We start from the raw sequence: 63,393 nt of genomic DNA, 5'->3' as shown, positions 1-63,393 counted from the left end.
GTTTCCCTTGCTGTGTGTGTCTTCATTGAAAACCAACCTCTCACGTCACTCTCTGCTGCTGCTGCTGCTCCTGATGCCTGGTCCTCACCTGCTGCTCCCTCATCCTCATCCTGCGTGTACTCTGCGGTCCTCTCTTCCTCGACCCCCCGCCCCATGTTGCCACAGAAAAGAGAGGACCGCAGAGTACCTCCACCTTTTCCCTGTCCCTGCTGCCGACCCACTCTTCCTTCCTGCCTCCTTCTTTCTCTCTTTCATGTACGTATCCCTGAGCCCCTTCCATCTCCTCCGGCATATCTCATCTGACAAGAACAATAATGTAAACAGATAAATATGCCGGCCGGCGAAGGCTGCTAGTGCTAACTAGTGCTGCTATCGCTAACTTTGTAGACAGAGAAGTATCTACAGCAGATAGCTGAAATCACAACATTTTCCCAACTTACCAGGTAGACCGGTCACCTCACTCACCCTCCTCCAGGCGAGCTCCTTCTTGTTCCTATTCCGGTAGGAGGGTGAGGTGGTGTCGTAGAAATCCGGGAGCCCACAGACAGCGACAATCAATTTTTCCTGGAATAGGCGGGATCCCGGGACGCGTGACGTCACAGACGTCCAGAATCTCAACGCTGATAGGCTGTCATGACGCGAATATTTCGCCAAAGTTGGACCGTAAGTTGTCAATTTCAACCTTCTAGTAAAGGCTTCTTTAGGTTATTAAATCCTTTTTGTGATTTTTTTGCAATTAATTCCATAATCAAATAGACATTAGGCCCAACAATACATGTTTTTGTCCCAGTTTTAGTCCAAGTTTTAAGGCCTCAGGAAGGCAAAAAAAAAAAAATTATTATTTATTGTGTTTACACCATCTTCTAAGGTTCTTGACTGTCACGGGATGGACACCATGCTACCTTTCTGACAAAGTGCAGCAATAATGTAGCCAAACCTTTCTTTTCAAGCACTTTAATATTACATACTCTTTCTCCTCCGCAGCTCTCTAATGGCATCATGCTCTCACTTCCACTTTTCAAATCATATTTTACGTGACTTGTCTCTGTCACCTCTTTATTGGCACCATGCAGCCTGGAGGAACACAAAGACAGACACAGATCATGTCACAAATACAGAAGCCCCAACACACAGGGACACATCACACACCCTGTGGGAGGTGAACAATATAGCAAGCCCCAGCAGGTTAATTGCAGGATGTATTATCTCTATAGAGTTGCACCCTCCTGCACCTTTGAGTGGCTGTTCGGACTCATATTGATTTTGTGCACACGGGGAGCTGGAGCAAATAGAAATGAGTAACAGAGATATGCAGTATGTGTGAGTCAGTGATCTGTCCTTGGTGTTATTTCATTATCATTGTGATGACAGATCACACACTGAATTGGCCTCCAAAGACCAATCAGTCTCAAAGGGCTATCACCAGCACCGTGGACCAGAAATTGTGAAACAGGAATGTTTGTCCATGTTGTGGCTAACTGGCGTATACACTGAAAGAACTAAATCCAAACAGCCATGTTGAAAAGGACGTGTATAAATGCAAGCATAAATACAATTGGGTCAATTTTACATCACAGTGTAGCAGAACTGGGCTTAACTTGATGTTATGACTTGGTTTATCTGTCCTCTTATCTCCTTGTTTTAATATAAATGTACTTCTAAGTACTTTGTTGTGTGCGTGTGTGTGTTGGGTGGGTGCGCACAGCATATCATGTTATTTCCAACAGAATTTTTTTATCCAGCCAGATAAACTCCTCTATTACCTGAGAGTGACAGACTGCCTCAGGCTAGTAATAATGGAGGAGAGGAGAGAAGAGAGAAGAGAACAGGGAGGAGGATTTTTTTTAGGGACCAGAACTTCTACCTCAGAACGAATCAGAAAAAACACTGTATATGGGACGAGATTTTTGACTATTCTAAAATCCATCTCAGATGCATAGGAGATCCAAAGTAAAGATGTGAAGCTCACAGTGCCATTGATTTCTGCTGTGCAAATGGTTGCCATTGCATTTAGTCTAACTTTAGGTGGACTTTCCAAAGGGTCATAATAGAAAAGGATGTTTAGACTGTCTGCACTAAGTCAGGGACAATACAAAGACAATGCAAATACCATTTATTTCCTGTTACATCTAACAAGATTCAAGCACAGTTTATGTGACACTAGAAAGAAAAGTAATTTTTGTTAGTCCAACCAACATCAGACGTTTAAAATGCAAGTAAATATATTAGTCAGGAAGAAATTGGACAAAATTGAATTAAATCTACTTCTCAAAACTTGGTTAAAACACCCTGATGAGACAGCAGGGTTTTGAATCCCTCCCGCATGCACAGTATATCTTCAACTAGAATCAATTTAGCACAGGTGCTCTGTACTTGCTCCAAGGTTCCATCTTTATGCATTTGTTTTGTATAAAAGTTAAAATATATCAACACGGTTGAAATCCCAAATAATCCAGCTCTCATCTTTCTGATTATTTTTTCTTGGTTATTGTCAGACAGCTAAACTAGAAATTATGACTGAAAGTCAGCTCAGTTTATCTGTCATCTCACACAGTTGCTTAAAGCTTTTCCAGAATATTGCTCTGCTCTAATAAAATTCAGATTTTATTACTGCGGCGTCATCTGACAAAATCCCCATTTAAGAAGCTTCAAGTCAACGCCTGTGCAGTGAATTCAGCTATAGTTACATGTACGATGATCTCCCACAGAGAAAGTTAAAAGCAGCAGAATGTCTTTAACGCTTTCTCACACAGTCCACAGCATCGCATTGTCAGTCGATAACTCGACTCAGCTCCTCTGCATTTATACGGAGACAATGACAGTGGTCCACTTTAGTAACTATGCTTATTGAAATCAGGCAGAACATGACACAGTACACACTTATTTAATACACCACATGTAAACTGTAATGTGTTAAAGAGAAATACTAGAGAAATATATTCATGAGTCCATTGAGATACTTTTCAGCAAACAAACATCTTGTTTTGACTGGTTTTACGTTTTGGTATTGGACCCCCAAGATGAATTAATCCACCCAAGGAAAGCCTTTGGATTTCCTGTTGATTATAACTCCAAACAATTAAAGATATCCCATATTAAGGGACTATCTAATAACATTATAGAATGAATATTTCCCCCAGTCCCCCCCCAGTTAAATGTGCTGCCTCTGAACTTTCTGTCATTAGTCTTACACACACACACATATAGTAACACATAGAGATACACATTGAACACACAGTGTTTTTATGGCCCACAGAGAAGCATTAGTATTGATGAAAGGTTCTATTAGAAAAAGAAGCAGATTGTAGTCTCGCGTTATTTCCCATGAGAAACTTATCTCTAAGATGACTCAATAGAACTTCAAATTTAGGAGACCAGGACTGAACTAAAAAAGAAAAATTACGCCGTTCTTTTAAATTCAGAGAAGCAGAAGAAAAGAAACATGACATTTAAAAAAAAAACTTTATTTACTTTATCAAGATTATGATCATCTTGCAGGAGACCAGTTAGATTTGCTGGTTTGTTTAAAAGTTTCAGTGCAAAGATTAAAAAATCAGAGGGGGCAGCAGAGTTCAGGAAGATTATTTCCTTTGAGAAAGGAGAGTCCCTAAACAACTCACTATAGTAGCAACATTTTATAATACCTCAGACCGTTGATTATGTTCATAACAGAAAGCACCTTGTTTTAGGACAGAGCTGACGTGGTAAATAACATATATGGGCTATTTTCTTTGCAACTTCTACATGATATGACGTTTATATTGAGACCAACGTGTGCTGGTACTTTCACAGCCTTCCTCTCGACAACTGTTGAGCTGCCTCAGTAAAAACATCTCAGAAACAGATGAAAAACGTCTCTCTGAACAACAGCACAACTTCAAATGAATTAATGATAAAAGCAAATGTAGACACACACTCTGATTTATATATACAAAATTACTGTTTGCTTTATGATGTTACTTAAACAAGTTTCCATAAATTTCCAGGTCATGTTTGGTACTATAAGAAAACACATTACAGTTATACACCAATCTATAAAATTTAATAGTGAAACTTTTTTCCACCCTCACAATTCCTAACCACAAATAAAGAGAATAACTTATAAGGGAGCTTAGTTACCAGTTTAAGCCAAGATAGCGAGGTGGCTCTCAGGATGACTCCTTCACATTTGTCCAGACAGGAAGAATTACTTCAGGTACTCCAGATTCTTTATGGGTTTACTTGATGCTGACTGCAAATATTCATGGTCTCCAGATGATGGTTATTAAGGTGCTTTGTTACGCCTTGACTTTTCCTCTTTCACTCAGAGTGAAATGTCTCTGTAATACTTAAGGTACAAACATGAAAGACCAGTTTAAAACACTGCCTTTGATTGCATTAATCCTGCAGATAAGGTACTTTTGTCTCCCCCTTGTAATTACAATCACAGCCGGGATATTAAGAGTAATCACATAAACACTGATGTTGCATGTTTATGAAGGTCGCCTTTAGGTGACCTTGTTCAAATATTTTACAAATACCAACCAAGAGAAGCGACTAAACAAATGTGTCCACCTCTCGTGTTTGTGAGAGATTATGTAAAAAATTATGGGAGCAAAAATGGAAAAATAATTAAATAAATATGTAATCCTTATACTAAGAACAAAAGCGAAGGATTTTAATTTTATTATACATGACAATTTCATTAAAGAATACGAGTTATTGTTCTTCTAAAAGGCTGGAAGTCCTTCAAAGTCTTAACACTTTTCATCATCCTCAAACATCAGGTGAACCCGACATCTTTTCCTGATATAGTTACTTACAAAGAGGATTTTAGTCACTTAAAGTCGAAGAAAAGCATGTAACTACTTCAGTATTATGAAAACGAAGCCAATACACCTGCATTGCATTTATGTGTTGCTTTGTAGTCATGGTAGTCATGGAAGTTTCGGCCTATGTCCCATCATCTATAAACCTTTCTTTCTTGTATGTAAATTAAACCCTCACTTCATCTTCTGGACTTTCCACTTTTACCTGTGACAGAGCAGCCTGCTGGACAATAATTGGTAACACGTTCTTTTTCTTTTTACAATCATCTTATTATTAATCTATCAACTGCCCCCCGCACTGTGTTCACTTTGCCACCAGCCTCTCCTGAATGTCTGACAGTGGAGAACATGCTGGTTGATAAGAGCAGGAAAAAAAGGATCCATCTCATAAAGAGGTTTCTGACCCACACAACACTACAATTAATTCAAGCACCATGACTCACCAATTGGAGAAGGAGAGACAGAGAGAATAAACTTGAATCTTTTCTTTGAAAAGCTGAGTGTTTTTTTTAACTGTTGAGTCGCTATGAGCCACAAACCTCTGCGTACTGCCTTGTTTGGGTATTCTGAGACAGACTGACACACTATTTTTTTTTTCTTATCTCAGCATAGGCTCAGCATCACGTTGTACGTCAATGTAAGATGTACCTATCCAACTTGGCACGGGGAAACATATCTGTGGACATCGACTTTTGTAAATAGGTTTAATAATTCAAAGTAGAAAATTTCTATTGAAGTCAACTGTTCACGTGGATATAACCAGCAGACCACAAAAGAGATCTACAAAAGTGCATTGTAATAAATTCAGAAATAAATAGTGTATCTTTGTATCAAAGATCTGATGGACCGGAACTGATAAGATTTTGAGCTCAACTTGTATTGAGTTTGTTAAACATGAAGTATTGACAGATCACATCATATAGAGGGGAAAAGAGATGAAAAGTACTGGCAGAAATAAAATCTCAAAACCATCTGGGATTTATCTTTTTTCTGAGACTGTCTTCCACCCAAAGACTTGCCCATGGGGCTTTTGTTCGTGTAAGCATGGATGGTCCATTTACATTTATAAAAAATACGTGACCTCAAGTGGCTGGGAAAGCAATTGCTTGGGAATTGTAAGAGTGGCATCAACATAGTAACAGTTGTGCCTTCATAGTAAAAAGAGTGTATTTCATTTCTCTTCTGGCCCTAACCAGCTAATGTTATTGCCTGTGACAAAAGTGTTTTAGTAAAGTGTTGTTGTCTTTCTGAATGAACGCTTCTCAGAAGTGAAAAACCTGCTGTCAAAAATTGGTGTTGAACTTATTTCATGAACCTAAGAATTATTGAAAGTACTGCGCATAATGGTAAAATACTCAAAGAAAGAAAAAGTTCCCATATAATATCATGAATAATATCATTACATTATCAATCTAACTCAACCATACTTAACAAGAAAATGTGAATCTGACTATGCGAGATAATATCTTATGTGAATTATGCAAAAAGTCATGGTTACATTACTGAGCCCAGCATACAATTTTCCCCTCAGCCGAGGATTTGCTTGGAACCATCAGGAAGCAAAAACAAATCAAGCAACAACCTCAAGGGAACCATTCGAGTTTGAAACTCAAATACAGGTCATATCTCACCACTGCATAAATCAGCATTATAAATAACCTGAACAAGCACCAAGAGAAAATTTACCTTCATTCACCTGACATCGTCAGACCGTTAGCAGCACGAACAACACAAGCCAACAGCAGCACAGGGAGCCTCACATACACAGCTCCTGAGAAGAGCCACAGCATCAAACTAAAGGCAACAAATACCTGTTGAAGTCAAGCTGCGGTCCTTTTCAGCAGCCAGTCCTTCAGGTTCGGTTCAAAGCAGAAAAACTCCAACTCCCTACCGGGTGAGACTGATGCCCAGCAGGTAAGCTGAGTGTCCTCTCAGCAGCAGCAGCAGCTGGCAATATATTAAATCTCAGTTATGTGCTCCACCTAAATAGATTTGATCTCTCTGCCGACAAGCCTTAAAGGTCCCAGCAAAGATTTCAGGCGCAGCAAGGAACAGAGCTTTCTTTTTTATCTATTTTATAGACCAACCAGAATGTATCCCAGTTGTCCTTTCGCCCCGAGCTTGTTTCAGGCTTTTTACAAAAAGTTATATTCAAAGGCTTGTGGTCAAAAACTCCAAAAGTCTTTTCCAATGCAAATATTTCAGCCTGCCTGAACAAAGTGGCAAAGCCCTTGTTGTGACAGTGGCAGTCTGTGAAATGCTCTCGAAAACCGTTGATAGTGGAGAGATGTGAATGACTTTTCTAATTTCGGAATTTTATCAAAACCAGAAAACAAGACAAAACCGGCTTTCTGCTCACACCATTTATGTATCAATATTGTATAAAATCTGTATAGTTTTATATATTTTTTTAATAATATGTTTTTTTAGTAGATCTCCAGATTGAAACTGAACTTAATACTCAAGGAATGCAGACATGTAGTATATGGTTTGTACAAATATGAATATGCACCTTCTAATAATCGCTCCAACTGTAGTGGGTGTACAAAACATACTCACTCAACTGCCAGCATGCACAAGAGGAAAAATGTATGTGGCTCTGAACATCTGCCAAACATCTGCCAAAGGGAATTTGTAAATAAACATGTAAAATAAAGAAGAAGTGACGATCATTCATAGGATCCTGTAGCCCTCATACAGATTCCGGTAAAAGCAGATTGAGCTTCATTGCACAGGGAGCATAACTTAGAGCAGAAGGCACTTTTTTACATTTACATAGCTGTTTGTGTTTCCCACTTTATAATTCACATCTTTTCAACCCCAAATAAAAGCCAGGACCGGTCTAATGAGGCTCACAGCTTTACTTCTTCTTCTACTTCTAAAATCCTGTGGGAGGAGAGTGGATTAGATGGCTTCAAGTCAGTTGTCTGTTTGCCCAAATGCAGACACAAGGAATTAGATTTAGAAAAATTAAGGCTTCAGGCTGTTGGAGGAAAAAGGTAAACTAGAAATGTGAAGATGTGTCTTTGAACAATCAATAGATAACAGTGTGTCCGTTCTTCCTAACTGTGTGCAGTAGGTAGGCCCTAAATCAAGTTATAGAGGTGGTTTGAAGGTATTCAAAAAGCTGGTTTTGTGTTTGTGCATGAGTTAGTATTAGACATTACAGAAGTGGAAGTGACAGTGTATGGATGCCTACCCCTTAAAAATTTAACAGCAGATGATAACAGTGTTCTGTCCATAGGAAGTCCAGAGGTGCAGCTCCACATGCCTTTGGCGTGACAAGTTTTTCATCTCATGACAATCTCACCTTTCACTACTTTATTCTCTCTCTTCAGAATCGCCCCAGGAAGTTAAACTTGTAGGCTATGAGCTACTGGGATTGAGGTGGGATGAAGGTTTGTCAGAAATTCTTCAAAACCTCCCTGTAACTGCCACAGTAGCTCAACAAATGAAGGACAGGAAACATTTTCAACAAACCCTGCAGGTAAATCAATGTGCGTCAGAGAAATAATGGAGACACACTGAGGGAGGACTGAATAATTGTGGGCTTAAACATTTTTTTTCTCTCACAGAGAAAATAAACGTTTGATGTATCCATTAATTTATTGGTCATATGTTTTTTATGGCTAAGCTATTACCATAAAAACATCATGCTAATTGATGAAGAAATCGATCATTTGTGAATTGATGCTTCAGCTTGAACAGTGTGTTCACAGCTACAATATTACAGCTTTAATGTACCTTTTACAAGCTAGTTGCTTTATGGCCACTTCTTGTTGAATTTCCAGTGTGCAGCTCAATAAAATGTGCCCATCAGCCTCTTTTCACTCCATTCATCCTCTCATTACAATATATATATATATATATATATATTTTAATAATGAGTTCAGCCTTTCTTTCCTCCCTATTAGACTTAAAAATATTTCGTATGTGAATCAGAACCTTACTACTTAATACTTTCTGGATCTGTGTTTCAAACCCAGTCTCACAGAATATGAAATAGTTATGAAAACTCAATCTATTGATTTATTTTCACAGGCAGGATTTTTGCTGCTTTCTCATGCTGAAAATCCCACATTTGGAGTTCAGAGGGTTTGGCTGGTGGAGCCAAATACCCCACCCTCAAGTTAAAAGCCGCTGTTTTGCACATCGCAAAACTGCCTGGTTAGAGTAAGTTGTTAAAACCTACATGGTTATGGTTAGAAAATCATTGTGGCTTATGTTACAGCTGTCACTGTAATAATGTACTGCAGTCCAGATGTGAAGGAAAACATTAAAATCGCTGCCAAAGAAAGAGAGGATAGAGATCCCTCATGTTACACACTCACAACCACCAGTGACAATTTGATTGATTTCTTTAGTGATTAAGTTGCAAATCCCTTCACAGACTTTCAAGACACAAATACAAATGAAATGCAAGTTGCACCCAGACTACACCAACGCATTGTACTTCACTTTAAAGAGACTTTCAGCTTCTCTGCATGGGATGCCACTTATTCAATCCATCACACTGTATGTGTGTGTGTGTGTTGTTTCTCACCCAGGTGTGTGAGATGCTGGCATCACAATTAAAGCTGTTTCCTCCTCTAGGTTGATGTGTGTGTGTGTGTGTGTGTGTGTGTGTGTGTGTGTGTGTGTGTGTGTGTGTGTGTGTGTGTGTGTGTGTGTGTGTGTGTGTGTCATCTGTGCATCCTTAGCATGTGAACACGCATGTTTGCGTCTTCAGTGGCGTCATTGCTTGCAGTTTCTGCGCCAACAGTAGGTGCCTCCCACCAATATAGGCCCCTCCCATTTCCTCTCTGGCGGTATTAAATATTGCTCCCCCCTCTCTCTCTCATTCTGTCACAGCCACTACGTTGACGCAAAGCTCAGCATCTTCAGAGCATCCTGTCCTGGTCTCTGCCAGTAACTGCAGGTAAGGACAGAAGAAATGCATTGCAGCTTGTGTACTTACTTATTGTTATGCATTTTTTGTTGTTGTTTTCTTCTATTTCTTTTTTTGTTGCAACTGTGTAATTACACACCGACCACAAACTCTTAAAACAAAAATGCTTCTCAGGTGGGAGTAGAGGGAATTCTTTCTTTTCACTTGATTTCAAATTTCTGTTGTTTGGCTGGCTTCATTCTTATTTATTTCCCCTGAATAATCTTTTTGATTTTTCATGAGATTTGTGAGAGCCTAAATCCAGCAGCTGTATGTTTGATGTGAAATTTTCAGTGGACAGGTGTCATTCCTAAAATGGGCTTGTTTCTCCAAATTGTTTAAAAATAAAACCAATAAATTATCATGACGCCTGTCAGAACATTGAAACAGGTTGATAAACAGAATATTTTTAATGAAAATAACAAGATAATAAAACATAGTCAAATCTACACCAGAAAGAGAATTTTGAGGATTGCCCAAGGGCAAAAACATCCTACTTTCTGAGTGTTTAAACAATGATATTTGCTCTTAACCTCCAACTGGAGCTAAAATTCTGTCTGTTTGTGCATTGCATTTACATTATGTGATATTGATATACATATCCATTACGAAGATAAAGACAAGGGCTCTACTGATAAAAGAGACAAAAATTCCCAATGAGTGTTGGGGAGTTGAGGAGAGGAGAGGCTTTCACACACAGTACCACATCATTACCAGCCCACTGAATAATGAGTGAGAGACAATGACCAGCTGCAATCAGGAATTATATTAGCATCAAAAGAATGACTATTTACACCACCACTGAGCTAGTTTAAACAAAAGTATTCAAATGGACTGATGTATTAAGTTACAGTGATAAAAATCAATTCTCAACTTCTCAACTTGGATCTCTATGGTTTGGTTTAAAACTAAAGAGGGGAACAGATTCATGTCAATGTGCTATAGTGTACCAAAGAGCTTTGGTAATGTTTGAAATAATCATGCCCAGTTAACACCAAGTAGAAAAAGCTTTGAGCTGTTAAACTGCACTGCAGAAATCTCTTTCAGCATATTAAGAGCTAAAATGATGATTAGGTGATCGAAGAAAGTGTTTCAAACTGAACGTAAAGGCTGATGCTGTGACACTTCTGCACCATATCATCAAAATTTTCCAGTTTATATGTTTTTCTCAAGTGTACCAGCTCAACAGTTAGTAAAAAAAGAGAAAAAAAAAAAGAAAAAAAAGGGGAACGAAAACCTTCCAGTGAGTAAATGCGTTCACTAACTGAGTGAATAAGAGAGCGCTGCTGTAATATAACCACTGAGATGGCCAAATGTTTCAGTTACTGGAGAATGAAAGCCTCTGAGCAACTGGTGTTGTTGGCTAAAATTGGACGTTTTGCGCTGAAAAAAAAGTTCTGGTATGAAGCATCATTCACAACTACTGAATGATACAGCATTGAACAATCAGTGAAACAGTCATACGGATGTCACATTCTATTATTTCAGAACACCGACCTACATTTCGTAGAGAAAATATATTATTATGTCAAAAACACATGATATTCTAATCATATTATGAGAGCTTAGAAAATATATCATCTCCCCGTTATTTGATTTTTTTTAATGTAATTTTGCTTTGAGCCCTTTACATGAGCGAGCTAATTGGGGGGGGGGGGGGGGGGGGGGGGGAGGAAAAACAAATATAATTTATTTACCCCGTGTGAGCATGTTAATACAATCTGAGCCCTGTTCAAATAGTAAGGCACGGAGCAAAATTAAGATTTTGAGATAATTAGTGTGTTTCCTTTGGGATTCTGCTGTGTTGCCAGCTATGTGTCCTCATCATATCCAAGCCACACAAAGCGAAACTGTTCCATCAGTCTGTGACAGAGCGAGGGAGCGTGTAAAAAGGATGAAATGATGTTTGCCGCAGGTTCCAGCAGAACCATCAAAGGTTAATCTCTTCCTCCACTGCTGTTCTTCAATGACTGTAAAAAGATTTATTGCCGCTTTCAGCTAAACCCATTTGAGCTGATTTATTTTTTTTTCTCCCGCTCAACAAGCTGAAGGGAGGCAACAAAAGAAGACAAATTGCAGTGGATTGGGTCAAACTTTGTTTTCTTTCTCTCTCTCTATCTGTCCAGTTATGAGTGTAGGTATCCGCCTGTGTGTTATCCTGGCGGCTTTGTCCAGCGGCTCCCTAAGTTCACCTTCACAGCCCATGGTAAGACACACAGATTTACAGCAAGACATTTTTTTTTTTAAATCTTTCAGCTCATTTGCAAAATTATTATTATTTTTTTAACATTAGTCAAGTGCTACATAAACACACTCTCTTTGCATTTAGGTGGAATCACATAGACTGAGGGATCCTGTATTAAAGTCAGGTATGATTCTATTAAAATGTCTTTCTTTACCATCCCAGAGAGCTGAGAGTATGGCTCATATGACAGAAAGTCTATCTGACCCCTCACCCAACCACATGCGCCAGGCCCGCTCAGCTCCAGCACCCCCCTCAGGACACTTCGTCCACTACAACCAGCCCCAAGAGGACACAGAGGCTCTGAACAGCCTGAGCAAGCTGCTGACCAGACTCATCTCCAGCAAAGGTGAGTGGTCAGAAATATGAATGCAGACTGAAGACAGGAGATGGACCAAGAGAGAAATTGGGGCCAACGTCTTTCCCTTTAGTCACCTCAATACACTCACATCATTCTGCTGGGCTTGTTTTTTTTCTCTCTTCCTTACACCTATCCTCCTGTCGACTGCCGTCATTCATGCTGTGTTTGCGTCCCACCATCTGGCATTTCCCACCTCCCTCTCGCTTCTTCCGCTCTCCGTCCATGCCTCCTCCCTGTCTCTTCCAGTTCTGCTTCCTCAGATTCCATCCACCAGCCTGCCCACTCCATCTTTCCCTCACTCGTCTCCCTACTTCCTGACCTCTCTCTACTTCCTCTGTCACCATGCATCTCTGCTTCTCTCTCAAGTCATCATTGTGTCAGTGGGAGACCTACTGAGCTCACTGGTCTTCCAGAGCACATAAAGTCAGAAATAAAAACAGAACAAGCCAGCAGGAGTTACTTCGACTATCTAATTCTGGAATTATAGACCAGTGTTAACTGAATACAGTCGGGTAGAAAATATTGCTCTGCCAAATTTTCCTCATCCCATGATCCCATGTCCACTTTTCTAGGGTTTCCCATTCAGACCAGAAGCTCTCTCACCAGCAGAGCCGTAGGCCCGAGCCACAGGATAAAGGACAGAGATTACCTCGGCTGGATGGACTTTGGACGACGTAGTGCGGAGGAGTATGAATACTCGCCATAATAAAGCCACAGCTTGCTTTCTTTGATCCCCTGAGTTACAACTCCCAACACCCTCAATCAAAGCTGGCAAAAACACAGAGCTCTTTTCACACTGCACTTCCTGTAACCCAGGTGACTAAACAAGATCCTACAATGAGCTCAGCATCAGATCCCTGTGGTCCGCAAACCCAAAAATCCATGCTGAACCTTTGTAAACCGTTTCTCACAGTATGTAACAAATACAAGATAAAGCAGAACTTAAGAAAACATCATCCAGTGGCGTTCACAGACAGGGCCGGAAAATAAGCTGGAAGGCTGTGGCTGCTGAGCAAATGTATGCCAGTGAGATCGAGTTATTGATGTTTTAGCTTTTCTTGTGGGATTTGTGACAGTGACAATAGTGATGATAATTTTAACTGGTGTGAACAGATTGACGGGTCTGAAATCATCAGTCTGTGAAAGGTGAAAGAACTGATCTATGGAAAAGTGTCTTCAGATTCAGATTAGATTAGTTCAAAGTAGTTCTAAAATGTTTCCTTTTACGGACATTTCATTATTTATCTTGGGTATCTCGGTCCACCAAGGTTTCTTTGGAAAAATGGGACCAAAGTAGGATTTAAGTCACTGTCTTCATCTGGTATCATAATGCACAAAGCAAACTAACTTCACTTCGCTGCAGCTTTAGATGAGTGCAGAAGAAATCTTTTCAGATTTCATCATCAGCAGATAAAGAAAAGAGATACAACATTTAACATCTTTTGATTTCAGTTGTTAAAAGTATCTGTATCCACATCCCTGAGCTGGATGTTCCCCTCTGGAGTTCTGCCTGCAGAGGGAAACCTTGGGATACAAACGTGCAGTGTGAAAAGCCCAAATCATGTTTTAGAAAGCACAGAGTGTTGTCCATTAGAGAGTCGCCAAGGAGTCTCCTCATCGTTGCAATACTGGAGTTCAGTGGCAGATAAATTCCAATTATGATTACGGTCTACAGATCAGATATCACAAGTATTATTGCTTTTTGGAAGACTATCATATATGTTTGCACTCTAAAAGAGTAAATTACTGTAATAAATGCTAACATGTTTCCAACTTTCAGATTGAGTATATGTCAAAATAAAACTCAGTTTTCCTCTGATATCAGTAAGAACTGCATTATTTGGGGGATAATCATTTATTAAAGGCCCAGATGGGGGTTTATCCAAAGCAATAGGAGTTGGTGCAGCTTAGGAGACTACTGTACTGGGGACTTCAGATTTCATGATGCAATTTTTACAAATTGTCTCCACGTTGACATGATGCCGAAGAGGAAGAAGAATGCTTCACAAAATCAAGCTCATAATAGGGAACTTTTTGCCTTTGATTATAATTGAATGAAACTCTCCGTCAAACATACCAATGACACCCCACTCACTGTAAAGCTTACAGAAGAAAGAAGTCTGTTCATGTCTGTCAAATACAACATCTGTTCTTACGGTCTTTACACAAGCTTTCATTTTCACTCCGATACAGAAGCCAAACAGAGAATAGTTGCAAATGCTCACAATGGACGACAGACGATTCTGACATTACACACAGAAACGGTGCAAAGCGCAAAAAAGTTTGGAACCCCTCTGTATTGATACTGGTAAGAGAACATGGTGATAAAACAAACTCCACTGTTGTTTGATAGAAGTAAGTGACATGCTTGAATTAGTTCTGTACCATTGGTTGAATCATTAGACCTTTGCACTGCCATTTAACCATTTCTGATCCATTGTGTTGACGCGGTAATGCTGATACACACCGAGGTGTGATGACATGAAACTATGACACAAAAAATAGGTTCTAAGAGGGTAATATTTATTTATTTTTTTAGCATATTTTATTGCTACATTTGGCTTTTTCCTGCACCTATATGGTCACAGCAAAAAGTGCACTTCCTTTGGACATCAAATGTTTCTTAAGAACAAATCTAAAGATGACATGCAGTACATGTGCTGTGCAAATATGGAAGCAAACGAAAAGAAATGTTAAAAAAAAAAAAAGCAAAGCTATGTAGATAGTTGTAGAGGTGGGATTTAAAAGTTCATCTCTGAGCAGTTCAAAAGAAAAAAAGCAGGAATTGATCCACAAGTTTTAACAAGGTAGTGTTCAACAGCTGTAAAAGCAACTTTCATTTCAAACAGAAAAGGAGAATAACTGCCACTGCAAGACTGTACATCGTTTTGTAAAAATTCAATTACAGAATACCAAAAAAAAAAAAAAAAAAAGGGGCAAAAAGACCAGTTAAACGTTAATAGATCGGTTTATTTGTTCATTTTTCAAACATTCTCTCCACACTCTTCTGGTGCTGCAGCACATAAAGTGACATGCAAACATTCACAACACATTTGTCCTTTAAAAATAACCATACAGCTGTACCATCGTGTTAGATACACACAAGACACATTTCACAACATTCAACGTGTTTAAAAAGAAGAAAAGAAAAAAAAAAAACACACAGGTAGGCATGAAAAATATCAATGTTTAGAACTCATTTTAAAGCAAAAAATATGACTAATAACTATTCATCATTCACCCTTGACCAGGCCATAGTGTTTAAAAGTACAAGAGGACATAAGTCCCCGATTGAAGAGCATGAATGATACATATAATAGAGATCCAAGACCAGCCCGCGAGAAACATTGTGCAGAAACATGTGCAGCTGGAATACTTAAAAAAAAATATATATATATATATATGTATAAATCAAAACTATGACTCCACCAACCACTCAAGTCAACTTCACCTTTGAAATTTGGAAATGAAATGTCATCATCTCATCCTTTCACATAATTAGATATTTGTGTGAAGCTTCGTCACACACACATATCTAGTTGCAAGAGAATTCTTGAGTTCTGGACAGAAATGCGTCTTGTGGAGCCACAGAGATTCGGTTGACCATCAAGACCTAATTAGTGCAATGTTAAAATCCCCCCCGAGGCGTTCCTGAGATTTCATGGGAATGGGATGAAGACATGGAGGGACGGCATGAAAACAGAATGCCTCCAGCAGCCAACTGTTCCATAAAAAAAAACAAAAAAAAAAACAACATAAAACCTGTGACTCACGTCTATTAAAGGATATTAGCTGAGGTTTGTCTGGAAGCTTTCAGATCAGGGGCAGCATGTCGAAACTTAAAAGTGCAAAAATTCACCTACTTACGGGGGAAAAAAAATTCAAATGAGGACAGACGATTATTTAGCGTCCATCTCTGATCGGCTTCAAAGTAAATCATTTGGAGAAATATTAAAGTCGAATGTACAGACCTTCTTAATACAACGCACCACACAGACTAATAATTACAGGATGGTAAGTGACAGTTTCTGATACACACAAACTTGAAGCATTCTACTGTCCAGTCAAAAAACACTGAATGGATTCAGCAAATGAGAAAAATACATTAAAAGCAAGCGCAAAGTGTTACTGTAAGTGGTAACAGACATTTGGCACTGGTTTGAGAGTGGTTACACTGTGCCACCTCATAACACTGGTATGTAATGGTTTGACTGGCTGGAACTGGCTTGTTTAGGACCGAGTTAAGTCTCATTACAGCAACCCCAACTCAAATAATTAAGACTAGATAATGTTTTCCTCTCAAATATGAGCTGGTGCGTTTATTAAAGCGAACACAGGTGACTCTTGTGGCATTCTAGATGTTTGCACAGTGCACGGCTGAAGACCTAAGTAATAAATAATAGGCTTTTTCCTGCTCTTTTCTGGTTCACCAGAATGTGCTCCGTGTGGCCACCGAGCTGTGATTTATAAAAAAAGATTTTCTATGGTTCAATAAGGTATGTGAAGTGCAGTGTATGGCACCAATATATCAGAAGTGTACAACTACTTTTTCTGTTCTGAACAAGCCAGTTCCCATGTCGGCCACTGTAGGACTATGAGTGGTAATGAATCCTGCTGGTTATAAAAGTAAAAGGAATTACTGACTAGTTATTGCTGGCTATTGTTTTGTTTAAATGATATGGAAGACTGGACACAGCTACTGTATAAGCACAACTATAAACCTTCAAGCTTATTTACTCTCAAGTCTGGTACCTGCTGTAAATTCTAATATTTCATAGTACCGATGTAAACGTATCACTGGATCTTCATTTAGGTGGAGGGATAAATTCCAAGCTGACTGACGGATGAGAGGGAGAATGTCCAGCACACTCAACACAAGCCAGCGACACAGGAGTAGTGTCTAACGGAGATTGTCTGAACCTAAACCTGACATCAACTGACATTATCACAAACACACACACACCTCAGCTACCAGCCATAGCCAATTGAGTTCATAAATCATGTACAACGCTCACATGTGCACATGGGATATTTAAAGTAAGTTCTAACGTTCTGATCCTCGAATGTGTTTTAACCTTTGGAATAATAATAATAAACTCCTACACAGACGATGAATCTCACTGATAGAAGACAGTAACTCTCTGGCATTGTCAGAGTCAATAGTGAATGCTCCAAACACAGTCTTTGGTCACTAAAATATAGTTAAGAATGAACATTTCAAGTAACACAGTTAAGAGTCAAAAGAAGCTAGATGAAGCTGCTAACTGCTAATCCCATGTTTACTTGTATGATAGAATAACATTAATCTATGTGATTGTTTGGCTTCCGACTCATTTTTTCCTGTCTGGTTCCATTTTGGCTTGAACGAATGTTGGAGTTGGTTTATTTTAATAGTTTACTGCACATTTTAACATTAAAACTATTCTGCAGTGCTCAGCAACCACTACCGTCTAAAAGAAACAAATCTGTTACGTGGGTGTGTGCATGTGTGTGTCAGTGAAAGTGTCCCATGGCCTCCGCAGCCTTCACTCTCACCACAGGATCTGGATCTTGGAGCAGCATCACCAAACCTGTAAACACACACATACAACGACACAATTAAAACCAAAAAACACTCACAATGACAACTAACAAGAACATGAAGGTTGTGCTTGACATTACCTTTAGTAATGGTGCCCATGTTGAGATGAGAAAGATGCTCCTGTTGAAGATTCCCCAGCAGGAACCCTGATGAGACGACATAATGAGACCAAAGAACATCGCGTGAGAGTGACGGACGTATTGTGATCAGGATGCATGTTTGCTACTAATTTGATACAATAATTGCAGTTAATTTGTTGATTTGGAAGCATGAGAACAAATCAAAACTATAACCAGTGCTTATCGTGTGACTTATGAGTGAAGTTAAGAAGCGCTTCGGTACCTATAAACATGGCAGCTGCTGCTCTGACCTCAGGCCAGTTGCTCTTGAAGAACTGAATGACTGAGATGTGGTAAAAGTTCAGCATACCGGGAAAGTCCTGAATCTACAAACAACAAAAGACACACTGAGCTGAAAACAACCATCAGCTGTTCAAACATACAATGCACTGAATCCGTGTGGGTGATCTTAAAAAAAAAAAAAGAAAAAGAAGAAACCCAAAAGCCGAGACATTTTACTACTAGTATTGTTTATTACACAGGGATGTAAAACTAGTAAGAGCTCAAATGAAGCAAACTGTAAAAACCTAAAAAAAAAAAAAAAATATCAATTCTTTTTTTCATAAGACGGTAGAATTCGGCTGCTTCTCACCAGGTACTTAGTGAGGTCATTGATGAACTCTCCGTAGTGCAAGCTCTTGTCATCGTGCAGGTGGTTCTGAAACATGGTTGTGATCTGCTCTGAGCCCACCACAGGAGCACACACTCGCATTGCATACTTGCAAGCCTGTAATAATGACATGAGCAAGAAAAAATAAATCAAAATCCATGTTTTTTTATTTTAAAGTAAGAAAGAAAAAAAAAGCTTGAGTGCCTTTACTATACCTTGACCACCTGCGGGTTTGGGTCAACCAGATGCAGCAACAGGCTGACCAGAACATTGTGGATCTGGTCTTTGAATACCGCTTCCCCCGAGCCAAACTTGGACAGGTTCCCCATCAGATGGATGGAAGCACAGCGGATATCATCATTCTCCTGGATGAGCAGTCAGATGGTATCATTGTTATTGCACGATTCTTTGTAGTCATTGAGGTCACGGTATTTTTCTAAATTTTTAAATACAAGTCGACTGTTCTTTGTTGGTTCTTGACGATTTTTTTACCCATCATCTGAAAAAGCTGCGCCAGTTTTGACTGACTGACAGGAAGCTTGAGGTTAAGCCTAAAACTCTTAGCTTCATGCACGTTTGATGCTTCATCCTTAGAATAACACACAAATGGATGCTTCGTCTGACAGCTATAAAATGTCTTAAATAACATCTCGACAGTCAACGTACACTTTCCAGAAATGGTTTAATCTTCATGAAGATATAGACCACAAGTAAATGGACATTCTTCTTGTCCAGGTGGAGGAGAACCTTAGACAGTCCAGACATGGCCTCGTGTGTAATCAGCTTACCTGCAGGAGAGCACAGAACTTTTCAAAGGAGCAGCATTTCTGCCAATGAAAATAAATCTAAAATGCCTACAATAAGTGTGAGTACTGAGGTGAAACCTAGAACAAAAAGGGGAATGTAAGCTGTCAAATCTTTGTAAAACCGGATGAGCTCGAGCACATATCACTGTGGCTTCACCTTTGCTGTTCCCTTACCTGGATCATCTTTCTCCTCCATTCCTGAACTCATGGCTGCCAGCAGCTCCTTGGCATATTTATTCACCTTGTACGAAAAGGAAGCGAAAGCTTTGAGTAACCTTACAGCAAGGGTGCATACAATTTCATGTGTGCGCTTTTGTATGTTTGTGGGTACCTTCTCAGGCGATCCCACTGCTATGTTGCCCAGTCCTCGTACAGCCAACATACGAACCGTGGAGCATGGATCTGATATCCTCTCCATCATGTTGTTCATTAAGACATCTATTAGCATCAGCTCAGTCACCACATGATGGTTCAACAGCTGGACTCAGGAAATGACAAAGAACGACTGGTCAGTGCCATACATAATGTATTGATCCATTGTAGTTTAATACTTTTTACAGCTCTATTTAACCTAGGTGACATTAGGGAAAGGCCTTAGTAGCTTAGATATGTTGGGTTGAGGGCGCATGAGATGAATTTGCCTTTTCTCAGTGGTATGCTGTGTTTATCACCTCAGAGAAGAAGGCTGTGACAGTGATCCTCTGACACTCGTAGATGTTGTTGAGGGACGGACACAGACACTCCACGATTGCAGGCAATCTGGGACCAGCATGCTTAGCCATCGCCCTATAGAAAAGACAAACAAATAAAGTTTTACAAGGACATATTTCCAATCGCTGAGCTGAATAAGACATTTAGGATGTGTTGGGATTTTCCAGTAGTTCCCTGTGAAGTGCAGTGCACAGTGTATTCAGTCACTGTAAAACGCCTTCAAAGTGCAGGGGGCAGAAATGCTCAGTTCAAACTGTGACCGTGTGTAAGGAGAAACTAAATAACTCTCGACCAATTCAAACTAAGCTGAATAGCAAGATGACCCATTAGTCATTGAGACTCATTTGAGTGTAAAGAGAGGTTGCTAAACGGTTAACACATGTATTATCATTGTAATCGCTGGTGTAATTATTGATGCGATTTAAGTGTAGGGGTGGGCGAAAAATAAATAAATAAATAGATTCATGTACATATTGCGATTTTTTTATGGGATGATTTTAAAAATTGATTTTTCTCCCGAATCGATTATATTCCGTCATATCTGTGTCCAGAAAAACTTCATAATTTCATTACATTATATTATGTTAAGACTAGCCCACATTTGTGCTTTGTGGACATTTCAATTAATTTTGTAACTGTAAACTTTAAAAAATGCTGTACATGTTAAGTACCTCTTTTTGTCTAAGTTGAAATAAATGTCAGCAGCTGGACTGACTGACACAGACTGATGTGCATTGTTTATGGGAACGACATTCATTCTAGAAGTGTATGGTTCAACTTGTTTGTTTTTTAAGGAGGAAGAAAATTGCAGTTACTGATTATATCGAATCTCAATACTTGTAGAATCGCAATTATCAAGAATCGTGACCGAAGCATATTGTCCCACCCCTATCTAAGGTAGGTAACCTACCTTAGAAAAATAATGAAATAATGACTGCAAAATGAAAACTCAAAAACAAATTCTCTAAAACCTTTAGGAAAATAAACTACAAGCTAAACTGAGTTTGGTTTGGCTAGCTTAGGTGTGGAACAAACAACATTGGCTTCGGATGCTCAACAGCAGCAGTTAACAGATATCTCAGGTGATGTGACCAGCATAATGCATGGAGGGAGTACGGTCTACGGTAGCGACGCTGCACTGTGTCTCAAATAAAGCGGTTTTGTGAAATTAAGTTCCTGTTGCAGACAATTTCTAAGCAGGAAGCAGGAGGTCAAGGGTCCTATCCATGCACACTGTTGAATGGAACACATCTACATTTTGCATCTATATCGTTAGTCAGACAAGGTTTGAGCAAGAGCCAAAAGATAAGCTGGTAGTACTTTAGCATTTTAAACAGTTTAACATCTAATTGGCTTAATGTGTGCGTGTGTCTTTACCTTGCTAATAATGTGATTCCAGTAACGTGTGTACTTTGCTCCTTCATTGCATCCCAAGCATTTTCTTCATCCAGTCTTTTCATCACTTCATCTAACTGAGCTCGTGCTAACAAAATTCTCAGTGCATCAGCTGCTACCCTGAAACAGAAAACATGGAATATGATGGAAACCTTGCTCATACACAAAACTGGTACTTTCTGAAAACCAACACACAGTTTACTGGACATAAAGCAAAGAGGTTTACCCTGCTACATGGATGGAGCCAGCCTGTTTAGCGTTGTTGTCCTTTGGTGCCAAGACTCCGACACTTGCTCCTAGTCTGACAGTGAGACATGAGAAGAGCTGAGGAAACCGACTGACTGCCGGCTCCTGACTCTGACCGTTTAATAACAGCTCTTTGAGACCACATGTCATCTGAAAACAAAAAACACACAGGCACACACATATGTTGACACATAAATCATCTATAATCCACTGAGTAAACCATTTTTTCACAACTGTTACAATAGCAAAACTGAACAAACTGTAGTAACTTCACCTTTGTGGAATTCTTTTAAAGTGGACCTGACTTGGTCATTTCCAATCAGTTCATTTTTAATCTAAATTAGCTTTGCACACTTTCACACAGGCTTTAATAATCCTAACAAATAGTTTGAAGTTAGCTCAGAACGAGTGAGCGCTTTCTCTCAGCGGAAGTCTCTTACTGAGACTGAGAGGATCTGGCTAAACTATCTTCTAATTGGTCGAATTCATGGAGGTTTACTGAGAGGGCGGAAGGGGAATGATGGTGACTTGTGAACGCGACTCATGAACGCGCACTACTACAGTCGTTTGATAAATATGCTCAGTTCCTGCCATTGCTTTTGTAAGAAATTCTGTGTTTCTGAGCAGTTGTAGAAGCAACAAATGGATGTGTTTAATTGTCATTAACACAAAGTACCATTAACCACTTAGCTGCCTTTTCACACAGAGAAGCCATTATGTTTGTGCTCCATTCATATGTCTAATGCTAACACAACATAGACATTTGAAACCATTTCATTCACTGCCTGCAGTTAAGACTTGCGCCCTTTTAGTGGTCAAACAACCTCGACTTTTAGCTTCAGTCTCCCCATAAAGCCAGAGTCAGACTGGTTCTTAGTAACAAAACGGTTCTTTGTGAAGTGTAGAGAACAAAACCGTTCTCAAATTGTGTTGCAGGCCAGGATACAGAAACAGCAGCCACTGATACCGACTCTTTGGGAAAGCTGAAAAGGTTCAACTTGCCCTCAACCAAAAACACAAAGTACCATGCACTGACAAGTACTAGCAGATTACACGTTCATGTGGGGTGATCATTTCAGCTTTTGAAATGCTAGCGGTGGATAATGTGCATGCTGTAGCTCCCACTAGGTGCGAGTAAAAACGGTCTAGAAAAAAAGTGTTGCTGCCAGAGTTTAACACTGCTAGACAAAACGAGTTCCTTTTGCACAAAAACCTGCATATACCTCTTTCTTTTTTTTTTTTTTAAGCTTTAGGTGACACTGCAGATAAACCAGAAAGCATAGTGTGCCATGGGACCTTTAAATTATATACCAAGTGTGAATATCATTGCAGTCAGTGACGAGTCTGTTTGACTTACAGCCAGTGGCTGACTGGTGGCCACCTTTGTTGCCCCTCCCCTCATCATTGACTCCTTCTTGTCTACATAGGGTGCCATGATGACAAGCTTCTCCATCACCATCTCTATGATCTGATTGGCTACAATCGGGTCTGCTCCCAAAGCCATCCACATCTCACTGGTCCAACTACACAAAGAAACAAACAATCTGTATGTTTACACAACGTCCACAAAAACTACTGGCAGCAATAAAAGTGAGACAAACTAAAGAATAGGGTGATTCAATTGATTTAAACATTTTGTGGCCATACTGATTTATACAAATTTCTTATATATACCTGTCATAAGGAAGTGGTTGATGAACAAGTGCATTGATAACAGTCTGTAGATGCTGAGAAGCCAGGATTAGTACCGTCTGGCCCACTGCCACCCTCACCTAAACAATAAAACATTTCTTTAACTTTATTAGTATTTGTGTACAGAAAATAGATAAAAAGACGTTTGTTGGGACCTGTAAAAACAAAGCAAATAAAGCTGGATAATATAGCTCAAACACTGCGAAAGAAGCATCTCAAGGGTTGTTCAAATATGAATGTCTCTACTATTCTATACATGACCAAAAAATTGAAAAACAACAACAACAAAAAACTGCTATTACATAATACATGTTGATAAAGAATAATATGAGAAATGTTACATTATTTATACCTGCTCCTCTGTGACGCTTTGCAGACGTACATGTAGCACCTCTAGCATCTCTGGGACCTACAACACATGATGCAAAGACATAAATTTGGACCTCAGATGCTCCAGCGAAAGTACCATGCAAGTGTGTGTGTGTGTGTGTGTGTGTGTGTGTGTGTATGTGTGTTACCAGGTCTTGCAGTCCGCCTCCTCTGTTTTTCAGCAGAGTATTTAGGATGACTGAAGAAGCTCGGCAGCAGTTTGTTTGACTGTCTGCCAGCCCTTCAAACAACATGAACACCAGCGTCGTCAGCTGTGGCTGAGGCAGACGTTTACTCATCACCTGAAACGAGGAAGGAAAGATTCATTTAAGCACCATTGTACTGGAATAGTTGTTTTTACACCTCTTATCATGAGCAGATTAAAGGCAAGCCGATAGAGAAATAAAGAATTGTTGTAAAGGTTTGTTGATGTGAGCAAAAAGAAACGTTAAACATCTACTTGGCAAAGACACAACGGTGTTTATCATGTTACAATTTAGAACAATTGTTATGCCCACATGTACCTTGGTGAGGTCTGAGCAGGTCTTGTAAAGAACTGTGGAATCAGGGTTTTCTAGTCGATCTTTTAAAGACAGCAGATCTTCAACAGCTTCGTCCTTATAACCCAACGAGAAGCCTAGAAAACAGGACAAATTTAAAACACAAATCAAATCAACTCAGCGTAAACAAAGGTTAAGCTGTGGGCTGTAAAGCTTTCAACAGAGATAATCAATATGACTCGATATATGCTGTGCAACATTTTTTATAGATTAAGATTATATAGTTGCCAACCCCTGCCGCTACCATTTTTAAAGCCCATTATCACAGACTAAAGACCAGGTTTCATCATTGACACGGCTTCACATCAACAAAGCAAGGCTTTCGTCAACAAAAAAGCATTTCCTCGATAGAAAACTTTAAATCCTGAGAGGTTGAGGCCCCATGAGTGTGTTTACCTTCATATTGTTGCTGTATACAAAGTAGTGTGTAGATGCAGTCGACGGCAGCAATGCGCACAGCAGGGTGAGGGTCAGAGCAGCGAGGAGACAGTCGACCCAGCAGAGCTCCAAGGTTGTGAAAACACACCATGTTCTGGACAAGATCCACAGAAAGAAAACACAAAGGTCAGTCAGTTACACCAAGCAAAGCTAAAATATGAGTGTTGTTATCAACACATTTTTTACTTCAGATTGTCAAATCACAGTTTGTTTGTTTTTTTTAACCAAAAACTGTATATTGTGCTGGTGAAGACAAATGATTCTTCAGTTGATAGTGAAGGATTTATTATAATTCATGGTCGAACGGCTATGTTTGATAATATTCACAATATCTGTGTTAGCGTCTCTGTGCACCTTGACGTTCAGGTTATCCAGATAATAAGCCAGTATATGAGCAGTGGCTGCGACAGCCCTCTCTCTCTCGTGGTCCTGTCCAGAACTCAGCCATGATTCAAGGTGCTGCAAATAATACACACCATAGCAGAAAATTCAGCTCACAAAATTCCATCATTACTTTTCAACAGACGTATGAACAATTACTTAAAACACAAGAGGGGGGGGGCAAAGAGAAAAGGGAACACGGTTGTGGAACTGGTGGAGCCTCCCTGACCTTTCTTCCAATCATGACTGAATATAAATGTAGTCCATCCATCTTTAAAGTTTACCATTTTCTAGAAAGATAACGCTTTTGAGGTTCCCTCAAAAGTAGACAGTAGGTTGTTTTGTTTTTCTCAGCACAGAGATGTCATCTAAACAGGCTGACAATAATAGATGCCATTTATAAAAATAATTACTCAAATAGTCAAGTTGACAACTGGGGAAAAATATTCCTATATATAAATGAATGGTATCAAGCTGAAAGATCAGGCCTCACCTTAAAGACACTCTGTAAGCCATCAGGTGTGGCGTCCCTGGCCAGCACACTCTTTAGTAGCTCCTGCAGCGCTGCCAAAGTGTCTTTGTACAATACCTGCAAAGATTAGCCAGATAAGATTAGTTAAAAAGTATTAAAGGTGATGACTTGAAGATGCCATTCACTACGCATTAGTGAAGCAGCACCGATTCTGTGCGCACAGCTCGGCCTGCTCTACATCACCTTTCTCTGCTTTGGGTCAAGTATTTCCTCTTCTTTAGATTTCTCTGGAGTGTGCATCTCGGATGGCAGAGAAAACACACTGTTCACACACACCTTTAGCAGGTCAAAGCTCTCATTCTCACTTAATGAGGGGTCCAGGGGCCTGAGGAACTTATGGTCAAAGAAAAAACAAAAAAAACAAAAAAAAAAAAAAACACTAGAAACCGATCCAGTACAACAGTGATGGCTAATCCAATTCTGCCAGATCCTGGCTTACATCAGTTATATCTGTCCTCTGCTGTGTGACTTTAAGATCCTATAATGTGGCTGCTGTGTTTTTTTTCAAAGGACAGTGTGAATTAGGCCTCTTGAACAAGGAGCTTCATGCCGAGCCTTTTGTACATATTACAAGAAAATGTTCTGTATTCTTTTCTGTAACATGGCACAACGAATGCCATTTGCCTTTGTTTTATCAAAGTGAAGGATACATAAGGTTGGCACAGGTGGTCATCACCAGATGTCGTACTGGGGTCCTCAATGAATCAGCTGGTTCTGATTTGATAAAATCCTGATCAGCAGAGACACAAATGCAGGAAGGGAGATCAGTAAAAATCATTGTCTGCGACTACGCCTTCATAAAGTGCTGTGAAATTACACGGTTGGCTGCTAAATGTTTGATCAAACGACTGACCAGCATCACAGTAATGAGCTCCTGCTTGCGGGAGAAGATGTAGCCTTGTTTCTTCACACACTCGCTGATGGCTTTGGCGATGAGCCCAACACTCTGGATCAAACTTAGCTTCATAGTGAGGTCCTGGATAAGGACAACAGAAAAGTGGTGGTGCACAAAATAAGAGGCAGAAGACAGACAAAGGCTGAGACGAAAAGACACACACACGCAATTCAGGCAAGAGGCACTTTCCAAAGAGTCGCCAATGCAAAGAACAAGGCACACTGCAGCCCCTGCGAGTCTACGCACTGCTACGCCAAAGCAAAGCAAATAATCAATCCCAAGTCACCCAGTTTATCAATCAATTAAAATCAATCCCAAAAATGATATTGTAGATTGATCCTCCATGCCTACGGATGGAAAGAAGATTGAAATCAAAGTTGTGGGATTAGAGATTGTTACTACAGCAAAAAACCATCCACAGGCTCAAAAGCTTCAGATGAGCCTAAAGCCTGGAGACACAAAATGTTAGAGATTAGCAAGAAATTACAAAAGCCCTTCCATACCGAGAGTGAGTCATTGGTAAGAAATTTAAAAACAATCCACCTCTAAGCAACTAAAGACAGAACCAGTGAGTAGAATGTATTGTGAAGGAAATACAGAGCAGGAGACAGATCTGAAAGTGGATTTTTTTTTTTCATTTTTAACACAGTCAGTGTGGAAATTTCCATCTTATAAGCTGCCGCCTTTCAAGCCTTTGTGGGGTAAGTATTTATCATATATTGTGGGTGATGTACCAACTTGAAAAATTATTTTTACTGAGCACAGCTGTGGTCAACTTGCAATACTGGTCCCAACTATTCCATTTCTGAGCAACAAAATGGTAGAAACTTCAATTATCTCCCCATCAGGGTTAGAAGATCAGCCGCTCTGAATCTTTATATAGATGCAGAGAAGCAGAAGCTTGAATACATAGTAGCTTCATTGTGCTTAGGCTCTGTTTTCTTGTCTTGAAGACTTTCAGGTGAGTCTTTGGTGACCCCACCAGAGAGGATCGAATTAAAACAGGAGAGTAAGATGAAAATGACCAAGAAAACGGGAAAGGATAAAAAATAAAACAAATCAAAGAGAATCTCAAAGCCCTTCATTCCAGTAACGATACCTTTGTCTCTACTTTAATCCCGAGAACCTGTATGAAAAAGAAGTGATAGGGTCGTGAGCTCATACAGAAATTATGTGCAATCCTGACTGCTGTAAGATTATGTTGTTAGAGCTAATGTGCTTCTGACTCAACAATGGGGTCTTTTAAATGAATCATCATTTCCTTTATGAATCTTTACTTTTAAATAAAAAAGGAAAAAAAAAAAGTCTACATTATTGTTTCAAGCCAAACTAAGAAATTGCTAATGGAAGCTCACAGTTGGATTATCAGTTGAACTGAGATACCCGTTATGCATCATGTGCTGTTAGGTTGGTACTGAACTAAATCAGTCACATGAGAAAAGTATGATAAGTGACAGCTCAAATTAAGCCCAATTTTAAATTGATATGCTGAATGGGATAAAAGAATTTGAAACAGCTTCACTCTGTAGTTGGGAAAACGAGCTGTAACTACATTACCTAAAAATGTCATGTGCTTGGAGTAGTTTCTACAAATAGTCGCTCACAAGTTGAACTCTAAAAAGTTACAAAGGAAAGTCTATCCAAACCATACTAGGAAACTGACTGGATATTGTGTATCAGCTACAGCAGCAAATAAATGTAAAGAAAGGGTAACATTCAGGTATACAGTAGTGACAGTCAGCAGTTCAAATGGTGGGGGGGTTTAGCCTGCTGCCCATGTTTTGCATTACTGTGAGATAGTGTGGAAATTCTCAGTCTAAGCTGCTGTTCTACATCAAGCGTCTACCATAAAATCCCTGCCTTGTTCTCTTAACCTTTACGTTACCTTGGTATTGAAGTGTTTGCTGATGCAGCGCAGGATGTCCTGATCAATGCGGTTCAGTATCTTTTCTGGAGGTGCGTTCAGAGCCACGTGACCATAGCACAAGATTAATGTGCTCTTTACCTTCTCCACCTCAACATCGTTACGCTCCTGGAAAAGAGCAATAAACAATTAAGCACAGACAAAGCTTTCCTTTGAGATGTTTAATAACAGTTTTGGTACCTTGAGCAGGTTGAAGATGCTCGGGGACTTTTTGAAGGCTTCTGATTTGCCAAACTCATCCAGCTTGGTGAGAGTTCCTTCTAAGTGACTGTTAGCACACAGACCGATGCCCATTGCAACTCCCTGATACACAAAGATAACAGAAATCAAAAGTGGGATCGGAGTATAAGAACAATTTCAAATCAATGACACAGTGATTTTTTTTGTAATGTAAGCTATGTGGGTCAGGTACCTCTCTTTCAACTGCATCATTGTGCCGTGCTGTGAGAAGGATTTCCTGCAGCTGTTTTTTCACAATCTCCTTATTGAAACACTGCTGGAGAGTCATTCCTATGCATCGATACAGGAAGCTCTATATATTGGGGGGGGAGCAAATCACATGACTTAGTGTTATTTGTTCAACAACAAAAATGATCCTAAGTGAATCAAGATGCGATTGAACCTCAAGCCTGACAATTTGATAAAAGGAACATTTTTTTTTTTCTTTCAAAAGAGGACAACACAAATTTGCACAATTACTCAGCAACCATTAGAGTGAAAAAGTCTTCTGCAACTCAACAATGAAGCTTTTTCCAAAATCATTTGTTAGCTGTTGTGTTTTGAGGACAAATAACCTTGGCTGTCCCTAATAGCTAACATTTAAAAATCTTAGTCATACGTACTGCCTTACTGGGGGTGAGGAAAGCTGATACTTTGCCAGGAAGTTATTACAATTACTTGTATTTTCATACATGTTTATTAGATTAGAAGAAATAGAATATCTCAATTCTTCTCTCTTTTACTCAAATCCATGTCCTTGTCTTTGGGCTCTTTGTTCATTAAATTAGCTGCAGCACCTGTCTGATATTTAGGTAATGCACTGATACCGAGTCTCCCTGTCTGTACTGAAATCAGGGGAACAGAGAGGGACTGTCATACACAAAAAGTGATAGTATTTTTCAAATTGTAGCTACATTTTTCAGTAGGGACCTTTTATTAAAAGCAGTAATACAGCCAGATTTTTTTTCGATCCATTCACGATGAACTTAATCCGACGACAGCAACTACAGCCTCCAAAATGTTGCTCAAAAGGTGTATGGTCTTCATTCATAAATCTGACATTTAGAAAGGGCCAGTGAGTTTTAGCTTTTTACATCTGACTGAAAAAAAATACACCTGTCACGTTTGAAAGAAAGACTTCTGTATTTTTGACATTTCAAAGCCAATTAAATCTCATTTGGGTCCAAGGTAATGAAGCTATTAAAAACTTATAAACACCTAATTATGAGGTATTAATAATTTTAGACAAGGCCCTCCGGAGTACATATCCCCTTAAATATATTAAAATAAAGTTTTATGGCTTGGAGTTGAACAATGAGCATAGAAATAATTCACAATCCTAATAATTGTGGGATGGTTAAATGAGAGCACAAGAACCACTGTGAGCAGTGTTTAGTTTAAACATGACTTGCATAAAGTCCTACAGGTATTCAGGCTCATTACGAGATCTTACAGAAGCACTTTTAAATTGGTGGATCAAATAATTCCAGCTGTTAACAAATGACTTACCTTCTCCTCTAATGCATTGTTATATGTGGAGAGGTATCTTGTTGCTTCAGCTGCCAACTGACACACCCACTTGTCATCGTCAACCATTGTCAGGGTTTTAGACAAGAGCTGTGAATGATTTCCATCGCATTCAGATTGACAATCCACAAATTCCAGACTCATGTAGGCATTTTCAAAGGAACAACTGAAGCATAATCTCTGGATAAAGATGCCTCTGTCATGTCTAAATCTACATAAACAGCCAAATCGTTTCGTCTCTGCACACATAAAATTAAATGCTATTTTGAACACATTACTTATTTATATATATATATATATTCACAGAATAGCACACCTTCAGCAGCTTTTCATCCCACTGGTTCTTATCCAGACTCTCTGCCGTCGACTCTGGTAAGAACAACAACAACAGGGTGTTCTACAAATGCCGATTTGGGTATAAACTCGGTTACAAAAGAAAAGCTACTCTTTTACTTAAGCCTTCACCTCGCAAGAATAAATATTTGAAAAGATAATTTCCTTACCCTCTAGAACAGAGAGCAGAGGAGGCATCTCTTTCTCCCAGAGTACCTCTGTATTGGGGTGGATGTTGTTGCTGAGGATTTGGAGAAGCGAGAGGGAGGGAGCTCCGTGACATCTGTTGCTGAAAGGGAATGCTGCATTGACCTTGAACAAATCAACACAAACCAAGACATATATACATTTAGTCAGATACCATACATGAATGATAGACATCATTTATACAGTATCCATTAAAGGAAAAAACAACAGCAGTAAAACAATACGACTTTAGCTGTATAATGGGTTGCTGTTTTCTTTGCTCTGTGCTGACCATTAAATCAGTTAAACGTATCAAAACTGTGACTGAAACAGAGGGAAAAGAGAAGAAAATCCGGCTTGAAAGCCGATTAACTACATAAATATTGCATGTGCAGTTGAAGATTATTTAACAAGATAAATAAACATTGCAAACAGTTTTTTTAAATTTGATTTTAATCCATTCCACCAGACAGTGATTACACAGGTGGTTTATGGAGCTTTTATTCTGCACAGTAGATGCAAAAGGAAAAGCTGTTCATCTGCTGCTACTAGCAGAGTGGCTGATATTTGGGTTTGGTTTTACATGAAGCCACCAAAGTTTATCTTTAAGTAATATGTGAATTCACTTACCAGCAGTCTGATCATTAGTGTTTGAGGAGATGGCAGATTGACTGATGGAGAGAGATGAGAAACTTAACATGAAATTAATCATTCAGAACAAGAGGAATGTTAATACATACATTTCAATGATGGAAAAATAGCATTACAAATTATTTTTTCTGTGAGCTGTGAAATCCACTCCAACGTAGACCTGCAGATTAGATTACTTTCACACTTCTAAATAATGAACTGGTCCAGCAAACGAGTGCACCAACCTTCCTGAGTAAAGTCTATGTGGAAGCTGGGCTCCTGGTTATTTTTCTTCTTGTTCCCCAGCACTATAAGACTTTTACAGAGAGGAGTAGTTGCATTGCTGTACTGTGAGGGTGTTACATAGTACAGCAGCTTGGGCCATAATACCTTCAAAACAGAAACAAAAAATATATGTCAAGTGTCTCAGCAATTAAAATCCATTTACAAATGAGACAGGCAGACAGCCTGGTAGACAAGCAAACATTTACGTCAGCAAGTCGCCCAACTGTGGTGGTCAGGAGATGAAGGGTGTTGTCACACATTGTCCTTAATGCCTCATTAGTCACCTCCTCTGGATCAATGGGCCTCTGGCCTCGCTAGAGACAAACAGTTAGGAGCAGAGATTGGAATATAAATGTTACTGTTCACATTGTCAGTAATGCAGAACACTAAAATCTGACGAAACTCCATCTTGATCAGGGAGATTTGCAGAGAAATGTCTGCAACTTCTTTAATTAGGGAAGTTTGGAGACTTCAGCAGAGATAAAACACCTGTATACTCAGCTACAGCCCTGAGTTATTTTTGCTTTACATTACCATGCTGTAGCATGTGTCTGCTTGCATATTTGTTTTCCATTTTTGCTTTGGTTGATTAGAAAATGACTCTTCCGTTTACCGTTACCTTTCTGTGTCCCACATATACATATTAACAAAACTTTATCTATCAAGCAATTCCACACAAATTGGAAAATGAAAAAGAGAAAAAAATAAGAAATAAACAAAAGACATTTTACCTGGTATGTGTTAGGTAAAGCACAGTTCTGTACTATGAATCTAACCAGTAACTCCCCTCCTTCTAATTCCAGGTAGCCATGATGAGCCATTGCACTGATTACTTGGATCACACGCTTCTTCACCTAGCAAACAGAAATATACTGAGTCAGATATTTTGATAAGTAAAAAAGTACACAATTATCTATACAACTCGCATATTGAGAAAAAAAATCTAAAACAAAAAACACTAAAAGAAAGACTTAAATAAAAGTGTGTTCACACTTGTGTTACCTTGTTACTGTGGTCAGCCATTGGCTGTCTGATGCTAGCCAGGATCAACAGCTTTTTGCTCTCCATTGTAGAAGCTGTAACACACAAACACAGATAAAAAGGTGAAAAAATGTAGGAACTAGATCATATAAAACAATATCATCCAATATGTGAGTACAGTCACAAATAAAGGTTTATGTGGTCGATCAGAAAAGGTATATACTGGGTCAGTTATTGTATTTGCTCACTGGAGGAGTTGATGAGGTGACGAAGTACAGCCAGGGAGCCCAACCTGCTCCGTTCATTACTGTTCTCCAACCTCTGAAGAACAAACATTACCAGCCTGTCTGGGAACGAGTTAGCTAGAGGGAGAAGAGTGGAAGTATTTAAAAAAAAGGATTCAAAATTAAACATTCACAAGTTGCCATAAAAATAGTCTGAAATTAATGAAAAGCCAAAATGTGAAAAACAAGTAGGACAAGGGGAGAGGGGGAGTGTCACAGTTAACGTAATTATCTTGAGTAGGAGATGAGTCCAAAATACTAATACATGACCTCATTACAGGACTTGTGACTCCATAGAACTGCAACAGATAGAGCAGCCTGGTGCTGTTGGACAAAGTGTTTGTACGCTTGGCTTGGTTTTCACATATCTTTTTTATACGACTGCAGACGGGTAGAATAAATAAATAAATTGGTACCAAGCAAACTGAAGCAGCGCAGGACCTCATTGTGATTCTTGACAGTAAAGGAGTCACTGTAATCTACATGGGCAGACACCTGGGGGAGCCAAGAGACAAGGGAAACATTACATAGTTTTCTGTAAGAGTATTAAAGATTTAATGCGCACATCGTTGGAAAAAGAATGCCATTCAAACAGTAGATTATGTTCAGTCACATATAGTCTCACTGTAACTTCCCGACTTAGTTTTATATATTAACAAACAGAAATATCGTAGCATAAATTGTGTCTTAGGACAAAACATCTTTTATGGACATTTTCAAAGTGTAATAACATGTTTTCAGGCAGTGCTTAAAATATTAAGCATGGCTGTTTATTGCAGCAGGAGGAATAAAAGTTAGAGCTGTAACGGGTTCAGGTGTCGCAACATTTTGGTGAGATACTCTTCCCCTGCAGGCAACCTGAGATCACACACACACACACACACAAGATGTTGTGGTAAAGTGTTGCAACCAGGCCTGGAATTTTGTCATTTTAGGGGCAAGGCCACTTGGCCTTTTGAGTTGTCAATTTTTTAAGGGCACAAAAGGCCAAAAGCCAGGGCACCAAGGCCATAAATTAAAACAATGATTTAACATATGATATGGAGTGACTACGATTGTATATGCATTTACAATACTTTCATATATACTTATTAAGCATTTAATCTACACCAAATTGCAATTAAACAATATTTTTATTAAAACTACACAGGATTCTTATAGCACAGACATGTTTGGCTCACTGTGAGACTGTGGTAGTGGGCCTACGTTGAAAGGACGTCACTTACAATGTAAGTGAATGGCAGTTGCTATGCTAAGCTAACTAAGCTAGTTCTGGCCAGTGGGTGTAATGTATTTTTTTGTGGACAGTTTAGGCATGCCACAAGACATGTGAATGGGTATTTTGATTGCGTTTTGAAAATGGGGCGATATCATTTATATCCACTAGCCACAGACAGATGAGACCCACTGAATTCATTTGATCAATTTATTAACTAAAGCTTTAAATTAATTTTACAGTGAAATTGGGAATGTACATCCAATTAAAATAATTACAATAATTACACTTATGTACATACAAAACTTATTCTAACATTTCATTACTCCTCAACCCTCACAGACTATTCAGGGTCACATTTTTTGTACATAAAAAAAATAACTTTGAAACTGACCTATATTAATGTGAACCCTGAATCTACAAAAATGGAAATATTTACAACTTTCTAACCATGTTTTAGTGCAGATAATGCACAAAATTAAACACAAAACTATGTGCAGAGACTAATTATGGAATTATGGATACTGTGAAATGCTTAAACATCGTCCGAGCTCTCTGAACTGTCTTCGGATCCATCTAAATCAGTTCCATTTTTCCCTTTTCTCACAAAGTGTGGCCGGCGTGTGCGCAAACTGTCACCATGCCAGATTCAATATATTCAAAATGCACCGCTGATTTTTATTTTTTTTTCTCCACCAGATGCTCATTGATCATTGAAGCCGTGTCAGAAAAGAGGCAGACTGCTAAACCGCAAAACTTAGTCAGAGAGGGCATCAAGGCCACTGTGGCCTTATGGCAGATATAATTTTCAAGGGCACAAGGCCAAAGTGGGAGGGCCATGGCCCTCGTGGCCCTCGTGAAATTCCTGCCTTGGTTGCAACACTCAAGCGTTGTGCAAAGTGTCAGCTTAGTCACAAGTTCATAAAAACATTTGACTACAGTGACTTTGTCATTTGACATAACAAACGGAACAGTCTAGTCCACTAACCCAGTCACAGACGAATGGTTTCAAACTCACCCAAAATAAAAGTAAAACATCCTTCTACAACACCCTGTAATACCTCTACACCAACATATGACCCAGATCCTTGACCATCACTTCACCGTGAAACACAGAATTCAGTTAGACTTTTACAGTATTCTACACCTTTATATCTTATTATGAGTGTCTGTATCATGTATTAGACATTTGGTTAACTTCAGTAAAGCGGCAGTATCCAAGTCATGATGTTCTTAAAGCGTACCTGCTGATGCAGTGCGACGAGAAGACCGTCCAGTTGTGTCTCCAGCACCCTGCTGCCCATGTTGACAGATGCATCAAGGACTTGGCATAAGCTCTGATCAGATCAAAGACATATACTGCTCAACCTCACGTATCAGCCAAATGTTTTTAAACCAAAAGCATTGTTCAGTTATGTGAGAACTGATAGAAATAACAGAAGCACAACACATAGTAGCTTAGAGATGAAAGGAGAGTGATGGTCTTCTCCATCTTTACACAAATTATCCACATAGCAAACCCAGACCAAACAGACCACTGCACTGATGAGCTATAGTGTACCCACCTTGCTAATTACATAGTGCTCGTTGTTTTTCTTGTACAGGGCCAAGATGGCTGGGATGATTCTTGGAATCTGCTCCTCCAGTTTTTCGCTGGCCATCAGATGACACATAGAACCCACTGCCTCAGCCACTGTCATCCTCAGCTGAAAGAAACAACAACATGCAAGATATGAGGTGCAAGACATGAAAGAGACTTGATGACGTGCTACAGAATAAGTGGCTTTAATATCTAGGTGTGTACAGACAGAACAAGTCTAAAGGGGAGCGCCGGGCATTGAAACAGCTTAAAATGGTAACTCCAGGAAAGATTCAAACCCCAACACGACGCATCGCCAGTTTTGAGAGGGTTCATTTCGGTCAGACTATCATGTTTTCATGCATTTCAAAAGTTTTGCAAATGTGCTTCGTGAAAGTTCTGCCACCATACAAGTATAGAGTCTGCAGAAACTTCTTAATGTGAATGTTGTTCGAGTGAACCAAAATGATCTGTAATGAGCACCACGGTGTCCTCTATTATGCAGCATTACATCACAGTGGTGTAACTGTTAGGCTCAGGGGACACAGTTTAATAGAGACTCAAAACAAACACTGCTTACAAGATACTAATGTTCATGAGGAATTAGAATTCTCTATAAGTTTCTCATTCTGAACATAGAAACTAATGATTTCAGTTTTGGAAACGAAAGCGATCTGCAGTGGGGAAACTCAAAATGTCAAACTTAAAAAAAAAAAAGGCCATCTACTTATTCAACTTGTTTGAATACTGGATGAACACGTGACTTCAGGCCAATTATATATCGCGTCTGGATGTTGGTGTTTCAAACCATCTTGCTCATCCAATTATCAGCCTGCTGTGACTTTACCTTGAGCTCCCTGCTTTGTAACCAGGTATTGAAGAGGACGTCAAAAGCAGCGTAGATTTCACTGGAAAAGGTGTCTTTTCTGACTGTGGGATCTGGAGCTTTGTCCAGGTTGGCCAAGTACTCCAAAATGCTGTCGCTGAAATGACACAGGGCTGACAGGAGAGAAGCAAAACAGGGAAAATGAGGAAAAACGGGAAATTATCATTCAAACAAAAGAGGAAGGAGAATTTGCAAATACTGAAGTTGCACTTTTGTTTTCTTTGTCGACTACCCTTACAAATGATATATTGCAATATTACTGAAATTCATTCAAGTAAATTCTTGTTATGGAAAAGAAAAAGAAAAAAAAAAAGACAAATATCCACAGGTAATGTTTTAGTTTTCATGGAAGCATGTTGGAAGGTTCTTACCAGAAGAAAATACCCACTTCATGTTGTCCTGTTTGGCCATGCCCAACATGGGCAGCATGGTGCCCAGAATAGCATTCAGGAATGGTACCATCCCATAAACTAGACACCAAGAGAGAGAACTTGATTAATTGCAATTAATTAATCTACTTACACAGTTACATCTTCTCTAAAGTAAGGTAGCTTACACGTTTGGTTTTTTTAACCGCCATTTTGTTTTATTTTTTCCTTTTGTTTTTACACACACACACACATTTACTGAAATAACCATATGAAAAAATGGCATCCTAAAATCATAGTACATCTCAAAAGAGTTTAAACAGACTTCAGAGCTGGTCATTCAGATGTAGCCACAAAAGACAGAAGCGGAAACCAAAGAGATGCCTGGGGTGGTTCTGACAGCATCATTTACTCTTTAACTCTTGGAATCTCTTCAGACTGTTTTTGTCTGTGGCTAAAAGGACGGGACAAACACTAAGAATCAACAACATTCAAACAATAACACGTGAAAGGCGAGATCTGGCAAGAAGTGGCTTGATATGATAATATGAGTGCATAAGGCAGTACTTTGGCATCGGTAGTGTCTTCTTCTTTGTTTTCTAAGTAAACGAAATGTTTTGCCTGCACATGCCACTTCTAAACAGGTTAAACAGGTTCAGGTTTTTCCCCAACAGTCACTCAATACTTACCTTGTGACCAAAAGGCCCAACTCTGGTATATGCTCGTTTTTTGGCTTTGTTTGCGTGCGGAACTACAGATTATATTTCCAGAGTTGGGAAATTTTCTTAAGTGTAACAAAAAAAAACAAATGAAAAAAAAAAAGAAGAAAAAAAAAGACAGAAGTCCAAAGAAATTAATTTCAGCGTCATCACTGACCAACTTCACTCTATTTATAAAATATAAGCATATCTGGAATTGGATATTAAAAACACACAAAAACAAATTGGTCTACAGAAATGTGTTACATCACCTTTTTAATCATTTGAAAACTGAGGAAACTAACGGTTGCCATTTCACAAGTGCAACGCGTGTTCATTCCCACGAATTACTAGATATCAGCTGCTCGGTGTCAATGAAACCACACAGTTTTAAAGTCATGCAGAATGTGGTCTGACTTTTACCTTCTGAAATAACCACTTAACCTCCCGTTAGAAAAGATGTCATATTGATAACAGCATACGTCTCCCCAAAACTCCAATGTATGTATGCCTCTGTATCAATAGCATCTTCCAACATATGCAAGTCATCCACACCACAGGCACTGATGCGCCCCATACCGTCACAAACACTTGGAACAGCCTGTACAGTCTTTTTAAACTTTGGCACATACTGTAGAACCTAACATCCATTTTTTGTAGAAACACCGGAAGCGTGTACTGATCTGACCACATAACACATGTCCACTGTGTTATTTCTGCGCAGAGTTGATACAGGATTTTGTTTAGCATGTGTCATACAGTTTCAGGTTACAATTACGGATGCAGTGTTGGTCTGTGTCGAGTTAAAGTTTTTTTTCCAAGATATTGCTGCGCACACGTGGCTACACCGATCGTGGTGGCATGATTTGTTTCTCGTGCAGTGCCACCTGAGGGCTTGAAGGTCACGCACTTCCAACAGTGGATTCAGTCCTTGGCCTTTTTCTTACTCACTACCTCCACTGATGCCCAATCCTGGCACCCCCACCTGTCAGCAGTTGATCTGCTAATTGCACAATCTTCCAGAACTATGTTCACACGCTGCCTCCCTTCCAACTTCTTTTGAATGTGTTGCTGGTATCAAAATTAGCCTTTTTTTTTTAACATGTTTTAAATACAATGAGGTTTATCAGTGAAGACACTAAAAAATGATTTCCTTTGTACTTGTGTCTTTTACATAAACGCTGCAAATTATAGGATAAAGTTTTTGCTCTACTTTAGAAAAAATAAAAACTTTCCTGGTTTGTACTTTCTTACCATTTGAGTCAGAGAGGTTGGCTAGAGTTTGGACCACAAAGAAGTGAGGTAGGATTCCTGGCTGAAACTTGCTTAGTATCTCCTCCATGATGTCATTGATATACTTGTTTCCCACAGCAACCAAGATATTACTGGCTGCCTGCTGCCAGTCAGGGATGACCTCCTGAGTCAACCAGGGGCAAAGAACAAAGGTCAAATATCAGGATGAGACTGTAAATTTGAAGATTCAAACAGAAGGAGCTGTGCCACCTTATCCAAAACTAAATGATCCAATGTGCGTTTTCTCTTCTAAATAAAAATTAAGAAGTAGGGTAACATCATTTTACCTTTGATCGGGTCATTTCATCTGAGGCCAAAGAGATAATACTCTTTATTCTGGGAGCACTGATCTCCTCTATCCTGGAGCTGACAATAAGCTCAATAGTCTGAAGTATCACAACTCTGTGGCTCACTACCAACTTCAGGAGGAAGAGAAAATTGAGAAAAGGAGGAAAATTATGAAAGGGATGAAATAGGAAAAGACAAAACAACATGCAGTTAAAAATAACACAGCAAAGTGGAACACATCTCAAAAATGGTACAGCCTTTATTCATCTGCAACATAACGTTGTGAACCTACTGCTTCCTGTTTAAATGTTAGAAACTGATTCTCAGACAGAAAAACACAGAAAAGGACTTCTCGAGTGTTATATTGCTGATATTTCAAGACATTTCCTCAGTGCCATATTGTAATCAAATGATCAATCAAATGAGTCAGTGGATGAGAGAATAAGAGGATAGTGCAGCATTATATACAGCATATACAGTCACAAGCAGTTACACAGCTTAACGATCTAAGCTTGCTTTTAGAATTCAAAACCAATTTGTGATCATTTTCACTTTATTTTCACTTTTAATTAGAGCAAACATAAAACAAAAGGAAAATACTTTTAGAACAATAATTGCTAAATCTTTTGCTCAAAAAGAAAGAAAAATATTAAAAATTGTAATTCATTTCACAAATCGAACTTTTCAACTTTGCAGCTGTCAGAGAAAGTAAGTTCTTGTTTGTTTGTTTTTTGACGGTTTGAAACCATGGTTACCGTGACATTGGGCAGCATAAATAACTGTTTCTCTGTCTCTCTTTAGTGTTTCCCCGAGGTATCTCTGTGACAGAAAAATCACATATATAAACTTATTTGCATGTTATTTAGTACAAATGTTGACCTCGTGAGGTGTATTCCAGGAAAGAGGTTTAGAGAAAATCAAATCTTTTGGTTTATCATTCAAGAAAACATACTATAATGTCTGATTAAATAACCATGGTGACATGGTGATTCTTGCCCTTTTAGTGTGAAGCAGCTGTCTGATACAGCTTCAGTTCCTCATTCATCCAACTCACATCAAAACCACACACAGAGTCCATTAACTTGCAGAAGTTAAGATCGAAGTCGTGGTTAGAAAGTCATTCCTAGGGAAGTTACCTTCAACATAACTGCTTTTGTGATCAAAGCACAGAGAAAGTAGATATCACTGGACACTCAACCTGAACTCTGAATAATATCTGTACATTGTCCTGAATTAGACTCTGACTCATGGACATTAAATTCACTTAAACATTTACTTTACATGGCTGGGGTACTCACAGTTGGAAAATAAAATACTTTAGACACACATGACAGGGATAAATAAACCATCATTAATTAACACTGCACTGATAAAACATTTTTGTCATACCACATTACATCTGAAATGAAGCGATCATTTGTGAGTGAGGATGATTATGGAGCAGCTGAATTAACTTTTAATATTCTACAACTGGACTAAATGTACTTTAAAAGAGTTTTTAAATGTTAGTAGACACAAGAGTTTAATGGCACTGCCAGTATTTGCATTGCTTATCAATCTATGAGAACTAAAGTATTTGCTCTCTGCTTGGTTCTGTGCTGCGGGACAACTGATAACAGCAGCAGCCACGGGTTACCACATTATGTTTCATAAGGAACCCTGGAGTTTCAAACACTAAATTTGAAATGATTCATTTGTAGTGTGAGGTTTTACCTTGGGATGTTTCAGGAGGTAATCCTGACATATAGCTAACACTCGGTCTGGCTGCTGTTTTCCAAGAGTCAACACGGACTTTCTGACTTGCTCCTGGACTTCTGCGTCTTTATCGTTGGCTGCATCCAGCAGAGCCAGAGTCACCTCTACAGGACCACACAGAATTAACATAAAGAACAGAGAACATAAAGTTAAAAAAAAACATAAGCTGGTCGGTTATTTAGACACCTGTGAGGCAAAGCGATTCAACACGCATGGTCAATCATTAAGAAGAGGAAAAGACTCACGTTCCACATCAGTGTCATCCATGTTGGACAGGAAGACGACTGGCTTCCCGGAGCCAGTGAGCAAGGATGGACACGGGCTTTATGGAGCAAAATATAACAGACATTATCAGAAAGTAGTGCTACTTCAAGTTGACATTTTCTAATTCAAATTAAGCCATTTATGTTGGCATTCCCTCATCATTTTACAAATTGAGTTGTGTTGTCTTGGGATATTTCAAACGTTCTGATCGAAAAAATGCCGCACACTCATAAACGCCATGTGACGTTTCCATTAACCTATAGTTTGCGTGGCAGCGTTGAGCAAAATCATTGAGACACCACTAACACTATTACTGAGTAGTGGCTGCAAGCTTTCGCAGTTGGTTTAAATTAACTGAGCTGACTGTCACACCAGTTTTCTACCACTAACTGGTTCACATCATCATCAACTAAAAATATAAATAGCAAACGCATTCAGACATTTCTAAGGTTTTGGTAAACGAAAAAAACATGACACTAAAGACACACACACTTTGCAGTGGTAACTAACTTAAACAGACGAGATAACGTCGTTGGGGTTCAGGTTTATCGTTTTACCAATTAGTTTTTGACTCGCTTCGGTGGTTATGCTGATGCAGCGAGCTAACCAATTTGAAAAACGCTAGCATGCTAAACTAGCAACCGCTGCTACGGAAGAACCGCTAGCCTCCTCAATAAGGAAAAACCACCTTGCTAATAAGGCTAATTCAGGTTTACTAACACACCAGCGTCTTGTGAGCGTCCAACAAGCAATAACTTCTTACCACAAGGCTACTTCTCGTCCTGGTTCGCGGGACAGGCAATGTCACAGTTACAGTTTGCAGTGTGAGTGAGTGGCTGCAGGTGTAAACACGCCTGGTCATGTGCTTCTTGTCAGCAGGAACGCATCAGGCTAAGAGGGGGCGTTCCCACCGCACAGCACTGAGTCACATAGAGCTGCTTCAACACGGCTGCGGTCAGGAATCACACCTGCTGCGGTTTATGGATCCAGGACTCAGGACTGGAATCACATCGATGATTCTCCTGGGGATTAAAAATCAGCCAATGTCAAATAATGTTTAAAACTGCGTTAAGTTCATGTTTGTGTTTGAATACATACAAAATATGTGTTTAGTTTCTGTGAGGGTTTAGTGCTCGCTCTTTATGCGTATTGTACCATAAACGGTTTATGGTGGAAACAGCAGCTGACAAATTTCCAAATGAGCAGCCAAAATCTTATTTACATAATTTGAAACATGTACATCGTCTAAATACAGAACTATTTAATTGTGCTTGTATATTTCTAAACTACTTGGGAAAACAATTGTAAGAACAAAGTAATTCTGTCACAAAATATAGTCCACTCTCAGAATAGCAACATGGGCGTAAAACTAAAAGGAATACCATGTTTGCATGAAACTCCTGTAATAAGTAGATACGGGTTTGTATTAAAAAGCTTTTGATATAATTAAATACGATTACGATTGAATATAGAAGAAATTATGATGAAGAAGGAACAGTTAAATAATGTGTCATGCATCCATCAGCATGCTGAGTATCTTGATTGCCACATTATTTGTCAGTGACCAAGACCTCAACTTCCTCCTGTTAATGATCTTAAAGTAAACACTGGCAAAAGAGCTTTAGCAATTTTATCATCCTCTTCATGTGTGCAACAACATTGTTTCCAGTGAAAGCTTTTCACAATGCAAAGGCCCTCTCTTGCTAAGTCAGGTGAAAGCCCACACTTTCTGTTCTGTGCTCAAATTGATTGTGAATTATTATAATTTTTTTCCTCAAAACAAATAACAAAATTTTAATTTTAACAGCAGTCCTCACAAGCATATATGTTAATTAAAAGTAAATTATCAGAATCAAAAAGGTAGAAAGAATGACATTCTTCCTCTATTCATGAGAAACATCCAGTAAATGATTCCAGCCTTTCAAGCACTACAAAACTAACTTTATTTTGTTATCTTAGTACTTAGCTTCATAAAGGTCTCCTTTGGTGAGCTGCATTCAGATGTCAGTGCGTCTATCTTCACACACTGAAAATTAGTTTATTTGCTGAATGTTTGAAGAGAGTCTCAGACAGAGCTCAGATCATTCCTTAAAGACGATAGCTTAAGGTAAATCTATTGTATATCATGTGTAAGTGATGCACAGTGATCCTAATTGTACTGCTCAGTTTGTACAGAAAGCTTTTTAGACTTTTTAAAATTGAGAGGCCAGACCAATGCCATTCAGCTCTGAAAGGCAGCTGACAGCACAATAGGATTTTGCCAAAACAAACCCAAATGAGTCTAAGACCAAGATCTTATTAAACAGAAAAGAAATATTTAAATATTTGGTCACAAGTATCACTCAAAAAAACCAGCATGTGTTTTAAGGAAACCAGGCACAGTGTCACCTCATTAAAACAATCCACACAGTCAAACATGGTGGTGGCAGCATCATCCGTTAACACCTTTCCTATAGTGCTTTGGACTTCAGATTCAGGAAGATATTACCAGTCAGCAAGACAATGATCTGAAGCATTCTGCAAATATAACACAGGAATAGACTTGAGCAGAAACTATGAAAGTCCTGGAATGACAGCTGAAATTTTGACTTGAAACCAGTTGAGCAACTCTGAAAATGGCTGCACTCTGACACTCCCGGTCCCACCTGGTTTAGCACTTTTGTCCAGAAGAATATGAAAAACTTCCACATTAGTAATCTTTGCAGACTAATGAAGACACATAGAATCAAATCCATTATAAGACGAACCAGAAATGTAACGAGTTGAGAAAAATCCGAAGCTTCCTGCATGCGCTATATGTAGTTAGGTTTGTTCACCCAAAAGATAAAGAAAAAAAAGTTATAAGCTTTTTTCCTTACTGTGCCTCTGCACCCTGTCAGGTCAACCTCAAATTCCTGCTTTGCTTTTTGTTTTCTTGCTAAATGCACCAAACGGTCTGAGCCCAGCCCGTTCTGCTCACTAGTTGGCTATAGTTTATAGAACCTTTCTTATCTATTTTGAACTTTTCAAACATAGAATAATCAACGGAATCCGCTGTTTATCCTCTTTGTAAACAGATGGAAAAAAAATGTAGTTTGAGGACAAAAAAAAGTTAGCTATCACTTATTTCCTGAGGAAATTCAGTGTTTTAAAAGACTAGCATAAGATCACTGAGCGAGCAATGAGCAGTTGGACCCTACGCCAGCTGTCTAGTTTATCTAAAAAAACAAACAAAGAAGACGATGTCTTTGCTGCTAAAATCAAAGTGATTAGATACGGGACTGGCAAACTTAACAGCTTACGAAGCCCATGAGCCTTTGTCGAACTACTCAACAATTTTCAGTGTGGGTGCACTGTTTTCCACTCAGTGCTGGTGGACTGAATTCTTATATTAAAGCAGGGCACTTGTGTTTTTGGAGGACCGGGTGGTATATGACTTTCAAAACAGCAAAAAAAAATGGAGAACTGGGAGTTGCAGTTTGAAGCTAGTTTAGACTGAATTGGTCCATGTGATACATCACACTGTGAGATCACTGTACCTGTGAGACTGAATTAAAGCAACACAGTGTGTCTGACTCATTTTGAATTACACTGACCTTTGTCTTTTATGCATGTTCCAGGGCCTGGAACTACCCTCAGGCGCCCCGGGGGGGTTGAGATGCCACAGTTTATGACTTTGGTTTCCAGCCCCACTTTACGGTTGCTTGACATATTTGTGAGATTTTAATGGCTTCTTTGTGGCCTTTTCAACATAACAACAAATTCATGTGTATGGCTGTACATTTGCAGCGCTCACGTGGAATTCTGTTTTAATGACAGTGGTGTTACATTCCACAATGTAGGGGAGCCAGAGAGCAAAAAAATTACAACTTACTCAAAAATGAAGGTGTTCAGTAATCCTGCTTTATATTTTGATTTCAAAACAAATCAAGTCTCTTTAAAAAGAGCACAAACTTATCTTTCTGAACTCCTCTGATTGTAATAATTAATGCATTTGCGCATAAATTCATGCATTTATAGCCATTGAAAAAAAGAAAAAAGATTTTCTGTTTTCATGGTTTTACTGTTTGTCAGAGAGATGCCGCTAAAAACATTCATGTGGTGAGCAGAAAAGACATAAAGCTGTTTTACAGGTTTCTCAACAACAAATATGAACGATGTAACATGTGTATACACAACAATGTACAGTGTTAAATAAAGTATTACAACAACGTCAGTAGTCAGTGAATCTGCAATCAAGCCTTTTGAAAATAGAATAGCTGCAGGAGAATTAAACATTGGCCTGTGAACATTCTAATCTACTGCAAATAATATTATGCGTATGAATGCAAAATAACTTACATGCTGGAATCATCCAAAATAGTCTCTGCTAAACAGCAGAGCATTAGATTTGTTAAGAAAACAAAGGAATCATCAACAACTCTCATTTGGTTATTGTATGGTTACATTAAAAAGCAATAAATATCAGCACATATTCCTTTATATTAAGATTCAATGTTCTACAGTAAAAAAAAAAATCAGGCACTAAATCACTGACATAAATGTAAGCTGCCACGATATGATGGTAATACAATGTTAGTAACAACAAAAAAGATAACTGAGTCGGAGTAACACTGAAATGCAAAAGGTAAACATTTGTTGCAATAACAATTCAATGCTGTAAGACACACATCAACATTACCCTGTAAAATGTCATTAAAGTCATGTAAATATGAGCAAAGACAAAAGAAAAAGAAGAACAGAGGCTACACGCAGGCTCACATAGTCCTCACTTTAACAGTACAGAGGGCTGGATCAGTCCAGTTTTAACACACTTTGACCAAATCAGTCACCTTCCTAGTGTGTTGGTATGTTTCAACTTTCCCATAGCAGCTGGGATTATTGGACTTCTTCTCTTGTTCACTGTACAAAACATCATCACTAGTTTATACTCCATCTCCTCAGTTTCTGGCTTCACGCATCATGAGTGGGAATTTGTGTTTTTCTGTGGGGGGAAAAAAAAATACAAGCGACGTGTTAAAGTAAAACCCAAAAAACTGAATACAAAAAATACAGTGCTATATTTTTTTCTCAACATTCTTGACTCTGTTGTACATCTCTGTGGATTCGAAGTATGTAAAAGAATGAACATACTCGTGTTTGGTGAGGGGAGCTTTGTCGCAGGTGACCTCTGTGAGCTTTCCACCCTCCTTGCCCACTGTCTGCTGAATGCTGTTTCTTGGAGTGGATAAACCTTTCAGATTTACCTCTCTGCAGCCAGAATGCACATTAGTGTTTGAATTATGACGCTGTTGAACAGGAATACACGATACCTATATATTTCTGGTTCTTTTATTTCTTTGTTAAACACCTGCTTACCCTTTAGTGGTTTCCTCTCCGTCTTCAACCATTTTGAGGCCTGGAACCTTCTTTCCAAACACTTTCACTGCAATGGACATGAGCAGGCCACAGCGATTTCTGTAGCAGCAGGTAGCGTCTACCACCAGGAATACCACAAGGAAGATCAACATGACGATGCCAACCACACTGCCTTTGGTCATGCTGGTGCTCACTTGAAGAGGAGAGGATAAAAAACACTAAATAACCAAAAATGGAGGTATCGCAAATGTCCTAATTCTATGGAAATTTTTTTTATTGCCAATTTTATCAGAGCTATGTATGGTGATGTTCTTCAGGTAATATCCTGAGCAACATTTTCACAAAGAAGGTGGTTGGAAGCAACGTACCAGGTTTTTCTGCAATTGTAAAGTTGAATGTGGCAGGCATAGAGGAACCATTTGTGTTGACTGCTGTGATTTCCAGTTGATATTCTGAGCCAAAAGCGAGGTCTTTTAGGGTGACAGAGTCGGCATCAGATTGCAGCTGCATTTCTTTCCACTCGGTCCCTTCTTTGTCCTGTTAAAAAGTACACAGGAAACGTAAGAATCAGCAGGGGGCATGTTGTGATGGAGGTAAACATGGAGATAAACTCATTCTGTCTCCCACCTGTCTGTATCGAACACTGAAGTGCAGGAGAGGGGATCCACCCTCATCCTTCAGTTTGAGAGGAACAGAGAAAGAGTTGCCCTCTATGTTCATCTCATCAGTGGACAAAACCGGGCTGTCTGGTTCACCTATAGCCAGGAGCAGGAAGGGATAAATTATAACCAAATTTAATAGCAGTTATCGTGTGTCAACACCTATTGCATTGAGCGGTATTTTCTTAGAATGCATCCAGATTTCAGTTATGTAAGTAGTGTGTGTGTACTGTGAGCACTTTACCTTCTGAGAATGGATGACAGTGGATTACACGATGTCATCGCCGGCATGAGTGAACAGCAGGCAGCAAAAAATGATGGTTTGAAAATGTTTAAATGTTGAACACATGAGGGATGAACAAGAGAAAATTACAAAGGCAGATTAAAATAAAAATAAAAAGCATATAAACATTTCTAAACTTACGTATTCCGTGAGTGCGGACGCTCTGCTCATCCGAGAACTGTCCTTGTCCCACCATGTTCAGGGCTGCCAAACGTACTGTGTACAACGTGTACGGCTTGAGTGCGGTGATAACTAAGGGATCTAAAAAAACATGCAAATCAAGGAACATAAGTTTATGGTGAAAACAGATTAAAATAGGAATGCTGAGTGATGCTTTCACAACAGCGATGCGTCTTTTAGGAGCAGCTGTTTCACCTGAATCTGGGACGATAGTACGCTCCCACTGTTCTGCTGTATTTTGCTTCCACTGCAGTACAAAACTTGTGATCGGTGTTCCCCCACTGATGGGGAGAGTTTTGAGCGAGAAGACGACAGAGGTCGGACCAGGGGAGACTGACAGGTAATGAGGGGGCCCGGGCACAGCTGTAGGTCAGGCAGCAGGGCGGAAAAAATAAAATAAAATGTATATCAGAGGTTTGTTGATCAATAATGAATGGATCTACTTTTACTTCATTTAATACAGACAGACATAAACTCTTACTGTATATTGCAACATCTCTCGATGCGTTTCCAGAAACGCTGACAGCCACGCAGGAGTATAATCCACCATCAGAGGGCACTACCTCATCAATCTCCAACATGCCTTCAACCACACGGACACGACCAGAAGTTGAATCCTGACAGAAAGAAGAAGGACAAGCTCAAAAACTAGAGGTACAGTATTTGCAGCTCATCATGCACATCATGAACAGAACAGTTGGGAAATAATTACTTAGAATGAATTTGATACAACAAGATCACTAGAACATCATATGACCTGTAAATGGATTGAAACTTTAAAATTTGTGTGTTGTTTCATGAAATAGTTTGCACAGTTTTGTGCTTAGGTATCAGTTCATGAATTCTTACCAATCCCTGCCAATTTTGCTTGTTGAGCCAGTGTAGCTCAGGCTGAGGATGGCCAGATATGTTGCAGGACACAGATACTCGCTCACCCACTGACGCATTGACCTTATCTACTGACACAAACACCTCTGGTGCCTCTGAAAAGAAAAACAACCATCATCAAGATCATGTTTCCTCTACAGTACAATACAACAGGAAGAAATACATATATTAAAATGATATAGAATGAAACCAACCAAAGACATGAAGCATAATGGTGGTACTGTTCTCGCCAATCTTATTGGTGGCTGTGCAGACGTACTCCCCAAAGTCAGCCCTGACGACAGACTGTATGGTCAGCTGGCTGCGGTCTGAGTTGAATTGGTGATGTGAGGGGTCAAATGTCACCGGCCTAACAGTAGAAGATAAAGAGTAAAATACAGTTTAGTTTTGTAATATTGACATGTGGAATTAAAACATATAAAATGGGTCACCGTGAAAAAACAAAGGCCAGGAGAGGGAAGCAGAGAAAAGACTGGAGGTAAAACAGATTGGGCCACAGAACATTAACAAAGCTGATACGGACATTTCCTTACCTCTGCTTTGCACACACACACACACACGCGCGTGCACACACACGCATTAACAGAGCTCTTAAGCACAGTCTGGCACAAATCTAAATAACAACACAAAATGACCCACTCATTGTTACTGATGGTAAATTGTGTCCAAACAAGGTTGCCATTGAAAAAGAAAAACTGAATTTATACACTTGATATACATCTAAAAAAAAAAGAATTGCAAGTTGAGGAAAAAAAAAGGCTTTTCAATATTTGAATATTTTCCAAAAAATTATTTTGATTTATAGAAAGAACTGATTCAGATCCCTTTATCATACATAAATCATACATAAAATCGGGGCTTACATGCTCCAGGTGATGTTGGGTTTTGGTAGACCATCCACCAAACAAATTAGGGAGACATTGGTTTCAGGCCCAGCAATCACTTTTTTTACCTCTTCTCTCAGGCGCACTGTAGGAGGAGCTGCAGGATGAGGCCATTTTAGGACATTTATTTATATGATTGGAATTGATATATATTATCATTAAGATTATGTATTTAAAAGAGCACTGAGTAGCTGGGTGATGAGTTCTCAAACCCTTGCAAACAATACAACAAGTAGTACGAACCATTGACAACAACAGAGACAAGGAGCTCCTTGGTGACAGATCTTCCTCTGATCTTGGCATGACACACGTATGTCCCGGCATCGTCTCTCCTCACTTTCTCAATAAGGAGTCTGTTATCAGATGTCGTATGAACACGCCTTCCGACTGAAGTGAGAGAGGGAAGCGCAGAAAGGGAAAGGAAGACACAAAATAAAAAGCTGTGTTGCTCGCTGAAGCCCATGTTTGAGTGATATTAGTGCAGCTCGAGAAACAAGACTAAGTAATGGCAGTTTCTACCGCAGCACAGCACTTCAGCAGATTCTGTTGCCCTGCTTTGAACTGGACAGTGTTTTTTCATTGAAGAAATATTTTGCCCACAAAGATTTTGGGGGGGGGTATATGTTTAACATTCATACTTGTACATTATTTATAAAAACATAAGCAAGTTAATAAAAGGTTTAAATCATAAAATGGCCCTTCAGGCAAGCTGAAGGACCTGGGGTTCTACTCTTACCATTAGAGGAGATTTCTTGCTTGTCTCTTAGCCAGTGAACATCCAGCTCTGGCTGCCCTGTCGCCAGGCATGGCACCATCCCATTCTTGCCCTCCAGAAATTCATGGTAGGTGTTGGTGCTACCAAATGATGGACCGTCTGACACAAGAGGACAAGGCAAGGATGGTTACTTCTAATGTTATGAAGCTACTAAGTCCCACTATGCTTAGCAATACCAGTTTGCACCAAAAAGCTTTCACAACAAGACTGATCATTGAGGTTTGTGTGTGCAGCCAGTTGTCACTCACCATAAACATACAGAGTTGTGTGAATGTCATCTTCGTGTCCAGTGTCATAGGCACACATGCAGGTATACCTGCCGGCGTCCTTCATTGTAGCCTTTTTAATAAGCAATTTGGAAGAGGTCTCATCCACCTTTAATACAATTTCTTCATCATCTATTTCCTCTCCATCCTTCTGCCACGTAATATCTCCCTCTCCTCCAGCTGAAGAAAGATGAAGGGGAGTAAAAATCAAGGTGTAACTTTATTCTAAAATATTTATGGATGGATGGATTCAATGTTTCAATCATATCGAAAAGTCCAATGAAATATAAATTGCTTACCTTTACATAACAGTAAGATCTCTTCTCCAACTTGAAAATCTTGCTTTTTTGCAATCATGTCCATTTTCCCATCTAAAAGGGAACACAGAAAGTATTAATTTAACCGAAACAAACAGGTCTTTGGACTAATACAGCAAAATTACTGATTAAAATGTTCTGATTTATTATTGAGGCTTTAGTCTGTATTAATCCACCACAATTTATCCCAGAAAATCCCACTGAAACACTCCTTTGAATACCAGACAAAAGTTGATTAGATAAAAGTTTTAACATCTGCGCAGTTCATGTCTTCCTCTGTTAATTTGTTCCAACCTCCTAACTTCCATTTATAAAAATGAACAGTCTTTGTATTTTTTCTGTGTAATGGGTAGAAAAGCTTTTTTTCCCCATTGTTTGAAAATCAGATTTTTCCTGAATAATTTCTCCTCATGCTTACCAGTAAATTTAGAAGAGTTCACATACAATCAATCTTTTAGAAATTTCGCATTTACCAACACGATCATTACAATATTGTAAGTCTTGCTAAATTTACTGGTAAAGTCAACAGGTCTTACCTGTGCTGTACACCGACAGCAGGAGCAGCAGGACTGTTCTCAAGATGACAGCTGATAGGTTCAACATGTTCACCTGGCAGCAGGTTGCCAGTCCTTTAGCACTTCTGTTCTGAGCTCTTCTCCCAGGATACTAGACAGAACACTACAATACAGGATTTTTTCTTCTTCTGAATTTAGTTATTTGGCATGCAACAAGTAAAAAAATCTCAGAACTAACTCAGAGGCGCATGGATCTGCTGACACCTGTTGTCTTCTGTCCTCCTGACACAATTATGACTGAGTTGTAGTCTGTGTCAGAGGTTATATAGGGGCACGCAAGCAGATGAAATGAGAGGAAATGACAAGGGGTGGGGGAAAACAGAGAGCAAGCTCTAGACTGTCATCCTTTCTTAAACCCCAACAAAGCTCCCATTGGTCCTTCATAGCGAAAAATGGGAAGTGATAATTGAACAATGTCCATCTCCTTCTGCTTTCCTTCTGAATGTCTCTTTCTTTATTCACACGCTATTGTCAAACTTATCTCTATTATATGTTACTTTTCAATATTGTTTCTCCTCCTTTTTTTGCATCCTCTGTTTTTTCTTCCATCCTCTCTCCACCCTCTTCTCCGTCTCTCTCTCTAGGCCACCGGATGAAAGCAGGAGAGGCAGCCCTCCAGGGAAAGAAGAGATGGGGGCAAGATATTTTTATCACCCCATCGTTTTTTTCTTCCCACATTTAAAAAGATCACGTTCCTCACAAGTACACACACCGAGCTGCACATAGAGTATGCAAAAACCACCATGATGCCACCACTCACATTTGTTGACAATGCACATCCTGTGGGATGCTGATATCAAGTAACCACAGTGATGCCCTCTTTACCACAAAGGAAACTGTTACTTTACTTTTCAAAACATTTCAAATAAGAATGTGTGCTAGTTACTGGCAAAGTATACGTTTAATCATCTTATTTACGCTGAAGACTTTGTGAAAGTCTGACTCTTTAATCAAACTTTTTCTTCGATTAAAGACTTGGAAGTTGAGAAAACAAAAAGCTGAAATTCGCAATTGCAACTTGCTGCAAAGCACAGTTGTTTTCATGCTTTTAATGCCCTTTTCACGGCATACTTTTTTATGTGTCAAAGCAGAAAGAGTACAGACATGAAAATCAACACTGATGATTGATTTACGCTTTTGTTTTTGAGGTAGTGCAGTAAACTAGATGCCATTCTCTATTTTATTTAATGTGTCTATATATATTAAATAAAATAGAGAATATATGTTTTTAGTTGCTGTGTGTTCAGGCTTAAGGTGACAAAAGTTTGTTTTCAAAAACGATCATGGTGTGGGCACCCAGTCACATCAGAAAAAAACCCAGTTATACTTCATTTGTGCCATCTTAGGTCTTGTCTGTTAAATCTGTGACCTATTCAGTAGGCTTTTACCACGGGTCCAATCCCCCTGGTAACCAAAGCAAAGGAGGAGAAACTTGTTCCCTAGTGCTGGTTTGTAATCTTCATGCATTACATGCCTCCACTGTGTAGACTGGGGTCATTCAATGTATTGCAATGGGGCAAAACTGGCATCAGTTGTATGCGTACAATATGCAGCATTATGTAAGTACATGAGTACATGACTCAAATCATATTCACTAGTGCCTGTTGATTTTGTAACATCTATGTTTTAGTGATATGTGAAAACATCTGCTGTAAGAAATAATCTCAATAAAATTAAAAAAGAGTGCAACCAAATGTGTCCCTTCTTCTTAAGAAGTTCTCTCTCACAGAAACAAAATGGATACACACACACACACACACACACACAAACACACACACAGTACAGTAGATAATCAGTCATCTCTCAACAAAGCCATGATCTGACTACAGCGAAGGGCTTTGATGAAGAGCAGCCCAGACCTACTTTGTTGTTCGCTGGTAGCTTCAAGGTTGACAGATAGACTTTGATGGTGCAGTCTAAGCCCAGTCAGACAGACTGAGCAGACAGGCTCACCCAACTAGAAAAGTTAACATGGTAAATATTTCTCAGCAAATTTAGAACATTGTCAGATCATCTGATAGACTTAAAGTGTAAGTTGGGCTGTATATTCTAACCTAACAGTGTCACAGTTTTTAACACAAGACTCTTTTGACCAATTTTGATCATAACCCAGACAAATGGTGATTGATGTTTCATGCTTGCCTCTGATAATAGGGTCAACCAAATGACCTTCCTTCACTGAAACAATCAAATACACACACACATGCACACATACTTGCACCGTTTACGTCACCATCCTTTCATCTATGTGACTTAAATGTCCACTGCCAGTCAAGTTTTGTTCCTTGGGGTCCTTTCACTTCCACTGGCCAACAGCCAGCCAGCCCTTCCCACTCTCCCCTTGATAGCCTATCAGTGCCTCCACACCAACGTCCAGCTATCCAGTCAAAGGTTGGCAAGTCCAAAGGGGCCACCTATCAGGTTGTTTATCAGGAGGTGTTATTATGGCTCATTAGATCGGAGTGTGCTCATAATGAGGACCATTAACAAGGGTGGGCACACACTGACAGCAGCTCTTCATCATGTTTGTGCTTTAGTTTTCACTTGTTAATCCACATTCTTTAAGAAAACTCAAATAGTGTTTTCAATTTATGCTGCTGTCAACGATGGGTTTGAGCAGCCTAGAATGGTAAACACTTTGGAAATGATCAAACAAATATAGAAATAGTGACACAGAAACTCTGAGACTTATGCTTTGAGACAGTGTGCAGCTTGTTAGCCATAAATACATATTTGATCAATATGTTCAGACTACGTTATGACAGTTTATTCAGTTTGGATATAAATGACATTACTCAAACAGATGTATTGGACCAAATTTACATTTTTTGAGGCAGAGATGTAGTGCAACTCATAATAAATGTAACGGCTGAAGTGTCGAGGTAAATCAGTTTGCATAGAATTTCATCATATTGTGTAAAGCCCATAAGGTTACAATACTAACACGTACCAATTTTGGATGTGTACTTTTGACTTATACTGCACATAAATAACATGACGAAAAAAATGTCTTCAATTATGATTCAAAACACCCGAGGGCGTTTGCTGTTCTTGCTGTTATGGAAGACTGCTCCAGGTCAGCGAAAGCAACGAGGTGCAACTCCGATGCCCTGCTCAGAAGACCTGGGGTCTTGTAGGAATATTAATATAAAAAGCTCACTGATTTACATAGAGATGTCTGTAGATTTTTAACTGATTCCCAAGTTTAATCAGAAAAATAAGAAATCCCAATGAATCTTCCCGGTTATGCCTACAGCTCAGTCGAGCTATGGTTACAGCCCGACTTGGCCATTTAATTGGACCACCGACCTCTTCCTAGTTTACATGGATTGGAGCAGATTTGAATTATTGACTAAAACGTTGTTCTAAAAATGTTTGACAAATTTTCAATATATCCTGCCACTTCTAGCTTTCTCTGTAGGAGATCATCATCTTCAAGTTACTTGAATGGTGAAATCATTGTCTGATGACACAGCAGTCATAAAATCAGGAGTTTATTAGAGCAGAGCGACAGTTTGAAGTTGACAAGTCGTCTTAAACGGCTGTTTTTAAGTCATAATTACTTAAACAGAAAAAAATGTGAATGAGAGCAAACAATGAATCGATTGACAAAAGAGTTGGTGACTCTAAGGACTGGTTTCCTTCTATCATATTGCAAGGTCTTAATCTCACTGGGTAAAATGCTTTGAGATGACTCATATTGTGATTTGGAGTCATGAAAAAAAAAGTAAAAGACCAATTTTTTTCACTTACGTTTAAGATAGTAAGAAAACTTAATTGTCTGGACTGAATATAGAATTTTGAAATAAGGAAAACTACATTCTTGTTTTACCTAATTTATTCTGCACACAAACACGTAGCCGACAGAAACAATATATCAGCTGAAGACATGAGGACGAGACAGGCAGGAAGGAGTGAGACACAGAAAGAGACTCTCGTGACTGGGGAAGACACACCCTCATTCTCTACTTTAAATGAACAAAGCAGACCTGCGCGTGTGTGTGTTTGTGTCTACGCTCAAATGTCCTACTACACAGACAAACTTGGCTCATGGTATGTTTAACTGGAACCAAATTAAGAAATGTTGCTTGAAACTATTTTTGTGAGTCAGGTAGTGAAAGGGAAGCAAAACATTAAACTTTTGCATTATTCTTTACATAATATCATTTCCGTGCTGTTTTCCTGTTTTATGTTCACGCTGTATTAGAGAGAAACAAGACGGTTGCCTGAAACAGAATAGCAATAATTGTTTATCAGCGCTTGTAAACTTCATCAGTCATCGAATCTCATGTGCAAATTCCTGAGAGGCATGACTGAAACACAAAGTAAAATGTGAAAGTTGTGAAGAAAAATTTGCTTTTTAAAAATGTTCTCATGGTTTGATGTGGCAGGTTGCTCAAATCCAATAGGATACTGAAATGTTCTTGTAATTAACACAGACACAGGTTAGTCAGTTAGTCAGTTAGGTCCTTAGGATGCTCTCCAGTTTAACTGTAAGCTTCTCCTACATATGAAAATAAATATGTCTGACATTTTACTGGAAATAAGTCATAATAGTCTCTAATACATGTTGGCATGTGGTCAGGGTACAGTTTATCTGTAACATCCAAATGCAGGGTTTACATAAGTTGGCACCCCATATGTTGAAAATATGAATAAAAGCATTTTGGTTCGTTTGTGCATCGTTTGTGCACGATTGTGCAGGCAAAATCAGCGTTTGTCCACAAACCGTTTTGAAGATATTTAACTTTTAAGAGGTTGGTGACCTTAGGTCACTCAGCACCCCATTAACATCCAAATGACTCGAAAATGGTTGGAATCGTTTGTGCATCGTTTGTGTACGTTTGTGCAGGCAAAATTAATGTTTGTGCACAAATAGTTTTTTTTATAATTTAACTTTTAATTTTTTGAAAGTAGGTCACTCAGCACCCCATCAACATGTCTTGGCAGTCATTATTTACCAGAGGTGTAAAAATGTTGAATATTGTAGCACACTGTTGTGATTATATACCCCTATTTTGCACTATTGTGGCCATCAACATAAGTTAGCATTGGTCAACTGATCAAACATTAGTATTTATGCAATCACAAGGGTTGTCTTCATATTTTCAGAGTGGTAAAGCATGATTAAGTTTAATTTTGGTAAATAGTACCACTCCCTATTTTAAATGTCTAGCTTTATATCACCATGCATATACACCAATGTTCATTCTCCTTGTCTGCAAAGTAATAGCGTAAACTACAACACAAATAAAATGCAACATGCATGCACTTCATACTTAAATGGCACAATGAAAGAAAAATGCAACATGCATGCATTTCATTCTTTACCGGCACAATGAAAGAAGTGCTTCATGTGTACTGTGCAAAAAATGATGGCCCGGGAATTTGCTACAGGGTGGGAGGGCCTTGGGCAATAAGACTCAGTTTACCTTAAATACAAAAAACATTTCTGCAGCACCAGCCACGCATACAGCCATCTGGCCAAGGTAACTAATTTATATCTATACACTGTTAGATACTGCTATCTTAAATGCCTTATATCTCTACATATTGATGATTGATTTAAAGACAACTACAAATCCAATTCCTAAATGTTCGGGACACTTAGGCCTAAGATGTAAATATAATTTTGTGCAAAGATTTGTGTGAAAGACACATATCAGTGTTAAAACCAAAATTACAGTTTTGAGGGAAATACAGGGATTACAAGGAGTTTTATTTTAGTATTGCCAAGGAAAATCACAGAAAGTCATCACTGGCTCTCTGAAAAGTCCCTAGATGATGTCATGACAGTCAAAGCAGTATGGGAATTCGCAGGTTACATGTTTTGTGTCCATTTCAAACCTCTGCATTATGTGCATATAGTATTAATCATAGTTTGGTCATACATGAACCAAGTGTTCATTGTTGTCACAGTACCACAGTATTATAAACATTTCTCTATGGACATGCTGCCATTTCATAAACCCATACAAAGATTTTCATCACAGAAAGAGGTCTTATATACCTGTGACATTATAAAGTCAATATTATTATGTAATAATTAAGTAATACACAATATTGCCAAAAGTATTCACTAACCTGCCTAGACTCACATATGAACTTACGTGCTATCCCATTCCTAAACCCAGGTGTCAAGTAACGAAGTACAAATACAAGTACAAATACTTCGTTACTGTACTTAAGTAGAAAGTCGTTACTTTGTACTTAAATGCAGTAATTATTTTTCATCATACTTTTTACTTCTTACTTTTTACATGGCCAATCATAATTTGAAAGGGTGGGATGTCCAGCACTGACAGGGATGCATGCATGTGTTTTGTGTCTAAGCTATTGTAAGCTTTTACTTACAAGCTATTGTATGCAAACTGCCAAAGGAATTGGACCAACAATCTATTTCAGCTCTTTCAGCAGTTTGATTAATGCTCAACTCCGTCAGAAGTTATAGTGTTCTTTCAGGAGTATTCATGTAAGCCTTTCTCACTCAGACGGAAGGCTCCCTGGTCTCAAGTCATAAACACACATAAAAAAACTGATGGCACATGTTATCAATACAGTACTACTGTACAATGTTGTTGAATTGACACCTCTCCCTAAACCATAGGGTTCAATATGATGTCGGTCCACCTTTTGCAGCTATTACAGCTTCAGGATACCAAAACATTTTTGACAATTCCATGCTCCCAACCTTGTGAGAACAGTTTGGAACGGGCCTCTACCTCTTAAAAACACGCTCCTCAACCTTGTGGATGGCCTTCCCAAAAGAGTTCAAGCTGTAATAGCTGCAAAAGGTGGACCGACATCATATTGAGAACAGTATAACTACAGAAACACAAGAGAACACTTACAGAACACAGTGAATGAAGGGTTTCACTAACTTAGTGAAAGATCAGAGTCCAAGACATGAAACACATGCAGTTTGTTGCATGTATCAAATGAAAATATACGTATTTTCCTCAAAACAATCAGAGGTGTCAAAAGTATTCACATTTACTACTTAAGTAGAAGTATAGATACTTGGGTTTGGAAATACTTATTTACAAGTAGAGGTATCTACTGAAGCTTTTTACTCAAGTAAAAGTAAAAAAGTATACAGTTTCCAAGCTACTTTTCAAGTAAAAAGTAAAAGTAATAAAACGGGAAAAAATGCCTTTGAGGACAATAGCGTGACTTATGGATCAGATATGTGACTCATAGAATGTAGGGTTTCGAAAGATGTTATTATTATTATTATTATTATTATTATTAGGCCTATTATTATTACATATTGTTATCATTATTATCATACTATTTTTCTCTGACTCAACAACATTGTACAGTGGTACTGTATTGCTAACATGTGTCAACAGTTTTTTTATGTGTGTTTATGACTTGAGACCAGTGAGCCTTCCGTCTGAGTGAGAAAGGCCTACATGTGTCCTCCTGTAAGAACACTATAACTTCTGACAGAGTTGAGCATAAATCAAACTGCTCAAAGAGCTGAAATGGATTGTTGGCCCAATTCCTTTGGAATTAAGAACTAGCAGTTTGCATACAATAGCTTGTAAGTAAAAGCTTACAATAGCTAGAACACACAACATATGCATGCATCCCTGTCAGCCTGACATCGCAACCTTTCAAATTCTGATTGGCCATTGACAAATTCAGCTTTGTTGATTAACTGTTTGATGATGTGGAGCATTTCTTACCTTTTTTGCCTCCTGAATGAAAGCGGCGGTGAAATGAGATGAAAGTAACGAGGCTATTTTATAAATGTAACTGTAAATGTAATAAATGTAAATGTTAATTTTGCCTGCACAAACGTGCACAAACAATTCCAACCATTTTCGAGTCATTCGGATGTTGATGGGGTGCTGAGTGACCTACTTTCAAAAACTTAAAAGTTAAATAACATAAAAATGGTTTGTGCACAAATGTTCATTTTGCCTGCACAAACGTGCACAAACGATGCACAAACGATTCCAACCATTTTCGAGTCATTTGGATGTTAATGGGGTGCTGAGTGACCTAAGGTCACCAACCTCTTAAAAGTTAAATATCTTCAAGACGGTTTGTTCACAAACGCTGATTTTGCCTGCACAATCGTGCACAAACGATGGACAGACGAACCAAAATGCTTTTATTCATATTTTCAACATATGGGGTGCCAACTTCACACAGGTAGCTCAAACACAAACAGCGCTCAGCTGGTGCCACCAGAATGGTTTGTGTGATTGTGCACATGAAATGTTCGTGTGCAACTGTGGACACATGTGTTGTTGTAAACTAGACAGCAGAGCCACCACCCTGGCTACACATACATGTTAGTCTATAATTGGATGACGCACTTGCATATTCTGTAACACCGAGATTATCATAGATTCAAAGAAAAGATGTTCAGTGTCCCAGGCAGTTGAAATATTACCTTTTTGATCAAATTTTGACTTTAGTTTAGCTATGTAAGATAAGGAGTAAAAATCAGATTCAGTTTAAAATAATAAATCCTATTCGTGTCTTATTGCATTTATTTGCAAGGCAACGTTACCATATGCACTAACAGTAACAGTCATTAAGTAATAAGTCATTCTGAAGACAAACCTTTGCAGGGGAGCTGGCTTTAAACTGTAAATAGAACAGAACAGAACAGAATGCAAACCTTTTCCTTTTATGACAGTCTGGTGCAAATTATCACTAATAAAACATGCCCTCCATCATGCTTCCATGTTAGTGCATTATGAATGTGACCACACTTCCAGCATTAGGATTTATTTTAAATTAAATGACATACCAATGCTGCAGTGATTATTACCAGTGCAGTGAGCAAAGATCTGCTTGTTCCTCACATGTGTAGCTTCTCTTTATGCGCATGTCTGCAGGATGATCACTGTTACAATAATAACAGCTGACTCTGCTCTAAACAAAGGGAGCATTTCCTTTCTTCTCTATTCTCTCAGAATGAAAGTATCAGCGATGCAGCTCATTGCTATATTTATCTGCCTGATATTTATTTAGAGAGAAGACGGTAAGAGAAATGCCCTGAGGTCATTGAAACCTGTTTACGCCAACCATTGTTGTCACATAAATAATCAATAAACAAACCCTGCAGTGTGCTGACCCTGTGTACACCAAATAGGGTGTATTGTGTGTGGCTATTGTGATCAACATTTTGTCTGACCCTTGCACCTCCACATATCTTCAGTAGATACAATGGGAGTCAACCAGGCGACTTCCTGATCGGTGCTCCTATCTTCCTAACTTCTACTACTTCGTACAGGAAACTCAGGTGATCGGCCATCCTATATCTGTTGTATTGGTTGTCCCTGAACATCTACATAAAACATTAAAGTAATTTAAACCAAATGTAAAGGGCACTGTACCCGACCATTGTGGTAATATTAATTGAAGCCATATCTATCAGGAACCCAACGGAGACATCTGGTGAGTCGGAAGAAGAAACTCTTAATTGCAGGAACTACTGACTGGATGAAGTGCAGATATTACTTAAACCGGAATCATGCTGCACATTGGTCAATCCACATGCAATTTGTAACGTCAACACAGTACTATAACCATTTATACCAGCTTGCACACTATTCCCTCAGGCTTGTCATGAACCTGAACCTCAAGGAATTCAGATCAGATAACAACAATCTGGAGGTTAATAACAAGCTGAAACAACTAAGATGCAACAAGGGACCTGGTTGCCAATTAGAGAGCACAAGGTTAAACCCGCAAGTATGTTCTTGACTTAAGGAGATTCACAGAGCTGACAACTATGTCAGGAGTTAGTGGTGTTTGACTTGACCACTTCAACACATGGTTTCTTTTCTTTTTCTTTTCATTCTGTTGTAGATTTGCTGCTATGCTCGGAATCATTGTGTTGTTGCATGAGCCAATTTCAGCCAAACTTTATCTGTCAGACAGTTGGCCTCACATTTTACTCTAAAATACTTTGGCATAAAGAGGACTAAATGGTCAACTCAATGACGGAGTCCAGGTCCTATGGCTGCAAAACAAGCCCAAAAACGTCAGCCATCCACCACAGTGCTGGACAGTTTGTATGAGGTGCTTGTGCTGATATGCTGTATTTGGTTTACATCAAACGTGATGCTGTGTACTGTGGCCAAACATCTCCACTTTGGTCTAGGCTGTCTAAAAGACATTGTTCCAGAAATCTTGTGGTTTGTTCAGATGCCTCTTTACAAACTTAAGTCATGCTGCCATGTTCTTTTTGGAGAGACGAGGCTTTCTCCTGCAACCCTTCCAAACAAGTCATATCAGTCTTTTTCCAAATACAGAAAAATACATTAACTTTAACATTTAACATGCTGTAGAGTCAAGATTTGGCTGCTTGTTTTTTTTTAAAGTTTCTATGCACGTCTGAGCTTGGGATACACATCTATCCATTTTCTTTACTCACTTTATCCAATTCATGGTCACACGAGGGCTGGAGCCTGGCTCAGCTGCCATTCATAAGTTGCAGGGCCTGCTCTGTACCAGAAAATGATCAAAACATCTGCTTTTATGGAGGTGGTCACACTCGCTAATTATCAATTAATAAAGGGCTCTTGATTAGCGACAGCTAACCCTCTTAATGTCGGTGGAAGCAGTGTAGGTGTAGTTCATTTTTCACACTAGTTTTTATTAAAAATTTAATAACACAATCATGTGTTTTTGTTTATCTGTGGTTGTAATGACCTCATTTTAAAGCCCTGTAAAACCAGAAGATTTTTCTTACTATTATCGGAGTCATTGGCAGGAGGATATATTGCAAAGCTTCCCTTAAACGGTTAAGGCTTTCACACAGTATGGTGTGACCAAAATAGCTTTTTTTTAGCCAAAGCCACGTCCGTCTTCAAATAGCTGCACAGTCTAAACAATCCTGATGCCGCCACAAAGTCTCTCACCACATCTTTCATCTAAACATCGAAACTCACTCTGGAAAATTCAGCTGCAGATGAGAAGTTAGCACTATGAAAAAAAAAAAAAATCCACACTGTTCCACACATCATTTGACAACAAGGCATGGGCAAACTGTAATTGGGCCGATCATCATGAATCTTGATGATTTGACTAAATGTAAACAGCTTAGAAATAGAGTTTTTTTTATGGATGTCTCTTACAAAATGTGCAGATGCTGATGAGTCAGGACTGCTTCCTCACTGAAAAGTGGAAAGTGATGTTGACTGTGAAGAAAGTCTTTCTGCTGGTCATGTTTCCCCCAGTGTTTAAAGTTGTCCTGTGATGAACTGGCGACCTGTCCAGAATGTACCCTGCCTCTCGCCCAATAGCAGCTGAGATAGTGGATGATAACATTAGTGAAATTTTCTTGCTTAATTGTTCAGTTTATTATCAGTCTGTCATCTGAAGCCACTCTGTGATTTAGAAAAACTACAACTGGAATTGTCAATGTTACTGTACGCCACTGAAATTCAAAATACAATCAGCAACAACAATAGGAGGAAGGCAGATGGTGGGCCATTGTGAAGTAAGCCCATCTAAATTTAAGCATCTTTACATATGTGTGTAGACAAGTCAGCATTTTTTTTAGACAAGATGAGAAACATACTAACTGCTTCTGCCTCACTGTGCTTCATCTGGGGGTGTTTAAAATATTAATTTACATGAATTCAGTTTAGGCCTTACTGAGCAAACCTTCCTTTCTCTTTTTTCATGTGACTTGAACCACTTTAGACCCATGTTTTCTCAGACATAGGTCAAATAAATCTAAATTTAAATCAATCTATATATTAATGAATTATGTAAGTTTGTGTATTTTTGTTACAATGGGGCACCTCTCTGGACCGAGGTGGAAGTCGTTGACCCCAACCCGGCCAGAAAATACAAATACAATACTC

At 38.9% G+C, this 63,393-nt stretch overlaps 4 protein-coding genes across 5 annotated transcripts; 1 reads left to right on the top strand and 3 right to left on the bottom strand.

Annotated features, from left to right (window-relative positions):
• Nucleotides 1-9,652: 9,652 nt before the first annotated feature.
• ccka (cholecystokinin a) lies at nucleotides 9,653-14,157 on the top strand. The gene is made up of 4 exons (XM_075465022.1): nucleotides 9,653-9,726; nucleotides 11,862-11,941; nucleotides 12,143-12,326; nucleotides 12,911-14,157. The coding sequence occupies exons 2-4, from the start codon at nucleotides 11,864-11,866 to the stop codon at nucleotides 13,042-13,044; spliced, it is 396 nt and encodes a 131-aa protein (XP_075321137.1). The 5' UTR covers nucleotides 9,653-9,726; nucleotides 11,862-11,863; the 3' UTR covers nucleotides 13,045-14,157.
• A 1,130-nt stretch (nucleotides 14,158-15,287) lies between these two features.
• mroh1 (maestro heat-like repeat family member 1) lies at nucleotides 15,288-42,250 on the bottom strand. 2 transcript variants are annotated; one of them, XM_075465020.1, is made up of 45 exons: nucleotides 42,153-42,250; nucleotides 41,371-41,447; nucleotides 41,084-41,229; nucleotides 39,370-39,501; nucleotides 39,044-39,206; nucleotides 37,095-37,193; nucleotides 36,685-36,836; nucleotides 35,824-35,964; nucleotides 35,503-35,595; nucleotides 33,459-33,537; nucleotides 33,007-33,120; nucleotides 32,780-32,853; nucleotides 32,509-32,631; nucleotides 31,984-32,091; nucleotides 31,738-31,882; nucleotides 31,493-31,533; nucleotides 30,847-30,988; nucleotides 30,660-30,712; nucleotides 30,326-30,433; nucleotides 29,010-29,129; nucleotides 28,778-28,900; nucleotides 28,559-28,705; nucleotides 27,773-27,799; nucleotides 26,632-26,754; nucleotides 26,429-26,508; nucleotides 25,962-26,103; nucleotides 25,740-25,835; nucleotides 25,220-25,324; nucleotides 24,824-24,959; nucleotides 24,392-24,504; nucleotides 24,017-24,169; nucleotides 23,851-23,907; nucleotides 23,481-23,578; nucleotides 23,164-23,329; nucleotides 21,787-21,956; nucleotides 21,543-21,680; nucleotides 20,126-20,240; nucleotides 19,786-19,932; nucleotides 19,629-19,695; nucleotides 19,315-19,436; nucleotides 18,864-19,013; nucleotides 18,631-18,765; nucleotides 18,262-18,364; nucleotides 18,000-18,065; nucleotides 15,288-17,908 (listed from the first exon to the last, which is right to left on the bottom strand). In XM_075465020.1, exons 2-45 carry the CDS (start codon nucleotides 41,390-41,392, stop codon nucleotides 17,832-17,834), a joined length of 4,911 nt encoding a protein of 1,636 aa, XP_075321135.1. In that variant the 5' UTR covers nucleotides 41,393-41,447; nucleotides 42,153-42,250; the 3' UTR covers nucleotides 15,288-17,831. The 2 variants fall into 2 exon arrangements, with proteins under 2 accessions (XP_075321135.1, XP_075321136.1); XM_075465021.1 differs by lacking the exon at nucleotides 27,773-27,799.
• Nucleotides 42,251-45,410: 3,160 nt separating this feature from the next.
• LOC142379768 (neural cell adhesion molecule 1-like) lies at nucleotides 45,411-47,651 on the bottom strand. The gene is made up of 6 exons (XM_075465019.1): nucleotides 47,630-47,651; nucleotides 47,354-47,481; nucleotides 47,095-47,263; nucleotides 46,727-46,919; nucleotides 46,502-46,618; nucleotides 45,411-46,352 (listed from the first exon to the last, which is right to left on the bottom strand). Exons 2-6 carry the CDS (start codon nucleotides 47,444-47,446, stop codon nucleotides 46,322-46,324), a joined length of 603 nt encoding a protein of 200 aa, XP_075321134.1. The 5' UTR covers nucleotides 47,447-47,481; nucleotides 47,630-47,651; the 3' UTR covers nucleotides 45,411-46,321.
• Nucleotides 47,652-47,702: 51 nt separating this feature from the next.
• Nucleotides 47,703-52,000, bottom strand: LOC142379767 (neural cell adhesion molecule 1-like). The gene is made up of 11 exons (XM_075465018.1): nucleotides 51,515-52,000; nucleotides 50,961-51,032; nucleotides 50,644-50,841; nucleotides 50,357-50,494; nucleotides 49,864-50,007; nucleotides 49,600-49,717; nucleotides 48,931-49,085; nucleotides 48,698-48,831; nucleotides 48,330-48,465; nucleotides 48,044-48,211; nucleotides 47,703-47,929 (listed from the first exon to the last, which is right to left on the bottom strand). Exons 1-11 carry the CDS (start codon nucleotides 51,579-51,581, stop codon nucleotides 47,718-47,720), a joined length of 1,542 nt encoding a protein of 513 aa, XP_075321133.1. The 5' UTR covers nucleotides 51,582-52,000; the 3' UTR covers nucleotides 47,703-47,717.
• Nucleotides 52,001-63,393: the final 11,393 nt, after the last annotated feature.

This window comes from Odontesthes bonariensis, chromosome 5, assembly GCF_027942865.1.
Source record: "Odontesthes bonariensis isolate fOdoBon6 chromosome 5, fOdoBon6.hap1, whole genome shotgun sequence".
In the NCBI taxonomy this organism is placed as follows: Eukaryota; Metazoa; Chordata; class Actinopteri; order Atheriniformes; family Atherinopsidae; genus Odontesthes; species Odontesthes bonariensis.
This window is presented reverse-complemented; position numbering and strand designations above follow the sequence as displayed.

Excerpts from the sequence above, each read along its gene's own strand:
- LOC142379768 (XM_075465019.1), bottom strand. The coding sequence starts at position 47,446 with ATGAACATAGAGGGCAACTCTTTCTCTGTTCCTCTCAAACTGAAGGAT. Across the intron at positions 46,920-47,094 it reads TACAATTGCAGAAAAACCTG|TGAGCACCAGCATGACCAAA; the intron begins GTACGTTGCTTC and ends CTCCTCTTCAAG. Across the intron at positions 46,353-46,501 it reads GCTCCCCTCACCAAACACGA|AAAAACACAAATTCCCACTC; the intron begins GTATGTTCATTC and ends TTCCCCCCACAG.
- LOC142379767 (XM_075465018.1), bottom strand. The coding sequence starts at position 51,581 with ATGTTGAACCTATCAGCTGTCATCTTGAGAACAGTCCTGCTGCTCCTG. Across the intron at positions 50,495-50,643 it reads CACAACTCTGTATGTTTATG|ACGGTCCATCATTTGGTAGC; the intron begins GTGAGTGACAAC and ends CTCTTGTGTCAG. Across the intron at positions 47,930-48,043 it reads TACTATCGTCCCAGATTCAG|ATCCCTTAGTTATCACCGCA; the intron begins GTGAAACAGCTG and ends ATGTTTTTTTAG.
- mroh1 (XM_075465020.1), bottom strand. The coding sequence starts at position 41,392 with ATGGATGACACTGATGTGGAAC. Across the intron at positions 28,706-28,777 it reads GCATCTTCAACCTGCTCAAG|GAGCGTAACGATGTTGAGGT; the intron begins GTACCAAAACTG and ends GCTCTTTTCCAG. Across the intron at positions 26,509-26,631 it reads AGCTCATTACTGTGATGCTG|GATTTTATCAAATCAGAACC; the intron begins GTCAGTCGTTTG and ends TCTGCTGATCAG.
- ccka (XM_075465022.1), top strand. The coding sequence starts at position 11,864 with ATGAGTGTAGGTATCCGCCTGTGTGTTATCCTGGCGGCTTTGTCCAGC. Across the intron at positions 11,942-12,142 it reads GTTCACCTTCACAGCCCATG|AGAGCTGAGAGTATGGCTCA; the intron begins GTAAGACACACA and ends TTACCATCCCAG. Across the intron at positions 12,327-12,910 it reads CAGACTCATCTCCAGCAAAG|GGTTTCCCATTCAGACCAGA; the intron begins GTGAGTGGTCAG and ends CCACTTTTCTAG.